The sequence below is a fragment of the Podarcis raffonei genome, chromosome Z, assembly GCF_027172205.1.
Source record: "Podarcis raffonei isolate rPodRaf1 chromosome Z, rPodRaf1.pri, whole genome shotgun sequence".
In the NCBI taxonomy this organism is placed as follows: domain Eukaryota; kingdom Metazoa; phylum Chordata; class Lepidosauria; order Squamata; family Lacertidae; genus Podarcis; species Podarcis raffonei.
In genome coordinates, this window is record NC_070621.1 from 24,628,042 (window position 1) to 24,688,989 (window position 60,948).

At 41.7% G+C, this 60,948-nt stretch overlaps 2 protein-coding genes across 4 annotated transcripts; one reads left to right on the plus strand and one right to left on the minus strand.

Annotated features, from left to right (window-relative positions):
• Nucleotides 1–8,723: 8,723 nt before the first annotated feature.
• ZC4H2 (zinc finger C4H2-type containing) lies at nucleotides 8,724–23,257 on the minus strand. The gene is made up of 5 exons (XM_053373694.1): nucleotides 23,012–23,257; nucleotides 17,438–17,609; nucleotides 16,277–16,449; nucleotides 13,976–14,138; nucleotides 8,724–12,781 (listed from the first exon to the last, which is right to left on the minus strand). Exons 1-5 carry the CDS (start codon nucleotides 23,062–23,064, stop codon nucleotides 12,668–12,670), a joined length of 675 nt encoding a protein of 224 aa, XP_053229669.1. The 5' UTR covers nucleotides 23,065–23,257; the 3' UTR covers nucleotides 8,724–12,667.
• Nucleotides 23,258–30,137: 6,880 nt separating this feature from the next.
• On the plus strand, nucleotides 30,138–60,614 carry ZC3H12B (zinc finger CCCH-type containing 12B). Of its 3 annotated transcripts, XM_053374137.1 has the most exons (8): nucleotides 30,138–30,440; nucleotides 32,805–32,876; nucleotides 37,043–37,132; nucleotides 53,331–54,052; nucleotides 54,965–55,104; nucleotides 55,940–56,174; nucleotides 56,628–56,734; nucleotides 58,746–60,614. In XM_053374137.1, exons 4-8 carry the CDS (start codon nucleotides 53,457–53,459, stop codon nucleotides 60,164–60,166), a joined length of 2,499 nt encoding a protein of 832 aa, XP_053230112.1. In that variant the 5' UTR covers nucleotides 30,138–30,440; nucleotides 32,805–32,876; nucleotides 37,043–37,132; nucleotides 53,331–53,456; the 3' UTR covers nucleotides 60,167–60,614. The 3 variants fall into 3 exon arrangements, with proteins under 3 accessions (XP_053230112.1, XP_053230111.1, XP_053230113.1); XM_053374136.1 differs by lacking the exon at nucleotides 32,805–32,876; XM_053374138.1 differs by lacking the exons at nucleotides 32,805–32,876; nucleotides 37,043–37,132.
• The last annotated feature ends 334 nt before the right edge of the window (nucleotides 60,615–60,948 follow it).

Consider the following 60,948-nt stretch of genomic DNA (forward strand, 5'->3'; position numbering starts at 1 on the left):
TGAAAGCTTCCTGTTTTCAGGTTCAGCCATCTGCAGTGTATTGAAGTTGCTGAATGGCTGGGCCTAAACATGACAAACATGGATTCAAATCCCCATTGGCCGAGGAACTTAGTGAGTTGCTTGAAGAATGCAGTACTTTGTCTCAGGCCAACCTCACAAGGTTGTTCTTAATGTGCTTGGATGAAAGGTGTGATCAACACTAGATCTAGGGCAGTGTGGGCAGTTCCACTGCACAGGTTGCCAAGTTGAAGGGGTGCAAAAATGATGGTGATGATGATTATACCTATATTTATATGGGTACCTACTCAATTAGAGTGGTACCTCGGGTTAAGAACTTAATTCGTTCCGGAGGTCTGTTCTTAACCTGAAACTGTTCTTAACCTAAAGTACCACTTTAGCTAATGGGGCCTCCTGCTGCTGCCGCACAATTTCTCTTCTCATCCTGAAGCAAAGTTCTTAACCCAAGGTACTAGTTCTGGGTTAGCGGTGTCTGTAACCTGAAGCGTCTGTAACCCGAGGTACCATTGTATTGTGAAAACGATAAATATTTAGGGAGAAGTGCCAAATTTTGTCCTCGCTCATGGCACAATATAACCAAAGTCTGCCCCTGGTGTGATGCAAGAAACACCAAATAAATAAATGTAGGTGTTACGTATGCCAGGGGATGCTGTGCTTCACTGCAATACTTTTTAAACCTCTTGCGCTCCTGAAGTTTGCATGCTGTAGAAATCCAGAGTTAGTTTCTCTATTCCATTCTTCTTATGTAGCAATAAAGGACAGTTATGTGTGAGAGGCCTGCTCCTGCTTCTTCATGATGTGCTTTCCTTTTACCCCTACACAACACAGATACGCCACCCTACTCACAAAGTAACCGAAACTATGGGCAAATGCAAAAGAAAACCTCTGATTGAGATGACCTGACAATCTGCATGACTTTTTCTACAGCTGCCCACTTGCATATTGGGAAACTAGGGAGTGACTGAAGATGTGGACAGGAGATTCAGCTGACCAAAAGATTCTTATTTTATTTTATTTTTATTTTTTGCATTTAGATCCCATTTAGACACCAAAGTGAAAAGTTAATCCTCTATGGTATGCGTAACCTTCCAGTGTTCTTCACTGCCTCATTTTCATGCTGAGCTTTATTAAATAATTAATCAATGTGAATGATTGAATAGATGTGTCCTAGATTTCTCAGTCACCCATCCTTTTTTTAAAAAACCACAATTCCTCATTTTCTGTCTTAATGCAGATACTATCAAAGAAATAAATGGACTGCTGTGAACAAAATGAGAAGGAAAGGCTTTTCTTTCTTATTCCCTGATGCAGAGAGAAATAGGGCGATGCAGTGGTGCTATCACAGCTGGTCTCAGGAGCTGAAGACAAGGAACTGCACGAGCAGAATGAGGAAGAAAAGAATTCTCAGACACAGAAGCAAGTGAAATAATGCACATTGCCATCTAAAAAGCTCTCTCTCTCTCTCTCTCTTTCTCTCTCACACACACACTCACACAATTAGCTAAGTTTCCTAATGACACCATTGCAGTAACCACTCCAGCAGAGCCTTGTGGAACTTTAAAAGAAGGTTAGGGAGATTTTCTCAGCCTAAGACCACACATTTCCTACTGGGAAACTTTCTGGGAGCACATGCTAGTGGTGGGTGGGGTAGAAGCAGAAGTGGGTGGAGCAACAAATTTTAAAACACACCTTTGTACAGTAGACTACCTTTGACACACACACACACACACACACACACACACACACACACACACACACCCCTCTCTTATCCAGCCAAGGAAAATGCACGATCAGAGTTCCAGGACACATTTCAGCTGAGCAAAAAAGGAGGGTGCAAATCAGGGCAAGTGAGGAGTGTGGCTTTGGGAAAGGGTTTGCGGTGACTCCTGAGGGCCAAATGGGGAGCCTTGGATGGCTGCATTCGCCCTCCACCCCCACGCCTCAAGTTCCCAACCCTTGCTTTAAAGACTGACAAATTTATTATGGCATAAGCATATGCATGAAGGCTTTCTTCAGTTGTCAAGCTGCCCTTCACACATCTAAATAAGGCTTATATGCCATCATTTGTGGCTTAGTCTTTAAGATGCCACAAGGATCTTCATTTCTGCCATGTTCCCTGCAAGCATAGTCCCCATGCCACCCCAAGAAGGATTACAAATACTTAGGGAGCATGCTCTCAATAGCCCCTTCTACACCATCTCCACCTGAGGGGGTGATTCTGCAATCATCTTCATACACTTGGGGTGACTCGCCTCCACTTCCACAGTCACAGATTAGCTACTGACTCTTTAAGGATTGCAGTCAGCTCTCCTAGCAGAGTGGAGCCGCTGGAAAGGAATGCCTTCTTCAGCCCTCAGATGCCTCTGAAGAGGCCCTGGACAGCCTTACAATTACCCTGTGCAGTATGAAGGTCAAATTTAGCCCCACATTGTGAAGGGGTGGGGGGGTTATGGGTGTGGGGGGTTGTGGTCACCAAGCTGAGTTCATGGCAGTTGAGGGTTCTTGGTACACAATATGCAGCACTTGTGTTTAATTAGACTTTATATGCATTGGTCGCTAGTGGGGCAGAAGGCAGGGAGTCCAAACAGCCAGAACCAAAATAGGTGGAGCCAACTAATTCTAGTTTTGTCCCTTTCCTCGTCCTCCCTGCTGAATTTTCTAAGGAGCAACATGATGGAGACTGAGGAGGAGGAAGCTCTCAGGAAAGGCTGTGCCACTAAAAAGAAGCAGGCAAGTTGGGGGTGATAGGCAGTGCTCCATTCACTCTAATGGACCAGCCTCCACTGCTGTTATATATGTTTTAGGATTGCAGCCATGCAATACAATCCTCAAGGCCTGCCCAAAGCATTTTGCCACCTGAGGCAAACAACAAAATGGTGCTTCATTCCCCACGAGGGAAGAAGGGTGAGTAAAGATTGACAGCAGGAACGAAGTGGGGTGGATAAAGGTTTATATCAGGATTCACTGCCCCTGCAGATCCTGTTTCCTGAGGCAGCTGCCTCACCTTGCCTCATAGGTGGGCCTGCCCTGGCAATCTTATGTATTTCAGCCAGAAGTAACACTTCTACATGGGGCTTGCACACTATAAGTATGTTTACGAATTCAGAGCTGGGCTCCTACAGACCATTCACTTGGGAGTAAGCACTATTGCACTTAATACGGAGTGTAGGGAACTGGCTCATAGCCAGACAGATTGTCTCAGGCCAAGGTCTTCCCTGTCACCTGCTTCCTGATCCTTTTAACTGACTGAGCCACGGGTTGAACCTGAGAGGCCTTCTGCATGCAAAGCATACTTACTTACTTATTCAAACCTTTATTAGGCATTATGCAAATAAAACGATAAAAGAGAAAGAAACATATAAAAGCCTTGAGATATAAACAGAAAGGCAGCAGTTGGCTACATACATATATATATATATACATATAAAATCAGTGGTTTTCCTTGTTAACCTGCTCCTTGGAGGACTGCTACCAAAAACTCGGCTACCCCCGCCGTTACCCTTTGGTCAACGTCGGATAGGCAGAATCCCACACATTCACCTTGTTGGGGCTCCAGACCACCCAGAAGAGGGGACAGCACGCGTTGACGGAGCGTACTGTACAATGGGCACTGAAAGAGAATGTGCTCTACCGTGTCCGGGACATTCATAGAACATCTGCAGAATCTCTTATTTCTAGGGATATTTTGATATCTTCCCCTGACAAATGCTGAGGGAAAAACATTCAAACGGGCCAGCATAAAAGCCCTACGTTGGGCTGGAATTATTAATTTGGTGACGTAATTGGCTCTGCTATCTAAGATATTTAAATCATAGAATATGGGCGAACAAATTTTGTTTACAGCTGCCATAATATTTTGCCTCTCGACATCCTTTAGTCTAGTTAGGATATTATGGAAAATGTATTGCTCATTAGAATTGTACAGGGGCTCCAGCTCGATGCCTAAAGATTCAATCTTTTTTTCGAGGTACTGATACCATCTTGATTTGTAGGAGTCTTTGAGCAAATCAGCGAGCAGACTTGATGGAGGGCAGCGAAAATGGCAGCGTAACCAGTACTTTATTGAGGTGGACCAGGCCCAATATTCCATTGTGTGTATGCCTATTTCTGCACACATTGTTTCATATTTGATCACAGCTGGGAGTCCAAGAATACGTCTCAGAAAGCTGGAGTGAATCTTTTTTAAATCACTATTATATGCTTGGACCCATAGCGGGATTCCATAGAGTATCTGGGATTGCACTTTTGTTTGGAATATCTGATTGGCCGCAGGAATAAATTGATTGCCTTTCTGATAATAAAAACGGGCAACAGCTGATGAGGTGCACTTTGCCTGTTTTATGGCATTTGTGCAATGATTTGCCCACCCTAAATTGCTCTGGAATAAGATTCCCAGATACCTATAGATTTTCACTTGTTGAATTTCCTGCCCTCTTATTTTCCATTTCTCTAATTTCCAACCATTCGAGAAGACCAAAATTTTTGTCTTCTCGTAATTTATAGAGAGCTTGTTACATTCGCAGTAAAGGATCAGAGAAGATATAAGGCGTTTCAGACCCAAGCTCGTTAATGATAGTAGAACAGCATCGTCTGCGTATAATAATAGAGAAACTGGTTTCTGATTAAGTTTAGGGGCATGTGATTCTATTTTTTGAAGGTGATCTGGCAAATCTGATAAAAATAAATTAAATAGGAAGGGGGCAAGAATACACCCTTGTTTTACCCCTTTCGAGTTTGGGATGTCTGATGAAAGGTGACCTTTGGTGTTAAGCAAAGCATACACTTTCCAACTGAACTAGGGCTGCTCTGGGGATGGAGTTCAGTTCACATTTTAATGCAAATGTACCTAATTCTCACATCCCGAACCAGCAAACACAAACAGAAACTTTTGCAGTGCAGTTCTCTGACATGCACCCCTAAAAATGTATGGGGGAAAGTGCATATTGATGAAAATGGCATGCAAAAAATGTATACAAATATGTGTGTATTAGGAGAAATCCACATAATAAATACATATTTTTGTATTATTAATAAAACAACAACCCCACCACCTGCAAAGTGGAGCAGAAATGGAGCAGACCATACTAAAAGGTCACTAAAATGGGGGACTGAAATGGACAGATTTGTCTGTCCAAAGGTTCATCCCAGTAAGAGATAAGAATGGGACTTTCTTCTGAAGAAACATGAGTAGGGTTGTACTATCAGTCATTAAAGGTACCATCAGTTCACATATACTATTTCCACTTGAAAACCTCTGTCTAGTGTTTAATGTATGGTTGACTTTCTTATTCATTGTCTTGTTCCTAGAACATGATCTCATTTCTTTTACCTAACAGCATAAGCTATACGCTCCATTAATGAAAACCTGATAGTTGGCATGGAGGAAACAGCGAGAAAGAGTTTCTTGCTGTAGTACTAATTGCTCTGTCAGCTAAAGTGCTTGCATTAGTCAGATGGAACAAGGAGTCAGGCCATCTGCCAAATGTTCTTCTTTGCCAATGACTTCTTTTACAAATATGGAAATGAATGATTAATTATAATATGACAATGTGCAGACTTCTTTCCTTCCCCGGACAGGTAGAATATTAATATACTTTGTGGCTTATGATTTTCAACCACACCAAGAATTAATTAACATCGTAGAAAAGTCAGATTTCTCATACAGCTTAATCTAAATTGCTTTTTCAAACAAAGACCCCAAAAAAACATAGTAATGGAACATGTTCAGCTTAATATCCCAGAAAGAGAGAATTGTATTTTATAAGAAGGTTTTTGTTCTGCTTTTACTTTATGGAAATGGCAAATGGCAAAATTGTTGCTTTGCTCTTCAGTTAAGTCCCATTGAATTCAACTGGATTTCAGCACCTGCTGAACTTTTCCACTGGAATAATGGGGACATATTTATTTTTATTTTTTAAGTGCTTAACTGTGGATAGATTGCAGCCCTTCATGCTAAGTAATTACAGATTCCTGGTCATTGGTAGATCACTATCACCATTTTCAGTAAATATTTTTACCTTCAGTAGATGGCCAGTTCAGAGTTGATTAGTGTGATATAAACTCAAATATTACAGAAATGTCTTGAGCCTTTTCGCACTTCACCTGGCTGAATGCTACATCATCCTATGATGGAGAACAGTAGGCTAAGGGGGGCTGTGTATGTATCAGTTTTGGCTAATACTGGAAGCTGGATACACAGAGGCTTATCTTGCTCCGTGCTGGACCCAAAGCTGTGGCTTGGGGATCTCCCTGGGAACCCAATGGGGAGACAAGATCTTTGGGGAATGGTCTAATAAGATCTGCTAGAGTGTTAATGCTGTGAGCCCTTCCACCCTATGCTTAGGTTGTATATATGTGTAAGCTTATTATTAAGTGAAGCTATTTGGTGGCTTTTGAGTATAAGCCACTTAAATTCTGCTCTGGACGAATAGAAAAGCTTGCTGAAAAATGATTTCTTTCTTGAGCAAGGAAGGTGGAAATGGAGAGATAATTGAAGCAGTCTGTCTTCCTTACTATTTACAAAGACAAAATTTCCAGGTCTGAAGACAATTGTGTTTCACTGAATTAAACAGGTCTAATTTTGTCAGTGCTGTGGCTGGCTTTGATGTATTAAGTATAATTGAGTTAAAGATTGGACGAATCCACTTAAAGCCTGCTGTCAAATGGTCTGTGACTTGAAACAGTCGGCCTTGTCCTCAGATTGATAGCAAACATTAGTTCTGGTCCCTTTTTCAGGTTGTGTTTCTATACTCATATTCATAATGGAAACAAGACAACTGCTTTATAATCTTTTGGGGGGCGGGGGGGGAGCAAGGCACACTGAAAAGGAAATAGGAGGAAAACAATCTATTTCCATACACAGCTTTGGATGCTTTCTTTTATTTTGAGCTACCCTCAAAGAGTCAAGAATTTGCTCTATTATCAGAATGTTTTTCAGAAAGCATCTCTCTCCATCAGCTCTCTTGCAATGGACAAGCCCCATCAGGCCTCTTCACCCTCCTCCTCTGTCACCTGAGGGTATAAGACTCCCTCAGTGGGAGAGCTGGGAAACAGGGCTCTTTTCATCAGCTTTGCTGGAGGCCCAGATCCATCAGGCAACTCCTCCCCTGAAATGGTCACTATAAAGATTGTTTAAGCCTGGGTTTGATTTCCCCCCTCTGCCCTCCTGGCCCCTTGTGTGTTGTGTTTTTGTTTGTTTTTGTTCATTTGTTTAGATAGTAAACCTGGAGGGGAGGGCTGTCTTAGAATCATAAAATTCTAGAGTTGGAAGGGACCCTGAGGATCATCTAATCCAGTGCAGAAATATGCAGCTGTCCCATGTAGGGATTAAACATGAAACTTTAGAGCACCATGCTCTGACCAATGGAGCTATCCAGTCTTGTCTTAATTGACTGCATGTAAGCCACTCTGCAAGACCTTTTGGCTGAAGAGTGGTGTGCAAAGAGCCAGTGTGGTGTAGTGGTTAAGAGCGGGAGTCTCGTAATCTGGGGAACCGGGTTCGCGTCTCCGCTCCTCCACATGCAGCTGCTGGGTGACGTTGGGCCAGTCACATTTCTCTGAAGTCTCTCAGCCCCACTCACCTCACAGAGTGGTTGTTGTGGGGGAGGAAGGGAAAGGAGAATGTTAGCTGCTTTGAGACTCCTGAAGGGGAGTGATAAAGCAGGATATCAAATCCAAACTCTTCTTCTTCTTCAAATGCTCTAAATAAATAATGGTGTTAATATAAATAATTAGGATGCCTTTATGCGTTTTCTGGTTCACCAGCATCCCTGACCCCACTGTACTATCTTGGTGGTTTTTAAGCTGGGATGTCACACGCACCTGAGCAGGGGCGCTCCCTGCTTAAATGTTTATGAGCAATACTGGGGTGAGCAGGAGGCCTTGCTAGCACCATCACCTCCCCACTTTCTCTGCCCAAAGGCATTTAACTTGACTCTGGAACATAGGAGGGCACATCTCAGGAGCTGCTGGCACTTTGGGGTGGCTGCTGTCCCATGTGGTAAGTCACTAAACTGCAGGTGGCAGACTTCATCAAGGAAACCTTCTGAATGGACCTTGCCCACCCAGGCTGACCACTGGATCTTCATAGGCAGCAAGAGCAGCCCATCCCATTTAGAGGTAAAATGGGAAGGCGCTGCCCTGATTGCACACTGTCCACTGCTTGCCCTGCTCTGCCACCCCAGCTGAAGCCTCACATCAGTTCAAAAAGGATGTTTCTAAAATGTGGGTAACACAAAACAATAGATGTCTTTTGTCAAGGCCATATTTTCTTATGGGATTTAAGGTTACACTTGATCCGAACCCAGAGGGGAATCAAAGCCAAGGCCGCCAGAATTTGGTGGGAAGTCTTGTTTGCTTCTAGGACGCCCTTTAATGATGCCACACATCCATGGAGGCTGCTAACACATCACATGGGTTGATGGCATCATTAATTTGCATCACTGCATTGCAATACGTGACAATAGTGGCCCAGAGAGTACAATACACTGAGCTCCTTCTATATAGTACATTTGAATAGCTATTCAAGACTTCATTTCAGAGCACAGGGGACTTACTTCAGAGGTCACTGGGTTTCAGAATCCAACCTGAAGCCTAGCATAATCTGAACTCAAAGCTGGGAGTCTACCAAAAATATCAGCGTCAACTGATGAAGCCTAAATCTATTAGGGGAAATGGCAGCAAATAAAATGCATTCAAGTGTGCTATATCTTTTCCAGGCTTTACAAATTTTTATTTCCAATAAAACAATACACTCTTGGCAAAAGTTAATAGAAGGCTATATATTTGGGGGAGAAGACCACAGATTTTAAAAGTCAAAAGAGGAAAAGAGATGGGGGGTATCCCCAATATTCATTTAACATCATGAGGCAAACCAATTAAGACAAATTCTGCTATTAGTAAAGAAAGAAGATGTTAAAGTGTGGGGTGTGAATGATAGTCAAGATGTATTCCTGGTAGTGGCAGGTTTTTTACTTAATAAAAAACCTTAAGGGTGTAGAATTGGGTTCAAAGCCTTTCATAAAAACGAGTTACAATTTTGCAGTCTAGATGGAGGCATCCAGTTTCAATTAAGACCTTGCTTACTTCCATTGGCATCATCCACTGTTCTATAATAATAGAACCCAGATATTTTTTTAAATGGTTAATAAAGGGATATTATAGAATTAAGAATTTCTGCAATAATAATCAGTAAGAGTACTCTTGGTTTGAGCTTAGGTGAGTTAGTTCCTTTATAGTAAAATATATTATTAAACAGCAAGTAAAAAGAGAATTGCAACCATTCAAAAACCTGATATTGGCACATAATTTCAATGCCAAAGGATGCATGACCCCAATTTATAAAATATTAACAAAATGAGGCACAGGTGATCTAATGGAATTATAAAAATGTAGGGGAAATGATTTAGGTTATGATACTGATCCCATAAAATGGAAAAGAAACTGCAGCAGGGGGCATATGAAATCAGCAAGAATTAACGAAATGACCTTTATGATCAGTTTTAGGTTCCACTAGTGATAATCCCCAACCTCTCCCCCAAATGAGTGCATATTTACAATTATGGAGGGAATGTCATTCAGTGGAAGTTTTTCATGAAATGCTGCTCCTAGAAATTAATTTAATATTTTTTTAAATAAACAAACAAAAATTCATACCAATCCTATCTTTAACATTATTGAGGATATGGGATGGACCAAATCAAAATACTTTTGAAAAAGTAATGAATTTATATTTTATTTGTTTGTTGCCAGGATGATTATCAAAAAATAAATAAATAGGAATACTTAGAGATTAAATAAAGATTAATGGTATAGTCAAGTCAGGCCCATAGCTATTGCTGAAAAATTAACTCAGAAATTAAGGGCAAGCAAAAAGATTCATTTTCAACTATATAGCAAGAATTTATTTTATATATAAACAATGATAACAATGTTCAAATGCCGTTTTGAAATATGCTACTATCTTGAATTCTTAGAAACTTTTCAGCTTAAACTGAACTCTGAAAAAAGAACGTGAGGACAACATCCCAATATTTATGAACAAAGGAAATCTTTTTTTAAAGGACTTGTTACTACCATCCAAATCAACAATTATTTTTTCCAGGAATTGTGAATGCAACCAATATTGGGGGGGGGGGTTAATTTTGATTTTCATGCAATTGTATTGTTTTCTCCTTAGTTTTATTTTAATGTTATTGCACTATATGTTTCTGATTAAATAAATAAAAAAATGCAAAAATCCCAAACCTAGCAGCATGTGAAACAGGATAGCTAAACAAAAATGGTGTTTTAATACACTGTCCCTTTAATAGCTATTCTTGACATCTCTGTAGCAACAGAAAAGAACATTTTTCCAATGTTTACAATTTTAGTTGGTCCCAAAAAAGGATGCACTCTCACTTGTTCCTAAATCAGACTCTTTCTAGGCTACAAAAGGGCTAATAATAGATCCTATTATATCAGGGGTGGGGAATCGGTGGCCCTCCAGATATTGTTGGACGCCAGCTGCCAGAAGCCCCAGCAAGCATGCCCAATGGTTAGGGATGATGGGAGTTGTAGTTCAGCAACATCTGGAGGGCCCCATACTCCCCCCTCCCCATTACATCTAAGGACTAGAAATGTGAAAAGCATCTGAAAGATTCACACTTTTAAAAAATACTGCACAAATGTAAAGCAAACAGACATTTATAATCCTACATTTATGCTGAATAGCCTTTTATATAAATCATTGGACTGTGCATGGGCAGTGTAAGCCCAAATGTTAATACTCAATCACATAGCCTAGTTATATTGCTTGCTTTGTAGCTGACGTTACCAAGAACAACAAAAGTTATCTCTTCACTGTGTTAAAATAACTCAGACACTTGTCCGTGCCAGAGAACTAATTTGGCCATCATGGCATCACCACCCTGAATAAACGTCTCAATGCTGACTCAGTCTTGTCTGTTGATAGTTCAGAAGAGGATGCTTTTCTTTTCTTCATTTTGCATCACTCAGGTGGTAGCCACCAGGGCTCTTCATGTGTGTGCCATAATCAAGCACAGTAGAAGACCAAAAACCACCAGTGCAGAAGACTAGGTCCAAACCCTGATATTTGCAGTTAAAAGATGGACATGGAACCTTCTCACCCATAAGGCTGTACTCCCTTCTGGGCAACTTTCCTGGGACTGCATGCCAGACAAAATGGGCAGAATAATAGAGCCTCTTACATTTGTACAGTAAGCTACATTTCTTCATCTACCAACCAGGCAAGCAAGAGGCATTTTCATGGATCAGGGGCAGGTTCCAGTCAGGCAAAAGCACTCAAGGAGTGCACAGATCAAGGCTAGTGAGGGTTCAGCCTGGGGTGAAGAGTCCTGTAGGCTGGACAGAGGGGGCCATGTTTGGCCTGCAGATGGGAGATTCTTCACCCCCTAAATTGAAAGGGAACAGGGAAAAGGCCTTTCTCTGTTGGGGACCCTGCTTGTCACAGGCTGTCAGTCACAATTCTGGGCTAAGGAAGCAAATAGTCTAACCTGAAAATAAGAGCCTGGCGGCTAGTCCATCTAAGGTCCATCTAAGGCCAGCACTCTTTTCTCACAGTGGCCAACCAGATGCCCAGCAGGAGCCCACAAGGAGAACTTGAGCACAACAGCACTCTCCCCACTTGCAGTTCCCAGCAACAGGTGTTCACAGGCATACTGCCTCCAACAGTGGAGGGGGACCATAGCCACCCAGTGAAAAGCAACTTCCTATGTCTCTGCAGGAGCACAAAAAGTCTTGCAGAAGTTTCCGCTTCTTTTCAGCAAGTGCCTACTTCCTTAACACTGCAAACATAAAAATGTTTTTCTTTGTGTGGGTAACACTTGCTAAAGCATTGGATGCCAAAATAGTGGTCAAATAGTATTTCCCTAAGCCAGAAGGCAAGCCTGTGTACAGGCTCCTTGGCCCTCCCCATGATTAGCAAAAGTGGGGTGCATTGTCCAAATAGTAAAAATTGCAAATAATAGCACAGTCGAATGCAAATTTGCATGAACAGATAAGGTAATTGATCAGTGTTTCCAGGTAGTGCAGAATACTGATTCCCTTAACACATACCCCTGATTATAACTGGAAGAGGAATGGGTGAGTAAAGACACACTTCCCATAAAATCAGACATACACAGTTTTGCCCACTTAAAGACTCTTCAGCTCTGGAAACTAGCATAAAAGCTTGATACAAAACTAGTGGAGGAATGGAATGAAACGTGGAATGGAAAACAAAGATGTTTTAGCAAGCTGAGTAGAAAATCATTCAGTTTGTTTTTCTAAAACATTAAGCATGTTATCACTGATCAGATAAAAGCCTTTCTTTTCTCTGTACCAGGTGTTCTTCAGCCTGAGGGTGGTACAGGTTCTACTTGTGCGTAGGAGTCCAAATGGTGGGATGACCAACATGTCACAAACTGTAGCACCATTGCCTCTTAATAACTTCCTATAAAGCAGAAAATCAAAAGATGAAAATAAGGTCCAAAATGAAACAGTTGTGCTTAACATCATGATAAATAGAAACAAAAGCTAAAGTCAGGCTTGTAATTTTGCACTCAGATGGACGCTGGTCACATTTATGGTTCTACTGAAAAATGGGGCATGGTTGGGGTCTGGTTGGGTCACAAACTTCCTTGGCAGGCTTTCATTCGTCTTGCTTCCTCTTGGGCTTCTTTGGATTCCGAGAGCGGCTTTTGGCTTTGCAGAGAGGGCAGATTGGTGCATTCCGATGGATCTGCTGATGGCATGACAAGCAAGCCTGAAATACAATAAAACCATCCCATTAGGAAAGTGGTTTTTCCCTGGAAAGCCGGGGTGAGCAGCTTCTTCACCTTGATGGTTCCAGACACAGCCTGGCCAAGTTTCCTCAGAAGTCAACAAACACATACCTGCTGTGAGAAACTCTTTCATAATACTAGAACTCAAGAGCCACCTAATAAAAACAACTGGCAGCAGGAGGTTACAGGACAGATGAAAGAAAGACTTCCTCGTCACACAAAGCACAATCACTTGCAAGAAACATCCCTTAAGTTTATTCTAAGATGGCCCAGGACCATGTCTAAGCTTGCAAAAATAAACAAGGCTGGAGAGAGTGTGGTAACATGGGCTCATATTTGCATATACGGTTGGGGCATGAGGTAGCACAAGCATTCTGGCATAAGGTACAGTGGTACCTCGGGTTAAGAACTTAATTCGTTCTGGAGGTCTGTTCTTAACCTGAAACTGTTCTTAACCTGAAGCACCACTTTAGCTAATGGGGCCTCCTGCTGCTGCTGTGCTGCCGGAGCACAATATCTGTTCTCATCCTGAAGCAAAGTTCTTAACCCGAGGTACTATTTCTGGGTTAGCGGAGTCTGTAACCTGAAGCATATGTAACCTGAAGTGTATGTAACCTGAGGTACCACTGTATTTGAAGCAATAGCCAACCTGCAGAGCCAGACCCAACACCTGTGCTGCATTCTCTTAACATGAATATTAGAAATCTCTTCAGCATGAGGAATTAGTATGTCTTTTATTAACTGCAGCCCAGCTTGAAATTGTGCAACATCGGTCATGGAAAGAGGGGATCCCTTCTTACAACTGGATCAATAATGTATGGGAAGTGCTTTTCTTAGACCATCTCATGAGACATAGAAGAGCAGTGAAAGGGGTTACAAAAATGGATAATTCTGGTGAACTGAAATTTTCTTTTTCTTTTTTGCATTTGTGAATAAAGGGGAAAGTTTCCCTTCTCACATCTCAAGAGGGCCTGTGGAGAGGAAATGCTGACTAATAACCTAGAGTTTTATACTTAGAATTTATTCTGCGAACTGACGCATGATCCATGATTTATTTGAATGAACTGTATATCAGGAATTGTGCTCCAAAATTTCTGGAGGGTGAAGGGTGCCACAATGTGTTGTTTTGCTGCTGGATTGCCTGACCACCAGTGACCCAAAAGGTGTGTCCTTACCTTCATGGGTGGGGGTTGCTGTCTGAATGTTGCTGTCTGTCTGGTGTCCTGTTTCCTGGCCACCTGCAGCTGTTGAGCAGCAGCTGCAGCCGCAGCCAAAGATTCTGGGATAGGAGGTTCCTGTGGTTCTGTTTGCCATTCAGCTTTCTGCTTTTCGAAGTAGCTAAATAAAGAAGAAAAACTAATACAGGCTATGCAGAATTGCTGCCACTCTTGATTCTTTCGGGGAGCTTACATTAGCCTTCACTGACCTGGTGCACTCCAGATGTTTTTGACCACAATTCCCATCAGCCCCAGCTAGCACAGCTGATGGGAGCTGTAGTCAGAAACATCTGGAGGGCACAAGGCTGGGGCAGACCTTGGCTTTGATCCAGTAGTGCTTTCCTTGTGTGATTATGCTGCCGCTCACTGACAGACACGGGGAAACAAGACAAGCCTCATCTGCGATACACATTTAAAGCAGTTTTATAACAGTTTAAACAGGCACAGCTTCCTCCAAGGAATCCTGGGAACTGTAGTTTGTTAAGAACACTGAGAGTTGTTAAGAGACACACACATACACACTTCCTCTCCCAGAGATGCAATTCCTAGAGTGGTTTGACATTCAATCACTCTTCCCAGGGAACTCTGGGAGTTACAGCACTGGGGGGAGGATAGAGAGTCTAAAAAGTCTCAGTCCCCTTAACAAACTACAGCTCCCAGGATTCTTTGGGGGAAGCCATGACATTTTAAAGTTGTATGATACTGCTTTAAATGTATAGGGCAGTTGCGGCCAAAGATGACTCTTCCAAAATATTATGGGGAATATTCAACATCTGGGAGTAGTCAACTCGGAGCTGCCATTCTGAACACCTGCCATGTGTCAGGTGTCATGTTCCATCCTGAGTACCTGTTCCTAAAGTTTTTGAACTACTATCTTCAAAATATATCATGTGAAGTATAAAGTGTACGGTTCAGGTATTGAATAGACTGCTTCTCCTTTCATCCCTACAGGTGCTTCCCTATATCTTTGATATCAGTAGGAAGACTCTTGATGTTAGAATGCTGGATGGAAATCTCTCTATCAAAGTGAGGTGTCAGCTAACAAAGAACAGTGTATCCCATTTGTGGTAGATTTCCATCCAGCATCTCCTAACTAACACCTGGCAATCAGAGAAAGCTACTCATAGTTGGCAAACTCTAAACTGCTTGCGATCAGCAAGCTTCCCAATCTATGCAAAGTATTAGTGAGACTTAGTGTACTTAAGCCATCTATCCGCAATCCTGGATCTCCTCCTTGTCATTCCATCACCTGTGTGTGTCTCCTTCAGACAGCTACTTTCAAAAGCAGCAGGATGGCTAGAACATATTGCATCAAACAGGACATCACCTGCAGGTACTGGGTAATTCAACCCATAGCATGGAATGCAGAACTGCAATATGTCATGTCCAATACATAGGTAAAACTACAACTGACCTACACGGACATTTTAGAAACCACAAATAAGCAATTTTTACACACACATGTGGAGCAACCTGTGACTCAGGGTGGTCCAACTTTCCATACCAAATGGGCCGCAAGAGTACTTAGGGGAAGTAAAGCCCTCTCACTGCCTTCCCAAACCTGGCTAAGTGAGGTGCTGAGTTTTGGGAAGAATGCTCAAGGCTCTGGCAGGGTCTTCAATCCCTCCCACCTCCTTGCCAAGACTAGGGAAGTGCTAACTGGGCTTTGGGAAGGCGGTGTGAGGGCTGCAAGGGGGTGGGTGTCAAGTGTTGCCAAAGGCCACGAAAAGGCCCCAAGGGCTGCATATTGGACCACCTTGCTGTTACTAAACACTTCATTTCTGAGAAGCACAGCCAGACTTCTCAATAATTGCTTTAGAGATGTCAGCAGATCCAATAGCGTTGCAAAAAGGGAGAACTTCTGCATGCTCATGCTGGACACATTAACACAGCATGGCCTCAACCATCACTAGGCTTCAGTGAAGGAGGGTCTTCTGAGCATTCCATTCTCAAAGCTCTATAATTGCTGGCTTGGGAATAGTATCATTTTTGTCAGAGCAATTGATGAATGCAGAAGCCAAAATGTTTTGCTATAAGAATTTACAATTTCTGTTTTTAAGCCTTAGAGAACAATAAACAAAATCTCCAAAAGCATGATCCTCAAGTAAAGAGAGATCCAAAGGGCCTTCAGAATACTGGACATAGTCCATCACGGCACCCTGCATACACATCCCCTCTTCATTGTGCTTGAGAAGCTGTTTGCCTCTCAGGACCTGAAAGCAGGTGCCTAAGCTTTTAACAAGTAATGTGTCAGCTTACTCAAGGGAGAGCTTCTCTTCCTCCTCACACAAATCTGGCAGTCTCTGCAAGCCCAGAGTCATCCTCAAGGCATCCACATGCTCCTTCAGAGGCTTGTACTCCTCATGCAAACGGCGGGTAGACTCCAAGAGCTTATTGAGGTCGTTCTCCGACTGCTTGATTGTGTTCTCCATCTGGAGAAGGAACAAGGCAGCGTTCATTAGGTTTGTCCAGCCCCGCCTGAAATGCAGCTGCAGCAAAAGCACCAGGGGGCCCACACAATGTTGAGGTTTTTACATTCAGGTGAATATTTAAAAGAGACCAATGAAACTGTGATAAAGAGAGTCATCTGGGATACAGAAAGTCCATGGTGGATTCTGCAGACGGGCAGAAACAGCACAGGCTGTGGGAACAGAAGCTGAAGTCAACGCCGTGAGAACCTCAGTTTTAAATATCAAGTTTCTAGGTCTTATGGTTGTGAAGAGATGTTTGTGGACCACCGCAGTATCAGGAACCAGAGAGGTGGCTGAATAAGATTCCCTGGACAAATTCATTTCCGGTTTATTCCTGTTTCCCCTTCTTCTGTCACTTTCCCAGTGCTGAATTTCCCAGTCCTCTCCTATCCTCTCATAGTGACTACATAAAATACATTGATGGTGCCATAAAATATTAACAATAATATTCGTATTGGGCAGGATTCTAGACCTTTCTCTCTCTCACTCACTCTTTGTCCCTCTCTCTGCTTCCTACCCCCCCCCGCCCCCCACACATATCAAGCATTGTAGCAAGATCATAAATAATGAACATAACATCTTCTTTTCTACCACCTTTTTGCACAGTGACAGAAAGTTCAATAGCTGAATGTTTTGTTCACATAAAAGTTGCTCTGAGTTCCTTCTGCCTAGCCTGTGAGGGAGGAAAGTGAAATAACAAATCTTGGACAGACAACTTTTTTTGCAACCAGGTCTGGGAAGCAAATGAATTCAGCACACATTTCTGAGGAGTAGCATCTAAGAGGAAAAGCACAACATTAGTAGTAGATAAGCCTTCACACTATGCCAGGTTATTCAGGAGTACACCCAACAAATGCAAGAGTCATGCTTACTCCCAGGTAAGTATGCATAAGACTGCAACTCGAATGATCATGAAAACTCATTACCACCATGCCTGGCTGTCACTTACAACATTGATGTCAGCATGGATGAGTCTCAGTTCCTCCACATGAGCCATTTTCTCCTGCAGCAGGAGGTCCATCTCCTGTTTGTATTCCTTGAGGTGCCTTTCCTCAGATTCCAGAGCCTCGAATTCAGCCTTCAAGCGGGCCTTGATCTTCTCCATTTGCAAAGTCTTGTTTCTGGGGGAGGGGGGAGGGGATACACACAGGCACAAATGCACAGAAAATATCAAAGTAAAGCTGAGGTGGCATTTCCTGTTTGCCAAGAAGCATTTAAATCATTCCAACCACAGTCATAAATGTCAGGTGATGAGGCTGAGCTCCAAAGAAAGTGGGTTTTGGCAGCAGGGACATAGAATGGCCATGTTTTGAAGCTTTGGCTATGTTCAAATCTGGGCATCGTAAGCCGAGAGATGCACAACCGTCACACATGCAGCCCCTTTGCTCCTGCGTCATTCCTTGCTTCATACAAAACAACCCCCAAATCTACAGTCAACCATAGCTTCCTGTTATACCCAACTGGGAAACATTGGTTAACCGTTTCTAATCAAGTCTGGATATGAAGGGTTAAAGTTGGCTTTAATATCTTGACTTGTTCTGAAGCCATAGTTTCCTGGTTCTAACACTACAGGTTATGGTTAGCTGCCACTTCCTAGCTTTTCCACTCGCTCATTTTTAAATAATAAAATTTAAAGGGCAGATGCCACATACGTAGCTGCCATTTTTGGCTTCAAATGCAATTTGGCAATTTTTGACCAGTCAGCTGACTGGCATGTCAAATGTACAATCAACATATCTAACTGGCACATGGTTCATTTCTTGCTTAACAGATTACTTAATGCAAGGGATTTGGGCACAACTCAGTGACTTAGCAGGGAAGAAAAAGCACTGCTGCTTCCAGTATCAGAGGCAGTATTCCTCTGAGTACCAGTTTTAGGGGAACATGAATGGGAGAGTGCTATTGTGCTGATATCCTTATGAGCTTCCTATAGGCATCTTGTTGGCCACTGTGGGAAAAGAATGCTGGACTAGCTGGGCCTTTGGAATAACAGGACTTTACTTATGAGCATAAAGGAACGCGAGTGGCGCTGTGGGTTAAACCACAGAGCCTAGGACTTGCTGATCAGAAGGTCGGTGGTTCGAATCCCTGTGATGGAGTGAGCTCCCGTTCCAGCTCCTGCCAACCTAACAGTTCAAAAGCACATCAAAGTGCAAGTAGATAAATAGGTACCGCTCCGGCGGGAAGGTAAACACCGTTGCCGTGCGCTGCTCTGGTTTGCCAGAAGCGGATTAGTCATGCTGGCCACATGACCCAGAAGCTGTCTGAGGACAAACGCCGGCTCCCTCGGCCTATAGAGCGAGATGAGCGCCACCACAACCCCAGAGTCGGTCATGACTGGACCTAATGGTCAGGGGTCCCTTTACCTTTACCTTACTTATGAGCATAGGAAGTTGCCTATACCGAGTTGGGACCATCTAGCTCTGAGCTGTCTGCACTGACTGGCAGTGGCTCTCCACTTTTATAAACAGGAATCTTCACTAGCCCTGCCTCGAAATGCCAGGGATTGAACCTGGGACTTTCTGTATGTAAAGCAGGTGCTTCACCACTTAGCTCTAGCCCTACCCTGTTGGATCTCAGTCCCCAGCACCACCACATCTAAGGCAGCCAACTCTTCTTTGTGGCCTCTGCCTGGTGAAACCTGCTCCATACACCTTAACTTCTACATTGCCATTTTCTGCACTGCTTCTGTTGCCCCTCTCTTTCCCATTACAGCACATCATTAGCACCAAGGCTTCAACAACAGGAGAAAATGGAGTCGTATCATATCTTTTGCCACCTAGCTCTGCATGGGCCTTCTCAGCTGCAGTGGAAATGATCAGAGAGATGCCGTCCCTGTTCTCATTACGGCCTCACCTGCAGCCTACAATGCCGTAACGGCTCTGCCACCAGCTCTGTCGCCCCCTTCTCTCAAGCCTCATGCACTCACACTTCCAAGAACACATTGAACAAAAGAGCACACTTTTGCACACACTTTTCCTGGTCTCCTCAGCACATTTTGCCGCAGCTCAGAACAAATGGGAGGATGAAGACTTGCAGTGATGCCATCTTTTTGTTCAGAATGGAACACGTAGCACAGTGGCAGAAGGAGAGAAAACCCTGAGCTCGGTGGCAAAATGACTGGTTTCTCTTCAGAAGAGTTCCAAGTTCAATTTATTGCATCATCTCCACCAACACCTTCACACAGCAGGGCAGGAGTCTACATGAGACATTGTGTGTGTGTGGGGGGGAATTCCTGCCATTCAGAGTAGACCATATTTACTTAAGTAGGTTACATGTCTCACTCAGTATAAGCCAGCCCTATATATTCAGAGGGTTCATCTCTTTGGGGGAAATAGTGTTCTTTAAAATGATAGAAGAAATGAAAAAAGAGAGAAAAGTTTAGGCTACCTCTAGCACAACTAGGATGTCAGAGGAGGAATTAAGGTACAACAGAGCATCATAACTAAGAGAGAAGGAAACCAGGGAAGAGGGGAGCTTTCAGTCAAGTCGCTGTTGTTAGAAATTGAATAAAATAATAACAATTTGCCATTAATTTATCAGTTTTGATTTTCCCCTATGCCCTTCTCTGTTCCTGGGTCAACTTTTCATTCAAGGCTACTTGTAATGCCCCGTGTTATCCCTCCAAGCAAATCTGTAACCAGTGGGTTATAATAACCCACCCTTAAATAAGGAGAGGAGAGCGTTGGACATTAGAAGCCAGAATAGTCTTCAAAATAATAATAATAATGAAAAAGCTATAGAACGATCAGTATCTCCTCCTTCATTCATCAATCTAATACACACACACCTCTTGGAAATCATGTCTCAAAACTCACTCTTATGGTGTTTCACTTTTATTTTGGGCATTCATGTGTTGGCTGTATAACTAGATTCTCTGGGTATTTTGCATTAGAAACCCAAAGCACAAATTTGACACAATGAAAACACTGAAGTTAATTATAGAACAATAAAATCCATCTGAAATCATAAACACAACAGCATTTTTTAAAAATCCAGCATGAGGGAGGCGTCAGAATCTAACCCACTAGACAAATGTGCCTACTGTAAATAAAAGGTACAGAGTGCCTCCAGACTGTCAATTTTTTGTGTGAGGGATTTATGCAGTTAAATTGGACTAAAGAGATCTGCCACCGTAGCACAACAAAGAAATGGTCTTTCTGCAGGTTGAAAAGTGATGGGGAAATGCACTGGAAAGAGTGGGGTGAATAGGAGAAAATCTTATATGTACACAACAAGGAAATCAGGATGAAATCTCAATAAACAACACCCCTGGAAAATGAAAATGCCTCACATGGCACCTTAAAAGGCAAGTGTCTGGGGAGTACTTTCTGTTAAAGAGGGTGCTACCATTGAAAAGGTCCGCTCTCCAGTCACCACCTGCCTCACTTTGTTAGAGGCTGAGGACAGGAGACCCTGGAAAAGGCCCTCTGTAGAACAGACTTTGGATTTTTCATGGTCTGATGATTAGATACAAATAAACTAATTGGATCTCTGTAGAACAGAGGCAGCTATCCAGAAGTTGTAGACTACAACATAATCAGCACTGGCCAGTACAGCTAATATTTATGAATTATGGCAGTTGTAGTCCAAAACTGGGAGGGCACCACGTTGGCTACCCCTGTACAGAAGATCTCAAGATCCAAGCATGTATGCATTGGAGAAAGCAATCCTTCAAGGAGCCTGGTCCAAACTGCTCAGGATTTTATAGGTTAATACAACAGAGCTAGAGCATAAGCGCTAGAGCATCTTCCTTGCATACAGAAAGCCAGAAGTTCATCCCCTGGCATCTCCAGGTAGGGGTTGGAGAGACTCCCTGCCTGAAATCCTGGGGACTTGCTGCCAATCAGTGTTGGCATTCTGGTCTGATTCGGTATGAGGCAGCTTCCTATGGTCCATTTCAAAATGTGACTCTGCCTTCACAAAAAGACTTAGACAAGGTAAATGAAACAATAAGAAGAGCATAATGTTCATATTATTTAAAACACCACATTAAAAGTGAAAGAGGAATGGTGCTTTGCAAACTACATGTGTCCCAGTAACATGCACTACTGTCCACTTTATAAAAATGTAAAAGGTTCCATTGCATGGAAGGGTGGGCATTCCCAGCTCATTGTGTGTGTTTGTGTGTGTTGGAGGGAGGCTTTAGAAAACTGCAGCAGCTGTGCTCAGTCCATTATTCCTTTCTTTTGTGTGTCTCCAATCTACTCCCTTAATAAGCAGGGGAGTTGATCCCCCTGCAAATAAGAGAAAGGAAAGAAAACTGACTATGCTTTGCATCCCTATATTTACCAAGGCCCTTCTCTTTTCCACAAGAGAAGGGAAACACAGTGTGCGTCTAGAATGACACTATTTTCTGGTGATATTCAGTCACATACAGGCAAATTGCATGGGTTGTGAAATTAAAGTTGATTTGGAACTCATGCACAACAAAACCGCTTCCTCCCCCAAATCAAACTTTTTTGCACTGGAATGTGTGGGACAGGCACAATGTCAAATAACCTCTCTGTAAACAAATCAGAATAAATGCTCAATAAATATCTGGTGTCTAAACCTCCCTGCAAACTTGTGCAAACAAATCAGGGTGAATGTTCAACAAACAGGTCATCTGGAAGGTTATCTGTGTTAGGCAGATAAAAACTTGTAATGAAGATTTCCCCAATACAAATTCTGCCTCATCCTCTCTTGGCAAGGATATACCCAAATTCACCTGTCTTCTACCTTGACTATTTCCAAAAGTGTTTCAGCTTAGGAGGAATCACATCTTCAACTTAGAAATCTATCTTCCAACTTTGTTCATTGTCAGAGCTGCTCATCCATCAAAACTGCTTTATGTTGCTAAAAAAATTACTGTTTCCAATACCCAGTTACAAGGGAGCAAGCTTTATTGAGCCCAGTGGGACTTCTTCCTGAGTAAGCATGCACAGCATCAGGCTTATTAATTTGTTTCCTGAGGCATCCTTCCATAAAGAATGTAGCAAGGCAGTCTTTAACACAGAACAGCTTTTGACAACCAGATGCCCTCCAGATGTTATTGGACTACAACTCTCACTCGCTATGCTAGCTGAGGCTGGTGGGAGTTATAGTTTAACATCTGGAGGGGACTAGGTTGGTAGAGGCTGACACAAAGCAATTATAATGATAATAATGGATGATTTTCGGCAAATGTATGGTCCATAATTCCGCTGTGCATATTTTATGTGCATTCATCATAAGTCAGTCTGGGGCTGCTTCCCCCTCCCCCCGTCTGTTGCTCTCAAAAGAAGCTCCATTTAAAATCCAATGGACCTTTTGTGTGACATTTACAGTAGCTACTTTTACACTAGCATAAATTAGCCACTCTTTCACAGTGGAAAAGGAAAACGGGCGCGAGGAGAAATTAAGCTGCAATCCGACGCACGCATTTTCCTGGAAGTAAACCACGACAGACACAGAAGGGCTGCATTCGGAGTAAACATGCGTGGAATCGGGTTGTGTATCACCATCCTTTCTAAAAACGGCACACAAACAACGAAAGCCTTACCTGATCTCTTTGATGCTTTCAAGTTTGCACATGATTTCCTGTTCATCAGCCATGCTTTCTCATTCGCGATTTTAACCTCCCGTGGAAATGAACAAAATAATAGCAGGCAAAGAGGAGGGAGAAAGGAAAATCCAATACAATAGACACAATGTAGCCGCCCCGACCGTGCTTCTGAGCGCAAAGGCTGCGGTAGGGGAGAGCGAGACCTCTCGGGACTTCGAGTTCAGATTGTAATAGCGGTCCAGGCTCACTTAGGCGGCCAAGACTACAAGGCCCACAATGCAAAGCGCGGAGCTACTGCTCTCTTTCTTCCGGCAACCTCTCTTTGCATTTGTCACAGCTAATTATGTCCAGTGGTCATTAGGAGTGCAAATGAGTGAGATGCGTTTTCCTAGAGTGTTTTTTGTTTTTTTTAGTGGAGATTGGAGAGTGGAGATTATGGATCTTTCCATTTAATTCATCAAATGAATTAAAAACTACAACCTCTTTTTGACAAAATTTGGATAAAATGCCATATAAAAATTACATAGTTACTTTGTGCTATATATAGTCAATAGACGGTAGAATAGAGTAATGTATATTGTACGAAAGGAGAGCAAGTTGCACAAAGCTATGTGTGTATGTGTGTGTGAGAGAGTATTGTTTTGTGTGAGCTTTGTGCAACATAGACAGCCCCCCTTTGTGAAATACAGTCATACCTCGGGTTAAATATGCTTCAGGTTGAGCATTTTCAGGTTACCCTCTATGGTGACCCGGAAGTAACTGAACGCATTACTTCTGGGTTTCGCCGCTCGCACATGTGCAGACGCTCAAAATGACGTCACGTGCATGCGCAGAAGCGGTGAATCGCAACCCGCGCAGACGTGCAGTCGCGGGCTGCATTCCACTCGGGATGTGAACAGGGCTGCAGAACGGATCCCGTTCGCATCCAGAGGTACCACTATATAAACTAATGATTCCAATCACTTTGCAGGATATCTGTACCTTTTGTTCCATAACTTTCATTCTCAAAGAGTTACAGACTTACTTTTTAAAAAGAAAGCTGTAGGTTTGGGGGCCGCTGCTCACTGTGGGCTCTGTACATTCATACCCCCATTCTCACCTCTTGGCAGCCCTGCCCAACACGCCCTTTCCTTGTCCTTACTGAACCAAAGCGATGGGTGTTTTACTCCCTTCCCCCACTCTCTCTCTCTTCAGCCCCTGCCTCCTTTTTGGAAAGAAAAAAAGAGGGGCTCCTGGCTCCTTCACAATTTGTGGTTCTTGCCTCCACCAACTATCGGTTCACACAAAGCATTCCCTTTTAGTTGTTCCTTTTTATGATAAAATGCACCACGTATTAATGTAGTGCAGCAGATTATTCCACTCCAAGACAGAGGGAATTAAGGTAAAAGCCCATTACCCTAGTGGTCTAGAGGCCTGTAACTGTAGTTGTGAACAGAAAGAGATGGAACGATTAAAATTTTTGCATCAGGACTTCCAATAAGGCAACACTGTCACCTTTTATTCATCTCACAATATCATGTCACATTCTTTTAAAAAGCTAGCTGCACATACATATGTGGGAGAAATATTGATTCAATGACCCTACCTAATCCATAGTCTCTGAAACATAGTCTCTGAAACCCCTTGAAAGTCACCCTGTTCTGAATTCTGCATTGCAATTCTGCAGCCAAATAATGTATTCAATAAGGCATATACTGGAGTTAAGTGTGCATTAAAAATACATATATTAGTGAACATAACACACAATAGCCATGCTGCCTGGGGCTGTTGGGAATTGTAGCCCAAAACATATAGAGGACACTAGGTCAGGACCATGGGACGCGGGTGGCGCTGTGAGTTAAACCACAGAGCCTAGGGCTTGCTGATCAGAAATTCGGCGGTCGAATCCCCGCGACGGGGTGAGCTCCCATTGCTCGGTCCCTGCTCCTGCCAACCTAGCAGTTCAAAAGCAGCCAGTTCAAGTAGATAAATAGGTACCGTTCCAGCGGGAAGGTAAACGACGTTTCCGTGCGCTGCTCTGGTTCGCCAGAAGTGGCTTAGTCATGCTGGCCACATGACCTGGAAGCTGTACGCCGGCTTCCTCAGCCAATAAAGCGAGATGAGTGCTGCAACTCCAGAGTCGGCCACGACTGGACCTAATGGTCAGGGGTCCCTTTACCTTTACCTTTAGGTCAGGACCATAGGAAGCTACCTTGATGGTAAGAGCTGTTTGACAGTGGAACAGACTTCCACAAGAGGTGGTGGACTCTTCTTCCTTGGAAGTTTTTAAGCAGATGTTGGATGACCATCTGTCATGGATGCTTTAGCTGAGATTCCTGCATTGCAGGGGGTCCCTTCCAGCTCTACACTTCTATGATTCTGTTATTCTACAACAACAACAACAACAACAACAACAACAACAACAACAACAACAACCAGATCTATTGTGAGATTAAATATTCTGCTGCATTTTCTGAGGAAACTGTTATGGCCCCCGTAATTCATTCTGGAGGTCCGTTCTTAACCTGTAACTGTTCTTAACCTGAGGTACCACTTTAGCTAATGGGGCCTCCCACTGCCACCATCGTGCAATTTCTGTTCTCATCCTGAAGCAAAGTTCTTAACTTGAGGTACTATTTCTGGGTTAGCGGAGTCTGTAACCTGAAGTGTCTGTAACCTGAAGCGTCCGTAACCTGAGGTAACTGGTAATATAATCCTTGGTTTCAGGAGAACACTTTAAAAACCCAGGTCAGCTTAGGGCTATATGTTTGGAGGATTCAGGATCCTTTGATGTGTGATTTAATTAGAGAAATTAAATGTGATTGCTTTGAGGGGGTTGAGGGACATTAGCTGCAGTGGGCCAGTGAGTCTCCTCTGGTTGCTAAGACACTGAGGGAACGAGAGCTGGCAGGTTGAGGAGATGAGGAGGGAGAGGAAATTAAGATTCCACAGAGAATGCACAAAACATGAGCAATGGCAAGGGGCTTATCCACCTTCAACAACAACATCAACAAAACTCTTTTTTTTTGTTATTTTTATTTTAGCCCAAGGTAACATTTTCAAGCTGGATTTATTTCTTCATGGGTTTATTCAGTTCCCCATCACATCAATGAATGTAATATGAGTCAGACTGCAGTCCATAGCCCACTTAAACCATCAACATCCCTGACCACTGGTCCTGCTAGCTAGGGATAATGGGTATTGTAGTCCAAAAGCAGCTGGAGACCCAAGTTTGGGAAATATCAATATAGAAAATACTGAGTTAGATGGCAAGTTAAAAATGGTTTACTTACAAACCCTTCAAAGGTCAGATGCACGTGCTTTTCCATACAGCAATTAGAAAACACAGGCAGGAAAATTTATGTTCCAGTGTAGTGAGTGCTTCTAAATTATTTGTTTAGAATCACAAAGATGGCTTCTTTAAGACACACATTCTAAACTTGGAGCAACTAGCTCAGAACTCCTTACTGGTAGGATTGACATGGTGGGATGGAAGAGAACAAAGGCTTGCTAACCCTCCCTCCCAAGGTAAGGTGGAGTGACCTAGCTAAGCCTGGCAGGACAGCTTACTGTATAGTCTTAACCCAATGATTCTCAAAATTCTTTCTCTGGGCCACATGTTCAGAATAAAATTTTCCTTGCGCCACACCGAATGTTTTTATTGATTAGAAATACAACGGAAAACAAAAAGAATAAACTCCTAGCAGTGCTTGATTTTGAAAAGATCTCTATCTATCTTCCTGGGGGGGGGGGGGGTTCAGCCAGAACTCACCGGGACTCAGTTCCGGCACCTGTCAGGTGGGTGCCATTGCCATTCTAAGAGAATGAGAGGTGTTCATGGTGAGTTCCAGCACCAGTTTTTCTAAAAAAAAAAAAAAAGCACTGCATTCTGCAATATAAATAAATAAATAAATAAATACTACTTTGATACCATACTATACTACACTGAAATGTTTAAATGTCCTTGAATCTTTCTGCTAAACTTGCCATCCTCTCCTGCCACACTACTGTGGTACAGCACACCCTTTCAGAACCACTGCCTTAAGCCTTTCATGCATTAATTAGACTTAAGCATTTTGGTTATATGAGGCTGATTATCCCATAAGGGGGTGGGCAGAAGTTGTAATCCAGTAAGGTCTGGAGGGCCACTGGTTTGCTATCCACGTTGTAGATAACTTCAGTGAGTTGTGATAGCTAGATACATTAAAAAAAAAATCAGCATTGCTGGTGGCTATTGACCTAGGCACATCCCACATGTTTGTAGAAGCCTTTTAAAGCAGCAGTGTGGCTCATGAAGATGAAATTTGCAAGTGGCTAAGAGGGAACACAGAAAGATACTCCCAATGGATGCTATTTGCTTTGGGTGGGTGGTGTGGGAACTGATGATGCTTTGCAGACTAACAGCATCAGGATGTTTGCCATCCTGCTCATGCTCAGTAGATATATTTGTGAATACAGCAAACCGTGTACATGTAGAATGATGGGCTTGTCAGTGATCTCTCTCTCTCTCAAATAACATTTAAGAAAACAATTAATAAATATGAAGTCATTGAGACATACTTTCCATAAAGGTTAAAGGAGAATCATGAAATAGCTGACTCACTTTAATTTTAAAGGGCAAATCAATACGGGATAAGAGAGAAATAAAATGAGTCACTATAAAATTCATTTAATAAACTGGGGGGAGGGCGGCTAGCAGAGTTTGGATCATATCAATAAGTCCAGCTGGCTTTCTGGCAGTGACGCCTTGTGCCTCAATTTTCTTATTTATTTGTACATCTGTTTCATCTGATTTCAGTAGAACCCTTGCTTCATTCTGTAAACTGCTTTGGGATCTATGATTGAGCAGTAAGACAACACAAAAATGAAACTACCTATGTATATACAGTCATACCTCGGGTTGAATATGCTTCATGTTGAGCACGTTCGAGTTGCGCTCCACGGCAACCCGGAAGTAATGGAGCGCGTTACTTCTGGGTTTCGCCGCTCGCGCATGCGCAGACGCTCAAAATGACATCATGCACATGCGCAGAAGTGGCAAAAAGCAACACGCGCGTGCACAGACGTGCCATCGCTAGTTACCTTTGCTTCTGGATGCGAACGGGGCTCAGGGATGGATCCCATTCGCATCCCGAGGTACCACTGTATATGGGGTGTATAGGGGATGTGTAACACCTCTGTTGGGGGACAGGTCATGATCCTTTGGGGATAGTTTGTCCACCTTTGGTCTCAACCCTGCTCTCAGCTCTTATCTGTGGCTCCTAGAAGCTGTCAGCATGTGACCGCGGTCATACCCTGGGAATGGCTTCAACTGACCAGCTAAGCCAGGTAAGGGTAGCAGATGAGTCTCAAGCCCTTGGTGAAGTTCCGGTGGCGTGAGTGAATGAAACCAATAATGGGTCCAACAGTTTCTGATTGTGCTATAGAGGGAAATGAGGGGCAGATGGGGCTCATCAACCTGGGAAGGTAGCCCATCTAGGAGAAGGAAAACTCTGATCCTAAACCTCTGTTGAGAAAGGCTTCAGAAGTAAATCATGAGGAAAAATCTGTACTTGCAGAACATCTTCAGGAGAAGAAAAGGCTAAGAAGTAAACTCTACACAAATCCAGAGTGGAGTTGGATGGGTGACTTATACACCTCTGTCTGGCAACTCTTGTAGCCAAGCTGGTGCCAATTGTATTGTTCTGCTTTCCTTTGGACCAACCACAGCAGCAAGATCAAGAGGGGAGTCTTGTTATCTGGGCAGCCCAGGACCTCCATGCACACTGCCCAGGTCTCCCCCCTGAAAGAGGTCACTTCAGTGCTGCTAATGCAGCAAAAACAATGTGGGAGCCAAAAGTTATGAGTTACTGTTCTGTACAGACAAAGAAGGCGTGTGATTCTCCAGACTTCACACCCAGGAGCACACTCCATTATCTCTCAGGATGTGTGGAGGCCAGCAACAACTGTGTCTGACAATGAGGGCAGAACATAGCCATAGTTGCTAGCATCCACTGATAGCAGAGATACCCTTGTTTGTTTATATTTCATAAAATTGTAAAAAACAAAACAAAACCCCAACCCTCAAAGTGGCTTACAAAGAGAATGAAACAATAAAATTCTTAGTAACCGTCACAAGGAACTATTTAAACATTAAAGAAATCAGCACCAAACTACAAACAGATTAAAACACACACCAGCATTTGACACATCTGGGTGGGCTTGCCTGAACAACAATGTTTTTAGCAGAACAGAGCAAAGTGAAAAAATGCATGTTTGATGTCAATAGGTAAGGAATTCCAAAGTGTAGCTGCCATATCTCCCCAGACTCTGTGATCATCACCTGAGGCCTTTCTTTGTGTGCCTCATCCACAAGAGGTCTAGAGAGTGGCAACATGAGAGAATGGACTTTTATGCAGTGGTTTCCCACTTGTGAGATGCTCTCCCCAGGGAGGTTCATTTGTTGCCTTCAACCCATATATTTAGATGCCAGGCAAAAATATTCCTCTTCTCCCAGGCCTTCAGCTATTTAAACAATCCATGAACTTTTAAACTGGGGTGGGGGTACTGTTTTTGCCTAATACTATGTTACGTATTTTTGTATTTTTATATTGTAAACCACCCTGTGATCCTGGGATGAAGGGTGGTATAGAAATTTAATAAATAATAACAACAATAGATCAAGTTACTAGAAATATGGAACAGGTATCCTGCAGCACCTCTATCAATGCCAATTCTGTTGACTGAAGTGGCTGAGTGGGTGCATTATGCCGGGAAGGTGGCCTCATAGGCAAACCTGTCCTAAATTGTTAACGGCTTCTTATAGACGGACACCTTGAACTTAGCCAGCGCAGACCTCCGAGCACAAGCTGACAGGGTCAGCAATTGTGCTGCAGCATCCTGCACCAACAGCAGCTCGCTCCTCCCTACTCCTCCTCCGCCGTCCCAGCCACCCATTGAGCGCACTGCAACAGCCCAGTCCTGAAGCAAGCAGCCCCCTTGCTAACCTCCTAGGCAGCGCACGCCGGAATCGCGCACGGGCCAGCGGCAGCTTAGCGGGTGCCCGCGCCTGCGCAGACGGCGCGATAGCATCTCCTCTGCCAAGCCGAATCCGCCGCCGCCTCTTTCTCAGGAGCGGGAGGGGCCCGGGCGCGGTTGCTAAGAGACGGCGCCCGAGCGGCCTTTCTGAGGAGCAGCCTCAGCAGTAGCCGCGAAGAAGCGGCGGCGGCGGCGGAGGCGGAGGCCAGGCCAGGCTGGGCCGGCTCCTCCACCTCCTGCTCCGTCCGGGGGCCGCTTCCCCGCCTCCTCGTCCGGGAAGGACGCCCCCGCCCCATCCCTCATGCTGTGGGCGCCGCGGGGCGGGAGCGGCCGCGGCGGGGCCCCCCAAGCAGAGACGCCGCCGCTGCGCCCAGGAAGAGACCGGTGAGGAGGGCGGAGGCTCTGTGCGGCAAAGCGGCCTCCGGGACAGGTGGGTACCCGGCGCCTGCCAGCCTCACCTTCGGGAGGAGTGGGGTGGGGAAAGGTCGTCGCCTCCCCTCCCTCCCCCTCGCCCGCGGTAGACCCGGGAGGGGGGCGTCGAGGCTTCCTCGTGGCTTGGGAGAGCTTCCCGTTGCAGGGGCAGTGTACCTGCCTGCCTGCCCACATGCAGCACTTGGGGTTTCAAAAGAGCATTTCCCTTTTGAGGGGCTAGGGAGCTTGTCCGCGCTTATTTAGGGTTTTGTGTGCTTGTGCGTGTTAAGATATCGTAATCGTTGCTCATTTATTTCTGTTCTGTTAGTCCGCAACTTGGCAAAAAAGCACACCAAACCAAGCAAACCCCAAAAAGGAAGAAACAGAAGGGTAGGCGCCTGGGGGGGGAACTTTGGTAAGCCCCCACACCATTGAATCCAATGTGTTTTGACTATACAGTACACGATTTTAGCGTTAAGCACGATCCCTGGAATTTAAACCGATGGTAAGGTCTCTTACCTTCTGCCATACACCCCCCAACGCTCTTTAAATTTTGTTGTTCAGTATTTATTTATTTTAAAAAATTGTGCACCACTCAATTTTTTAACCCCCCCCCTCAAAGTGGTTTGCAAAAACATGAAATTGTAAAATCAAGAAAGATTCAGAACCCCACTTTAAAATATGCAAACGTTAAAATACCAAATTACCTCAACTTTCTAAGCATCTGGGTAGGCTTGTCTAAACAAGAATATTTTTAACAGGCACTGAAAATAGTACAGTGAAGGCGGCTGCTTGATTTCAACAGGCAGGGAGTTCCAAAGTGTAGGTGCCACCACACTAAACAATCAAGTTCTTACAAATGCAGAGTAGGTATTATGTGGCACCTGTAATAGTGCCAATTTTTTATATATTGATTTTATTTAATTAGCATATATTTTATTGCTAACCACCCTGTGAATTTTTACATGGAAATGTTGGGTTATATGTTTAAGTAAATTCTTAGGTGCAGAATAGAGGTCTGTCCTCAGCTTGCAAGCTGGAAATATGTATGGAAAGCTGGTTAGGGCGTAAAAGATTAAAGCAAATAACTCAGCAGGACCCTCTAGGGTTAGATATAGTATACTGCTGGGTGCTGCTGGGAATTTGAAATACTGTAACTTAAAAACAATGATTAGCAATTGTAAGGTATTATTTGTTGTATTTTATTTAAGGTGCTTTCACACCATTCTTCAGCCATAACCCCTGCTGCCATTTCTGCTTCCAAATGTGAGTCATAACAGTTCATGCTTTCATTCTGAACAGACACAGCACAAAAGGAAGCAGGATTGGGAGGGAAGAGGAAAAGGAAAAATCAGGCGCTTTTTCTTGTTTACAGAGTTATTGACATGACTAACTGGCATGGGGAGATTTTAGGGAGGTGGGTGAATGCCATGTGTTTCTGGGGCAGATTACTGGGTGGAAATTGCAGGGAAGCATATTTTTGCAGAACATTAGGAGAAACAAACTATGGTAAGAGTTGTTCAGCAATGGAATATATTATCTCAGGACTCTTTTTTTGCTGAAGCTAGATGCCAATCTATCAGGGATGCTGTGGTTGCATTCTACATTGAGTAGAAGGTTGAACTACATCTGTATTCTTGAACCTTGGGTCTCCAGTTGTTGCTGCTCTGCATCATTCCCATCCATTTTTTGCTAGTGTTCAGGAATGATGGAAGGTGTAGTTCAACAACTAAGGCTGTTGTAGACTAAGATCTAAGGCTGAAGAACACTGGATTAGATTACTTTAGAGGGTGCTGGTCATGGACTATAACAATAAAGATTGGATTTGATTACTTCCAAGGTTCCTTCCAACTATGATAATTATGTGGGGATAAGTCTAAGTTCAGCTATTGGCTTTTGTAGCTATTTGGAATCTAGGTTCATAGGTAATATTTTTCTAAACACTGGAGCAGTGGAGGAGCAGTGGACTGATCTAATCATGCCTTCAGTAGTTCCAAAAACATCTGTCTAGCCTCTGGAAAATGGGGTGCGGTTTAGATGGGCTTTTGGCTTGATCCTTCAGCTGATGCAATGGTGAAAATGAATGATATCCACTTATTGCTGCATGCAAAATCTATAGAAAGAACAAGGAAGGTTATTTTATAGGAGTTGTTTCTCTGCATGCTACAGAACATAGAATCATTAGAAATCTTAAAGGGGTACCAAATTATTCAAGAAGCTCAAAGTAGACCATGAAGAATTCCAAAAGGATTATCTCAAGAACGGATGAATGTGCATCAAAATGGCATATAAGATACAACATAAGATTGTGCAAAGTGATTGACCTTGGGACACAACCCCCTGCCCTGAAATGTGTCCTTTCATTTATTCACTCTATCCCTAGAGAAGAGATCTTTGAGCTGTGGTTGGGCGCTTACTGTAAACAACAAATCTGTGTGGTCTGTTACTGAAAAAGGTGAGTTCTTTATTAGGAATTGTTAGGGAAGAAACTGAAAACAAAATGGATAGTATCACAATGCCTTTATAAAACTTACATTTAAAATACTTTGTACAGGTCACCACATCTCAAAGTGGACAGCAAAGAACTGAAATTATCAAATGATTCAGGTTTGAACAGGTTCATCAAAAAGAAAGACAAGCATTTGGAACTTAGTTTAGAAAGGAGACCGTCAAGGAGGTTTATTAAAAAATTCTCACTCTCCCATAATACTAAATCCCACCAGGGGAGGGTTATGGCCTTTATTCCTTGCTTGTGTGCTTCCTAGAAGCACTTGCCTGGTCACTGTAGAAAATGGGCTATTGGATTTGATGCATCTTTAGTGTCAACTAACAGGACTCTTCTGAGGGAATATAAACACTGCTGTGTGCAGTTACTCAAAAATTTTGCAGAACAATATTTTTATAGGTTTCAGAACATGAGATACAACATTTAAAAAGAACCCCAGTGTTAATACTTTGTTTTGTTCAAAGCTTTAACCTGATTACTTACTTCAATCACATTTTAAAATATGCTATTTTTTTTACTCTTTAGCAAGCTCATTAGAGTGCATTTGTGTGTGGAGTGAAGTAGTTTTGTAGACTGTTTATTATAAGTATGAATTATATTTTTTCACATATCTACTTAGCCCACATTGACATCCAAATGACAATTTGTGGTCAATATGAACAATTCAGAGAACTAGTACTCAGTATAAACAGCACATGTTTTGTTTCTTCCCACTTTGCCTTTCTTCCCACAAGCCTTTGTTTACCTTTGTTGTTCTGTACCTTCTTAATCCCTTCTTGTGGCACACTGTTAGCTGGAAGAATCAGCTTTGGAGTCTGTTGCCATTAGTTAGGTCAAATATAACCTGGTAATTTGGTAAATGAATTTTATCCATGTGCTTTTGCTGTATTTTTCGCAGTAACTTTCTGCAAAAGTTCTGAAATTGCAGAACTTGAACTGAAATTCTTTCTAGAACTTTATCCAGAGAGCTATTAACTTAGTCAGAATTGTTGTTTGGTTTGTAGTTGAATGGTACCTACAAAACTAGATCCAGTGTAGCAGTACAATCTTGGCATCCCACCTCTACATCATTCTACCCAGAACTTTAAAGAAATTTTGACAAGCACAGAACTGGCAGTGATGGCACAATGCTAAGTGCCTTAACATAGGAATGCAGAATTTGTGCCCTCCAAATGTTATTGGTTTCCAACTTCCATTGGCTTGCATGTTTACCTTGAACTAAATTCTGCTAAATTCAGTTAGACCTACTTCCAAATAAGTGTGCATAGGATTGCAGTTTTAGAAGAGGAAGGCTAAAAAGGATGCAATCCATATCTTTGCCTTCAGACAGAATCTTGCACATGTTAGACCACATGTTAATCCCTGACGGATATATTACATTTTCCAGCAATTGTGGTGTGCCAGAAGAAGGGAAACAGGAAAACAATTGTGCTGTTTCACTTCTTCTTTTTAATAATGCCAGCACAATTTAGTTGAACAATCCATATAGTGAACCAAACCTCCAGTGTAGGGAAATCCAAGACTATATTATGAATTTTCTTCTTTGGCCTTTTAATGAGGAGGCTTATTTTATTCCAAATGCTCTGAATCTGCAGTTGAAGCTACAGGCAGCCAATTTGAAAAGGTGTCGCACTGTAACTTGAGCAAAATTGAATGTTCCACTTAGCACTTCCAACACAAAGACTGTGTGTTTTGGCTGCCTTCTGTTGCCTGACTTTTGCCATGCCTCTCCCTGTCTCTTTTAAAGGTTTATCTTTTTCTTATTTAAAAAAAATAACGGACCCCTTTGATGTCTTCTAAGCAACCTGCTTCCTTTTCTGCTAGTAATGAAATTGTGCCTAGTACCTAAATGACATGTAGATAATATGCCTGACAATTCTGTAGGGCAATTGTATATTATTCTGTTCAGCCGTGTGTTTTATAGCAATATTATTGTGATCTTTGCACCCATAGTATTTCTGATTTGAAACATTGGCCTGTTATGGCTAATAGCCCTGAATGGGGATGGGCATCCAGTCAGACCTAGTGATGTAGATCTCCATCCTTGCATATGCTTATCTCACCTATGTGTGTGGAAGCCTGGTTCCATGTGGAGGTCTACCTTAGTAGGTTTGGAAAACTGAATTTTTCAGAATAAATAATAATAATATTGTAGTATTTATACCTGCTCATCTGGGTAGGTTGCACCAGCCACTCTGGGTGGCTTCCAACACATATAAAAGCATGATAAACATGGTGTGAATTTGCTAGTCACATTATGTTTTTAGGCTCCCGAAGCAATTGACTTAGTGGTGCTCTGGCATCAAAGGAATATATTTTACCAGCAAGTGATGGCGTGACAGCTTTTTCTAAATGCATCTGTGTGGGAGACTGCTCATATGGCAAGCCATTTTTGTGAAATGGCTTTCAGTAATTCTGATAACCTCAGCTATGTACTACGACCCTTATTTATTTGTATTGCGGTGGAATCGCACAATGAATTCTTTCACAGAATCTTTCCATGTGGAACTGCCTCCATACAGTTGCATCCTCCTGAATGGCAGCCCTGCCGGTATTTGGATATCATGGAGCATTTTCTGTAACTCTGTTAACAGCAACTGACTCATTGTCATTCTTGCTGTAGTTCTATCAAGGTAGTGCTAAGGCACATATTTTTATTGTTCTGCTGTGGAGGTGGCTGTGGGAGAATAAGAATCAGTAGCTGTTGCGAAAACTCATCCAAAGCCAAATGTACTTTAACAAACTACTTTAATCTGAGAGTCCTGCAGAAGAAGACGTGCCACTTAGACAAACTGAATGCCAATTGTTAAGAGCAGGCATAACCTGAGGTGCTTTCTTCTTTATTACAATTTGTATAGTTTGCTGTTGGGTGGAGGTGGTTGTCCATAAATGTTTTTCCTGCTTAACCTAAAAACTCTTAAGCAATTTATAAGAGCACACAGTCTTCTACACCACAAAGTAAAACATGGAATTGAAACATTCTATGATACCTGTTTTGTTTGAATAGCTTGTGGTTGAGAAAAGAAAATCTACCCCTTCCTCAAAAAAAAGTCTGTGCAGAAATATCCTTGAAATGCCCTTGGACGTGTTGAGAGTAGCCTGTTCTAGCTATGGTTGATTCAGATTAAATCTTATCAAAAGCAGTAAAATTTTAAAAATGTGTCATAATATCTACATAATTACAAAAGCAAATAATAAATAGGATGCTTTCTAACAAAAGATTGACACCACATCCTCTGGATAGAATAAAAGAGATGATGCATTGACCTCAGGGTCATACATTTGAAGTGATAGAATTTTTATTTTTTTGAGCAAACTCAAAATGTTTCACGTTTCTCCTCATCTTAGGGGTGAAAATTTGCGGTAGCATTGTAAAAGATCAGTTTCTTTTTGGAAGAGAAGCAACTCAAGACTTATTGTGCCTTTGTAATACTTTTTATACAAATGCAAAAGATGAACAGATATTTTGTGAGGAATAGGATAAGCAGAAGCAAGTATTCTGCTTTGATTTGGATTCATATAATTCCAGAATTCAAAATCCAAACTTAACTCCCTGGCAAGAAGATTAAAACAAGTGCCACTTTTCAGCTCTCCCAGTTTGTAGTTCCTCATGACAAAACTAGCTCCCACCATGGCAAGAGTTTGTGGCACATCGTCCAGATATTTGTGGATTTAGAGATCTGCATTTCCACTTACTATGGCAGGTGTTTTATCACCCTCTGGCAAGAGTGACAATTTGGGGTAGTTCCTAGCCTCACACTCTAGTTTCAAGTTGAACGCCAGCAAGGATCATCTCCACAGTTGTGCTTATTTTCAGAGAGCAAAATATAAAGGCAGTGTCCACCTCAAACTCAGACCTGGAAATGAAAACTTGGCTTTCTGTTTGGCACTGGCTGGCTGATAGAATATACTATTGATATAGTATATTACAATATTCTAGTTTAAGGTTTCTCCCCTTGTGTCTATGTAACATTTAGTGAGAGATGAAGTGGTTCAAAATATCATCTTCGACAAATATTTGAAAGCAAATCTAAATATGTGCTGTTACTGATATCTGCTGTTTGGTTTAGTTAGGTCTGTGTTTTTTAAACTTCCTTTCCTTTTTTTAAAATTAGGAATGTTTGTAGCCGCCATGTAAGCCTGAAGTATAGAGACCCAAGATATGATTCTGGCACTTTAAGAAATATAAGAGACCAGCTTTAACTGTAAGTTAAATTATTTTGTTTGAAAATGTACAATGTCTTAATGTCACTTGATTCTTAACTACAAGTCTGATGAAAACAAACTTTTTATCTGTTAGTGGACACTCCAGCTGTCATGTCTACTTGAAACTTAAGTTTATAGCCATGCAGACACAATCCTTGCTGCTTGAAACGATGAGCTGGCTCACCTAGTGTGAAGTAAATTTGCTCATGGCAAGCTTGATGGCTCCAGTGCATCTCATGATATCTGTCTTTGATATCATGACAGGATGTACTGTACTGGGAAAGTATTCTCTCTTTAATAAGGTACTAATGACTATCTTGGGACAATCTCAGCTATAGAGCCACAAGTAGGAATGCCGCTTGGGGCAAGATATTGACTGTACCATCTGTTCCTAGCATGTATGAACACTTTAATTGATATATTAAGAAATTCAACTTTTAAATTGATCTTCCTACTTGTCCCTCTCCAGTGGTCTAGATACTGAAGTTGTCCTCCCTTCTTTCCACTAGGAGGCAGGTTCTGCTTAAATTCCGCTCTCAGTACAGGCCTAGATTTCATTGTGAGGGCTCCAAGGGGAGAGTGTTTCTTTTCTTTTCTTTTCTTTTCTTTTCTTTTCTTTTCTTTTCTTTTCTTTTCTTGCGAAACCATTGTGCCCACCCTGGGCAAATGTAGTATTTTCTTAGCGATTCCACTTCTTGAAGAAAGCATGTTTTTATCTCTTTCTTCTCTATTAGCTTCCCTTAAATATACCCTGATCATAAATTATCTTTCCATTGATATATAATTTTATGGTATTACTCAAAAAAAAAAATTGATGTTATGAGCCATCAAACCTCGGAAATACACTTTCTCTGGAAGGTTTCCACAATTTTGGCTACTAGTGTATAGTTCAGATAATTGTTTATTGAGTGGTGGTGATCCTGAGGAGTATTCAATCATATGAGCCCCCGCAGCTGGAGCCAGAAGTGTTGCAGTACAGACATAAGCTTACTGCATTATCTGAGGTTTATGAGAAGTAGGTTTTAGTTTGTTGTCCTTTCCCAGGCAACCAAGGGGACAGCTTGATGTAGAATAGTGACGTTAAGATGGGGGATTCAATCACATAATTAAAACCTCTTTGAATGCAGTGTAGGACTGCAGCCTTTGTAGTCTGTCAGCGTTCTTGTATCCTTTAAATACATTTTTTCCCTGATGGGCAAAAATGAATTAAGAGAATACATATGTTACCACCTGTCTGTGCTTAAGGAACAAAAGATTTGGATAGAGGGATTATGCTATTTGCATTATTAACACTAGACAATTTAACAAATCAAACAAAACTGTGTATCTTTTTTTAAAAAAATGGTTGTTTTGTGTCCATTAAAGTTGGTATGCAAATATTAGGAATATCTCTCAGGTTTGTTTGTTTTTTAAATTTAGAATTCACATTGAGACATGAACCATGTTTGTTTAGTGCTAGCAGTTTCAAGCATGCAAATAAGTGTTAGGTAAAAATTTTGTGTGATGTCATCTTCAGTAGGAAATTATCAAATGCAAACTTGTGTGGCAGAGGTAATATTTTAGAGCTAGGAGAGTAAATTAAACAAGGAGGGGGAGAACCATGTACATCACATTGAACTCATTGGAGGAAAAGGTGGGATATAAATACAATAAATAAATATTTGCTCCTGGCTAGCCTTCTTCTGTACGCAATATGAGTCATGAATCACCCCTTTTCTCAAGCCATTGCCTCATGTTTTAGACATGCACCGTTTTCAGTTCTCTTGGAATCATGTTTCTTCCTGATGCAAAAATTGGAGATAGGTGTGTGAGATAATTAGATTGAAGAAATAGATCCCTCCCTTATTTTAAGAAGTGCATTTTTTTTTTTGCAAAATTCTTGAGGGTTATGGTGGTGGGAATAGGCATTTTGTGGCTCTAAATACAGTGGTACCTCGGCTTACATACGCTTCAGGTTACAGAGTCCACTAACCCAGAAATAGTACCTCAGGTTAAGAACTTTGCTTCAGGATGAGAACAGAAATCACGCAGTGGCAGCATGGCAGCAGCAGGAGGCCCCTGAAGTGGTGTTTCAGGTTAAGAACAGTTTCAGGTTAAGATCAGACCTGTAGAACGAATTAAGTTCTTAACCCTAGGTACCACTGTACTAGTTAATGAGTACAAAACAAGCAAAACACACACACACACAAAATTCCAACCCCATAGGAATTCCTTTTCTATAGATCTCGTTGATGAATGCTGTCAATTTTTCCTGGGGTTAGTGATCTTTCTCCTAATAATATGATGATATGAGTAATTTAGGCCAAATTCTGTAGTAGCAAAAGCCTAGGTTTTTTTTATGAAGGAATAAGAATTATCTGGAATGAAATGTTTTTGAAGTTTGTGGTGCAGATAATTGATTAAAGTTCTGATCAACTTTATACTCTTTCTGTCTCAATGAGATTGCCAGTTCTCTGGCAGAATCCCACATCACTCCAATAACATTTGAGCGATGGAGTCCTGTGGGGCAGGCTGTTGCATAAGAGGTACCCATGTTCCATGTCTATAACCATTGCTGTCCCAGTATGGGTTGCTGGCACTACTTTTGGCAGTGCCTGGCCATTCTCTTACAGCAGAGGTGGGAAACCTTTGATTCTTCATATGTTGTTAGACACCAACTCCCCTCAGTCCAGCCAGTATGGTCAATAGTTAGGGATGATGGGAGTTGTCATCCTGCAATATGTGTTTCCCCATCCATTTTTTGCATGATTCTGTCCTTCACACATTACTTCGGCAAGGTGGGATCCAAATATTGCTACTCAAGTAACATATGACTCTGGTCATAGTCTTCTGTTGTTGAATGAAATTCCAAACCTATAATTTAATGCATAGTTTTGGCCTGCGAAGAACTTATATTCACATTACAGTATTTCTTTTTCCTTGTGATTGGTTGCTTTTGAAACAGAAACTGGTTTCTCATAATTTGTGACTGAAAAATTCCTAATGATTTCACTGGACTCTGAGTGATTATGGGCTGCTTGAAAAAGTTTAAATCATCAGCATGTAAATCAAATGCCTTCTTCATAAAATGGTTTTTTAAATGTACTTTGTATCAGGATAAAACAGTGTTGTGAACAATGATTATCTGCCTTTATGCCTTAATTCTTCTAAGAACTGGAGCTCAAATTGTGCAATTGAAAAATTATTATTTTTCATCCTGTTAAAATCCTGTTGTGGTATATAATTACTGGGAAAGCATTTTTATTTTATTACACAGAAAGGTGTATTGATACTTGAGGTACAGTACTATGTGAACAGAATTCAAGTGCTTTGGGAACACTTGTTCTTTTTGAATTGCATTATCAGCCCCACCAGTCAGTCGTGACTCTGCTGAAAAACGGTGTTTAGGTAAGGATGCCCGGTTGCTAAGCAATGGACATTAGAGGCTTAAACGTTTAAAGCTGTAGTGCAAAGTTTCCCTCTTTGAGTGAGATATTTTCACATTACAAATTGGAAGGGTTTTTTCTTCCTTAAACTGCTATTTAAATATGTATTTTATATAAGGAAGACTATAATAGCTCCAAAGTTATGAAATTTTGCATAATTGGAGATGATTTTATTTTTATTACTGTCTCTTACTATCTTTTAGTCTGTTACTTACAGATGGGGAAAAATTTACCCATTTCCAAGTAATAGTTTCCAAGTAATAGTTTTGGTGGTATTTAAAGGCATTTAAAAAATTCTGCTTACTTCAGTATTAGCAAGCAATATATAGCAGCAACAATTAAATATGGAGGGGAAACTAAAGGATTGCTTGGTAGCTCATGAAAGAAATATGCTACAGATAATGCAAAAGTTGATCACATCTATTTCACTTCACATTTTCAGTTGCAGAAGGTGATAATTCGATGGGTCAGCAAGAGGGAGCAGAGAATCTCTACTTGTCTTAGTCAAAAGATAAAATAAAAATAGCAGGGGATTGTTTTGTGCCTTGACAGGGCACATGTTCCTGACCTCTTTCTTAGGACCTGGATAATGTGGTATTGTGAGCAAGGCCAGGTTTGCAAAAGAAAAGTAGACTTGGCTTGCCTGTGGCAGGGACTTCAGAGATGAATGAGAAATTGGGAAGTAGGGTTAGGGAAATAACTGGAAATCTCTATCCTTCCCCTGACCTGTCATTCACAGATGTTGATCCCTTAGCTAGCAACTAAATTTTGTGTCAAGAAAACACATTGCAAAAAAACCTCAAAGCCCCAGGTCAGAATGGACTCCTGCTGAAAGAATATGTGGCTAGGAATATTCTCCATTGTTCAGTGAGGCCCAACTGGACCTACCTACAGTGTTCAAGACTTGTTCAGCCACAGGACTTCCTATTGGGTACCCTGTTGGTCTCTCAAGCTCTAGCCTTTCCCTCCTTTGGCCAGAATGATGTCATGCAGTTGAACACTTGTCTGATAGCACTGTTGTTTGTTTGTTTTTAAACCAAACTCAAATACTATGTAAAAAATCATGATGTGGGGAAAACCTTGAAGCTAGTCATCACTTCTCATGATTCTTGTCACCCCATTGCTGTACTGCTTCAGCTCTTCCTTGCCTCCTGGAGGGGGCAGCAAACCACAAGAGCAGGCTCTGAAGAAAGCAGCCCACCCAGAAACTTGGCAATATAGATGTCACAAGCATCTTTTTTTAAGCACAGGAGGAGATGCCGGTCCAAGCTGGCTCTGGGCTTCTTTCTGGGAGCCCCCTTTCCCCTTCTTTTCTCCTTTTGGACTCTCTTTGCCAGCAGGACCTGCCTGAGGGCGCCTCCTGATACTTTTGGGGTCTTTGAAAAGCAGGAAGGTCTTTCTGCTTCACCTCCCCAAAGCCTGCCCCCCATGTTGCTGCCCAACCCTGCCTTTTGAATAGCTGCTGCCCTCAGCCAGGGCGTGCTTGGAAACCACTGCTTGTCCTGTGGAAAAATACATTGGGGTTATTTACCTCTGAGTTTAAAAAAACAAAAATATACCTTGCCCTGTTGTTTAAGCACCTTTCCTCCCTTCTTGCCTTCTGTGTCCATGTGGGTGTTTATGTCTCACCCCCTCGTAATGTTCCCTATTTTCTCCTCCCTATCCTCGAACTCTCCCCAATTCTCCCCTCGCCCCTTTGCTTTCTCACACATTTGTTCCCCCAACCCTATACTTTCTTATGTGCTCCTTCCTTTTTCTTCCCTCCCACCCCCACTGGCAAAAAAGGAGGGAGAAATGTTTTTGGTTTTATTTTCTGGTGTTTACATAGTTCCAGCCTTATTTCAGACATTGTGATATCATGATGTTTAGCTTTTGATACATCACCATCTTGAATACCAGACATCACACAGCCCTACCATGAACTTCGCATCTCAACATCTGGGCAGGTCTGTTTGGGAATAGAAAGTTCTTCAGATTGTTCTGGCCAGAAATATCAACTGACCACTTACACGGGGCTTCTTCCCTGTTCACTTTCCATCACCATCTGTTTTGGTTTTATTTCTTCACCCTTCTTTTCATTTGGGCTCCCCAATTAGTTTGAAGACCACAGGTTCCCTACCTCGATGAAAAGGGAAGGGAGAAAGAAGCTTGCTGAGCATTAGGTATGCCATATAGATAAAAACAGTATGGGAAGAAGGAGCAAGCAAGAGGTAAACATAGCAATTACTGTACTTTTCTTTGTATAAGACTATGGTTTTTTACTCTAAAATAATGTTCAGAATCTGGGCTCGTCCTATAAACTGATAGTATCTCCCCCCATTTTCTTAAATCAGAGCCCCCCAAAATAGGGGGTGTCTTGTACATGGGGGCGTCTTATAGATGGAAAAATATGGTACCGCATTTTTTGCTCTATAAGATGCACCAGACCACAAGACGCACCTAGTTTTTGGAGGAGGAAAATATGAAAGAAAATATTCTGAATCTCAGAAGCCAGAACAGCAAGAGGGATCGCTGTGCAGTGAAAGCAGTAATCCCTCTTGCTGTTCTGGCTTCTGGGATAGCTGCACAGCCTGCATTCACTCCATAAGATGCACACACATTTCCCCTTACTTTTTAGGAGGGAAAAAGTGAGTCTTATAGAGCAAAAAATACGGTACTTTATCTGTTCTATTCTGTAAGCAGATGTAGTACATTTGTAGCCTGCCATATAATGCTGCATTTTCAAAGCGAAAGGCGCCATGTTCATGCTGACTTGCCTATCAAACGATTCATTATAGCAAGCTCTAACTCTTAACACCTGCCAAAATGTCTTCTGCTTCCTTAACCAACTTTGCCCATCCTGTTTGATAATCTAATTGCCCCCTGCTCTTCAGCCCACCTTTCTCTGTAAATCCTTTGACTAGGAAGTCTCATCTGCAGCAGAAACATATGTAGGGTGCATTTGCTCACACTTCATTTCTCTGTCTTTTCCCCATTTGAAATTCAGGCAGTAAATTCACTGGGGAAGAGCCCCCCCCCCTTGGGAGCTTATATTGTTCTGTAACATGTCATGTGCATTAGAATTACAGTATAGTTGAGTAGCATGGCTTGGAGAGCAAGGCTTCTAATATTTAAGGAACAATTGAGTCATGCATGCAGCATGGATGCTACTAGCCATGATAGCAGTGCTGTGCCATTGCAGTTGAAAGCTTCAATGCTTCTGAATACCAGTTGCTGGAAACTACAGGAGGGGAGAGGGTTATTGTGCTTGAATCCAGCTTGCAGGATTCCCACAAGCATCTGGATGGCCACTGTGAGAACAGGATGCTGGACTGGATGGGCAACTGGCTCTGGCCTGATGCAGCAGGCTCTTATGTTCTTACACTTGTCTGTTAGTGCGTGGGGATATCATTATGCAAATAAGTATTAGGTAGGAATTTAGTGTGATGACAACCGTTCATGAAAGTAGTAGGAAATCAGCACAGGTAAACTTGCTAGCCACTCTGAGCCCGGCCTTGGCTGGGGAGGGCGGGGTATAAATAAAAATTATTATTATTATTATTATTATTATTAGTCAGAAATGTATTTTAAAGCTAGAATGATACACTCTTGGTTAGATCCTTCCTGCCCTCTCTCCACTGTCCCACACCAGCTACAGGATGCTCATTTTCTCACAACATTGAGACACATATTGCCTTTTAGTTTAGACAAACTCTTTCTGTTCTCTTGGAGAAATTGTGCGTTTTTTCCTGATGGCAGAGGAGAGCCATGGAAAAATTGGACAGAAGCAGGTGCTTACGACTTGGAGATAGAGAATCTCTTCCTTCCACCATTCTCTTTCAGGAAGTTCAAAAAAGTTTCAGGGAGTTCAAAAAAGTTCTTGCAAAGCTCTTGAGGACTACTTAAAAACAAATAGTAACGGTAGGGATAACCAACCTGATGCCCTCTAGATGTTTTAGACTCCAATTCCCATCACCTCCAGTCAGAGTCGGTAATAAAGGAGTTGTAGTTCACAACCTCTGAAGAGCATTGTGTTATCCCAGGCTTTTTAGTGGCCCTGAAGAATGTAGTAGTAATAGTAGTGGTAATAATAATAATAATAATAATAATAATAATAATAATAATAATAATAATAATAGATTTTAAAATCCCATAGGAATCCCCTTTGGTATATGTTCCCTTGATGGTGTCAATTTTACCTGAGGTTTGAGGGATTCCCTATCACCACCAAATAATAGTATGATTATGATAGCTCATAATAATTTTGATGAAATTTTGTAAAGGCTGAAGCTTAGATGTGACAGAGACTTAACTGTCATCTGAAGTGGAATGCTTTTTTGAAGTTTGTGGTGCAAATAGTTAACTAAAGTTCCCAGATATTTTTTCAACTCTTGCATTTTAGAGAAAAACACATTTCTGTTCCATGTGGGACAAGCTGGTCACATGAGTGATACCCATGCCGCATCCTTACAACCACTGTGCTAATACAGGTTGCTGACTGATGTGGATGATTTCCATGTGATTCCATCCTTTACATGATATTTGGAACCATGTGGGATCCAGGCATAGGGATCTGCCATGCCACATACTCTTGAATCTGGTGATGGGCTTCTATTGTTGTAGACGGTTGAGTAAAAATTCTAACTCTTTGATTTTGATTTAATAAAAAAAAATGCCCCCAGAAGAACATTTGGGAGCAACAAATTGCATCTCAGAACTTATCATTAGAAAATTCCTATTGATTTTGTTATACAGTCAATATGTTAAATCATGCTGATAAAGCTGTCTTTTCTGTGCGGATCTAACTTCCCCCTATTTATTAAGATGTCGTAGCACTATAGCAACATTTTTAAAAAAACAATTCAAATAATTACTCCCTCATAATCACTGATTTAGAGGCAGTTGTGATTCTCACATCAAAGTGCTCCCCCCACCTGTCGCCTTTTAATGAAAAAATGACACAGCTGAATTTTCTTGTTAATAGTCTTTCAACCACAGTTGACAATCACTTAAAAAAAGAAGAAGCAAGATACTCCTGTGAGTCATGGAAGTGGGTGTGTTTCTGCAGAGAGCAGCTTTCGTAACACCAATCCACCAATCTGTCACCAGAGTCGGAAGAATAGAACACCCCTGCACACAGGCTCTGCTTTGGCAAAGAGCTATCTTCTTTACTACCAATGTGAGTTACAGCTAAGCTACTGCTTTCTTAGAGGCAAGTGAAAGTGAGTATGCTAGCAGTAACGGTAACATGTGCTTGGAGATGAATTCCCCCCTGTAGTTTGCTTTTCAAATCTTGTTTTTGATGTGTGACAAATCTTAAGTGCCTGTTATTCATAATATTGTGGTTCAAAGGAGGTAGACTTCAGTAAGTTGTGTGTGTGTGAGAGAGAGAGAGAGAGAGAGAGAGAGAGAGGGAGAGAGATTTTTCTGAATTGTTGCACCACGCTTGACGTCCTAAAATATGGAAACAAGTTGAAAGTGTGCATGTTTCAAAAAGAAAATAAAATGTATGTGTGCATAAGATTAATGCTGGAAAAAGAGGATCTTTTGTTAAATTTTGAGTGTATAGAATCTAATGCCCCACTTGAGGGACCGTCAAGTTAACACTTGGCAAGAGCAATTTGCATAAGAGAAAAGACAGGAGGAAAAAGAGTATTTTAACCCTTCCTTGTTAAGTATTTACCCTTATACCTTTCTCACAGTGTTATTAATTGTTTGTATTCTTGTTCATTGTTTACCTCAGAGATTTAATATTCTTTAAGGATATAAGCTGGTTGGGGAAAGGGTTTGGGGGAGATATGGCTGACAGGGAAACGGATAAGTGCTCCCCTTCTTGAGATTGCTTTGCAACAAGCAGCCTTCAGGCACCTTATACCCCTTATTTTAGATTAGGTCAATCTGCATCCGTATAGCTTATGGTTGTTTGTTGTTTAGTCGTGTCCGACTCTTCGTGACCCCCTGGACCAGAGCACGCCAGGCACTCCTGTCTTCCACTGCCTCCCGCAGTGTAAAGTTCACCAGTAAAGATAAAACATACTATATGATTACTTAACAAGGTATTGGATGGTACATGTTACAGGTGTTCAACAAACTTTCAAACTTTACCTCACTGTGATACTTTACTAAAAACTAGAACAGTAAATTAGTGAGCTGGTGAGGTAACAACTTAATCGTTCTTCAAGATTATGTTTGTGCAAGCATCCTTTTTGTTGCTTTTCATTTCATTTCTGTTTGTCTCCTTCCACAGCTAAGAATTATGTGTTTAGGTTTTTAAATTATTTTAATAGTATGGGATTTGTTCAGTTATTGCTTTACATCCCTGCAGCACACACAAGTAATTTATTTTAGTCTACAAAACAAAGGTGGAGAAGCCTGATGGTGACTGTAAATATCAGGGGTTGTGTAGGGTCACACATCACCCTCTCCTCTACACCCAGTATAAATTGCAGGGGAAACAGGTCTGTAGTGACTGTAGGACTTGCACAAAATCAGCTTTAAGAAAAGGAATAGGGAATGATCAAGGAGGATAACAACTGGGATGAAGCACATCTTGAGTTGAATGAAGAAATACCAGGAGATACTTGCCCAAATTGTGTGAAAGTTACTCCTCTTTAAGGGATGCTCTGCGTGCTACCAGATCCCTGTAGCAAAATTCCCTTTTGATTTGTGCACGCATGCTTGTTTTATGCTTCCTCTTGAACCATGTGCCCTTATTTCTCTACAAAGATATCTGGCTACACCACATTGCCTATTATAAGTTTGCCCATGTGGGAGAGGAAACGGCAAAGTAAATTTCCAGGGCAGAGAATTTCTGATTCTTAGTAAGTTATATGGTCATATGTGACCCTGATTTCTGCTAGGCTGAGATGGAAGGGATCCTCCATTGCTATTCAAGGGTTTCATGATATACAAAAAAAGTAGTTTGCTTGCTTACACAGAACTCTTCATGACCGTATGAATATATTTTACTCTAGTCGTACGTCTGCTCATCAGTTACTGATTATCATTAACCAGCATCCCCGCCCTTCTAGGTGGGGAGAAGTGACAATAAAGTCACTTCTCTCAACCAGTTTTTTCTCTATCTCTTCAGGGAGCTTCAGGTACTTCTGACTCAAGGTAAATGAGCCATGAGGATCAATGGTGTAGAGTCCTGTCCTCAGCTTTCTTTTTTCTGTTGTAGTGTCTTCATCGGTCACAAAGCTGTATCTTCTGTTCTGCCTAGAAGTGTGTCCTTGTGTAGCAGGTCTGGGCAATATAAAACGCTAAGTGTCCAAAGGTGGCAGGGGCTTCACATCACTCAGGCTGAGGATATCAGCAGACATCAATACATAAAAACATACATTTGATGGGCACCTTCATGAAGGCTGACCCAGAAGTAAACATCTTCTATGATGCTTTTTAAATACTTCTGAGATTTGTCACAAACTTAAGTAGCGTTCAAAAATTTCATGGTAACTGACAGGATTCAGTTACAGTGAAAATAAACATTTCGTTTTATTTTAGCTGAAACAATCCATTTGGTGAACCTCAGCATTTTAAAATTTATATTTGTAGAAGCATATGCACCCTCATCTTTTGGAAGGCAGCTCAAAGTCATAAAATAAATAAAATATTTACACTTCTATAAGTTACATCAATCTGTCCAGTTTCTTGAGTATGATTTCCAAATGGCCTTGAAGTGAAATGTGAATCACAAATGAGCCCAAGGTACTTAGATAATACCAAATGCAGAAATCGGGGGGGGGGGAGGGAGTCCAGAAGCCCCACTGAACATCTGGAGGGCCACAAGTTCCACACCGCTGCCTTAGGCCATAGGATTTGCAGAATAAATAATTTTACAGCAGAGTTGTCTGTGTCTTCCTTTTTGGAAGGAAACTTTCTGGAACACAGTCATACTTGGAGCAGGGTAGTTGTTGCATATGCTGACGTCTGCTTTCAGTAATGTGAAGGTTACATCCATTCACAGAACGCTGTGCACGGTGACCTTTTCCGCTGCTATTATCACACTTCTCCAATTGCTATTCTAAAAGCTAGTACACTTGGGTGCGGGCCTTCGTACAGCCAGAGGTGTGTGGAATACTGCATGATTTGTGTCTAGGAGGTGGAAATGAGAAGAGTCCCATAGTAACTTGACTGCAAGTGGAAGTTTGTTTAGTCAGCTTAGAATCTCCCCTTATTTGCATTGCTAGCCTCAATTGCTAAGGAAGGGATTCACTTATTCAATAATTTAGCATTTCACTTGCTGTTTCAGAAAACAAGGGCAACAGGATACTTTTAAAATTAGAACAAACAGGCTATATTGTAAGGGTGGTGGGCCCATTTTGAAGGCCTGCCTTGGGACCTGATCTTTTCTTGAATGTTCTGCTAGTGGGAAAATGCAGATGATCCTGTCAAAGCTCCTGTCTAGCTATAAGATGGTGAAATGAAATGGGTAGCTGACACAATCACTCCTGAGCCTCCTCTCTGGTTTAGTGGTGCCCATGTGGTTCCTTAGAATTTTGGGCAGCTTTGGGCTATGAAGCAAACTACATGAAGGCTAGAGCTCAAGTGATACAATTCTTTATTGAAAGCTGACTGAACCCTGGCTAGTATGCATAAACATGCCTACCATGTTCCAGTGTGGGCTACGAGGAAGGCACATTTTGCATTGCATCCTCGAGTGGTCAGCTGACAGTTATTTTGAATGGTCCAGAGGTTATTGACTCCCACTGTAGAGGAGGAATCTGGAGCATTTGAGGACCTGCTGCGACCAACTAGTTATACATGTTGAGGATAAATTGGCTCAAATTCAGAGTGCTGTTGATGTTTATTTAATGTCTATACTGCCCTTCATCTGAGGATCACAGGGTGGCTTGCAATATAATGCATGGAGTACCATTGACTCAGCAGTTCCAGTTCCAGATGAAGGTACCCAATGCCACAGTCAGTGATGTGTTGTGGGATCAGTTTGAACTTATGCAGTCAGCAGATGTGGACAAGGTGCTAGCAGTTGTACGTCTGACCATTTGCTCTCTTGACCTCAGTCCCAGCTGGCTTATTCAACCTATCAGAGTTACTTTGACTAGAGCATGCTGCCTTGAAATAGGTGGTGTGTCCACTTCTAAAGAAACTTACCGTGAATCTCTTGGATTGGAATTGATCCAACTGAACTATTGATCCTCATCTCTGACCTTTACAGAGAAAGGGACAAGGGGAGTGTTACCTTGCTCCTGCCTCTTGATCTCTTTGTGACTTTTGATACCATTGACCTGTTAGCTCTGCTTAGGCCTACATATTCAGAACCATCAGTTTTGGTAGGTTTCACAAATAGAGCAGCTGTGATAGATCAAAATGAATGACACTTCCGTGCCTGTATCTTTAATGTGGAAGATTCTTGCATCTTTGTACATACTGCTTCTTTAGATAAGGCTGTTGAAAACCTTGGTATTATCAGCAGAGTAGTGGAAAAACAGCAACTATTGTGCCAAAAAAGTTCTGGCAAACCAATGCTGGAAATGTGTCACGGTGCCTTGCATGAGGAACTACTGATAAAGCAGAGTCCCAGTTCCCCTCCCTCCCAGATAGTTTGTGATAGTAACTCTAGATTTTATGCATAAAGGTCCACCCCCGTGGATCCATTGCTGAAAAAGCTAAAAGGTTCAGTCAGTACTCCGTTTGGGGAGAGAGAGGAGATTGCTTGTTTTCTTCGTTCTTCCGTGTTGCCTGCTATCTGCCTGGCTTTGCTTAAGCTACTACGAAGTCTATCCGACTACCGTAAAACTGGTGACTGAAATTTTATTGACTCAATATGCTAAAAAATGTTTCATGGCTGGGTGGGCTACAGTTATGCTATTTACCTTGATTACTTTGGCAGTTTTGTTAGATATTGGACCTGGAAAGGGGACCAGTTATCTTGTGATTTTATAAGCTATGTGACTTCATCGCTCAGTTCAGTCTTTTTACATTATATTTTAGGTATTGGCACTTCGCTTTTTTATTGACTATGGCATAGTCATGATTTGTTTTAGTTATTGAGAGTGAATTTTCGTTTAATTATTATTTGGTGGTATTTTGAAAGTTAATTTTAGTATGTATTATTATATCCTATATGGATTATTGAATATTCCTTTTTTTATATAAGTTGTTCATTTTAAAGTCAATTTTACATATAACTTAATTGCATTAGATCAGATTATTATGATTGTGATCTTTTGTATATTTTGTCTTTGTATAATTTGTTGTTTCTACAGCTTATAAATTGTTGGAAGTAGTCACTAGGCGTATGGGGGCAAGGTGCCATGTACTCTGATTACATTGAATTCAATGGGACTTGCTGCTTTGTAGGGATGTATAGGATTGTGTGTCAGTCATTTTAAGGCATGACTAACCCTAATACTAAGGGGGGGGGAGAAGTAGCAGGTATGGTGGCAGCATATTTGGCTACCCCTCAGCAGCTATTTCCCAGATAGTTCTGTGTTCCCTTAAACAGTTGTTGCAATTATCTTTCTCACTTCTTAGTCTGCTGCTAAAACAGACAAATTGTGGTGCAGGGCTAAAAAAACAGTGTCTACCAATACATGTCATGATATAACATTGGCCATTCAAAGCACCTTACCTTTCCCCTTTTATGGTTGTTTTGCCAAATATCTGCTTCCACATATAATGGATGTGAAGTGGCCATTGAAAAGAAGTTTTTCAAAAGATTAATGTCAGTTTTGAATAGGTTCCACAAGTACAGTTATTTTTCCAGTTATGTTTCTCTGGCAAGGAAAGTGAGGAAAGGTGCCATTATGTTTTGTTTGCCCTTGTACTGATATTCAGTAGTATGTACAGTAAATAATATGCTTTTAATATAGGGAGATACATTTGCATTAGCAGAATTCATTCTTACCACACTTCCTCTTGACTCCAGTGACTTGCTTTGATTTTGCAGAGTGTGCCTTCTTTTTCTCTATTGGAGGAAGAATGAATAAAGATTTATACTTTGATATGAAACAGTTATTTGATTTGGCTTTTTAACAGTGTGGATGAACAGTTCATTTTAAAAAAAGAATAATGAACAGCTGAGTAAATATAAAATATACAAATATTCTGAGTTCCTAAATAGGTCTTTGTTTCTTAATACCTCAGAGCATACAGGAAAGAAAATAATACAAAAAGGGTTGGGAGAAGTACTCTGGAAATACATCTGGAATTTTTTGCATGAGGCCCTTCTCATGCATTTCAGCCATCAGCCATTGAATCCGGAATGCTTTATTCACATACAGATCACTGCATAGCTTTTGGGGCCAACCTTCAGATTCCGTTTTTGAACAGAGATGCTGCACATATTGTGCAGCATTAGCCATGCTCAGGTACCATGATAAGCCATAGTTCCTACAGTGTCAAGGATGGGGAACCTCTGGCCCTGCAGCAGTTGTTGTACTTCAGTTCTCATCATCACCAGCCAGCATGGCTAAATAAACGGTCAGGGCTAATGAGAGTGGGAGTCCAACAGTGTCTGAATGACCACAAGTTCCCCATCCCTGCATTATGTGAACAAATCATTTTAAGCTGTGGGCTGTTACACTCCGTCTTTTCTTTTTCACCCACAAGGAGAAAAGCAGAAGCGCACCCCCTTCTCCTTTTAAACTAATTACATGGTTTCGAAAGATGTCCTAACTGGTTTGCCTTAATTATGGTTAGTGAGAACAAGCCAGGACCAATCTGTGGTTTCAGATCCCTGCTTGTTCTGAATTTGAATTTAAACAAACAACGCATAGTTATTACCAATCCCCTTTTAAAGCCGGCTATGTTAGTGACCATCATCACATCCTGTGGTAACAAATTACATAGTTAAATGATGTGTTGCCTGTCTTGAATCTCTCGCCATTCAGTTTCATTAAATGATTCCAGGTTCTAGTACTATGAGTGAGGGGAAACCCTCTGTCTCTTTTCTCCATTCCATGCATAGTTTTATAAACTTATATCTTGTTCTCCACTATTCACTTTTTTCTAAACTAAAAAGTCTACAATGTTGTAACCTTTCACCTTAGTGGAGTTGCTCATTTTGGTTGTCCTTTTCTGCTCCTTTTCCAACTACACAGTATCTTTTCTGAGGTGTGGTGACCAAAAATGTGCATGGTGTTGTGGTTGGTCTGGGGTAGTAGGATTATTCAGTGCACCCCATATTCTCTTTAGGCATTCTTTCAGTGTGTGAAGGTGAACTTTCTTTGTTTTCCCTGGTTTGTGAGTACAGTTTCTTATTCACAACAGCCACTGTGACAAGCAGCTATCTGACAGGGCATTAACTTGAAACAGTGAATTTGCTGTGTGGGTGGTGTTGGTATAATTGCCATCACTGGCCCAGTTCATATGCCACATTAAACCATATTTAAGACTATAAACTGTTTAATATGAATGAGCAGCGTGCTGCTCAGAATTACAGAATCATAGGATTGTGGAGTTGGAAGGAACTCTGAGGGTCATCTAGTCCAACCCCCTGCAATGCAGGAATCTAAGTGTGCTCCCAGTGTGCTCCTCTGCAGATGAAACAAGCCAGAGTCTTGTCATGTTTGTGTTTCTTTCCCTGAAACAAAATATGAGTGTTAACCAATGTTAGTTTTAAGTTAAAGTTTAATGCGATGTGCAAACCACGCCTCTGTATTAAATGCATTTATTTTGGAGAGTGAGGGTAAGGGAATTCAATTTACTTGGAAGTAATACAAACTCTATTGTATTCAAATTATCTAAAAATATGTTTTGTAAGATTAATAATTATTTTGCACTAGTCAGTAAAATCTAATTATGCATGTTGTGTATTTTCATAATGCAGGGACATATTACTGGCTTGGGGTATATCACAGATCAAACCCAGCCTAGTGATGTCAACAAGATGCAGTGGCGTACAACTTCTGGGCTACTTTGGCCATAAGAGAAATCTGGCCGGAAGGTGAACGTGATGACGGCCTGGTCTATGGTGGAAAGGCTGAAAATGGAGAAGAGCCGCTCCCAAGAAGAGAGGACTAAAGAGCAAGATGGTGGGGATCGTAGCACCGAATCTGAGGAATGGACAAGCTCTGAGAGTGAACCTGAGCAGCCTGGCTTCAGGAATAGCTGCAGCAAGGCACAGTTGAGGGATAAAGAGATTTCCCACAAACCACATCGACAGCTTTGCCGCTCTCCTTGCTTGGATCGTCCGAGTTTTTCACAGAGTAGCCTCCTTCAGGATTTGAAACCGGAAGAGAATAAAGCAAACTTGAGTCAAGAATATCAATCTAAACTTGATTTTGCTTTGAAACTGGGGTATCCTGGAGATCAGATTCAAGCTGTGTTGAACAAGCTGGGGGCAGATGCTCTTACCAATGACATTTTGGCTGAGCTTGTGAGACTTGGAAACAAGGTTGAGAATGAAGGACAAGCAAGTAGTGGAAATGCCACTGGTCCTGCAGGTACAAAGGAGGTTGCTAGTCCTGAGCTGTCTCTGGAAGATGAGGTGGTAGACAGCTCTGACAACTTGAGGCCAATCGTTATTGATGGAAGTAATGTGGCAATGAGGTACTTTAGTAGTAATAGAATACTTCTAAGAAATGCACTAATTATGCTGCATATGTATTTGTTTGTTTTATTTCATATACACACTCTGCTTTTCTGTTATTAAAAACAACATCCAATTAAAAATGATAGCATAATAGATTTTAAAAGGCAGCATCTGTAACTCAACTGAGATAGCCCTTTTAATCAACCATGGGAGCTCAAAGACCTGTTGAAGAAGATGAGCCTTAAGTCTACACACTTGTATTTAAAAACTAAAAATTGAGCTGTTTAATAGATTTTTAGGGCTATAGTCCTGTATATGTTTCTCTGAGAGAATTCAGTGGGGCTCCATCTGAGTAGACATACAAAGGACTGTACTGTTCATCTTGTACAGTGTATCACAGAATAGAAAATCTTTCCTTTTACTTGAGTAATTAAAGTCCAATGGAATTTAAAGGCCTATTCTTATAGGTAAGAATGGAATCACTTTTGTAAATTCTCAAGGCATTATTCACTCTCTGAAATACATGTCTGAAAAGCAGTTTAAAATTTACAGACAATTTGTTGAGCACAAGAGTTGTAGCAGGGGTGGTTACAACCCATTGAAATAAAATTGTGTCTTTCTAAAGTGGGTACTAAACTTCCAGAAAAGGTTTCTTTCCCTCTATAAGTCTGCTTAATGCTATTTGCTAAACTAAATTTTAGTCCCATCCATATTCCAAAGAGCTCAGGGTGGTGTACATAGTCTGATGTGAGGTAGGTTAACCTGAGAGACAGTGAATGGCTTTAACTGAGATTTTCCTAGTCTTAGTCCAACACTCTGCCCCACTACATAACACTAGTCTCTCTGGCTTTATGTATTTTAGAAAAAAACAAATCTCATTGCAGTACTTATGACCAGTACTTGCTAAACTAACTTGTTCTGTTTTTCAGTCATGGCAATAAAGAAGCATTTTCCTGTCGGGGGATTCAGTTAGCTGTTGACTGGTTTCTGGAGAAAGGTCATAAAGATATTACAGTGTTTGTGCCTACATGGAGGAAAGAGCAATCTCGACCAGATGCACCAATTACAGGTGGCAAATCAAACATACATTTGTTTTCTTCAATTGCCATTACTAGGACGAGGATAATTACTGTGCTAGACACTGGCTTTTCTTGGAATGGGGCCAAGGACCTGAATCAGAGCATTTTCTGTATGCACATGCATGGTAGTTGCTCATATTCTAAGCCACTTAATTTTTTTACACTTCATACTTTAAATCCGTGCTGCACATAAACCTGCAATAGTTACTAGCCTGCAGAAGTGTTCACAATCCTTCTGAGGGATGACAAAGGAGCAAAAGTCTATGGCATTTCTGTGCTGGGAGTAGAGGAGTAGCCTACTTAGTTTCTGTTCTGGGCATGGATGGGAGGGCTTGAGTGCTCCATTCCTCCTCTGTAATTCCACTTCACCTGCATGCATTTTCCCCTCACCTGTGTCTGCAAGGTCTTTCCATACAAGGCAGCGTTACAGTTTTTTGTTGCATAGACTGAACCATAATATAAAATGTCATGGTGTATAAACTGAAGCAAGCTTAGCTGTGAGATTATTCCCCAAAGGGAGACTCTTCAGCCTTGTGCCCCAAGGTGTTGCTGGAGTAAAACTCCCATAATGTCCAGCCATCTCAACCAATGACTAGGAATGATGTGAGTTGCAGTGCAAAAATATCTGGGCACCCAAGATTGAAGTCCACTGTTACAGAGCAAAGCACTGGCACACCAACTTTTATGCTCTTGGGGAGTGTGCAAACACTTCTTGTACAATTCTTGAAGAATATCTCAGATACTGAGATAAACATAGAGAGCAAGCATATTTCTATATAAGGGACTTTGATATTAACAGTTTCTTATATAACCCTGGTTTTTCAGATCAAGATATTTTACACAAACTGGAAAAGGAAAAAATTCTTGTTTTCACCCCATCTCGAAGAGTTCAAGGGAGACGGGTTGTCTGTTACGATGACCGTTTCATAGTGAAACTGGCGTGTGAGTCTGATGGCATCATTGTGTCAAATGACAATTACCGTGACCTTCAAAATGAAAAGCCAGAATGGAAGAAATTTGTAGAGGAACGGCTCCTGATGTATTCTTTTGTGAATGATAAGTAGGTTTCTTTATTTACAAGTAGACTAGTAATGCTTAATGTTTATCTGGTGAGATTTGAGTATTTGACTTTGTCTACATTCTCATAGATCGTTAAACAGAAGCTGCCTGGTAGGGCAATGTAAGACCATTAGTGACTCCCTTTTGTTATTCTCTTTTAAACTAGAATGCCACACACCTATTTCATTTTTCTGCACAGAGAAGGGACTCCAGTCCCCTATTGATTTCGATTGGCCTTTCTCCACTGGTTCCTACTCTACAGTTTCCTTTTTGAGATGGGGTGGGGGGAGCTGATAGAGATTAGCTTGCCTTCAGGCACCTGCCAAGCTCATAGCTATGACCAGGTTCAGACTGGGTATTTCCCAGCCCATTCCTAACCATTGTATTGTTACCAGTCTACCGTGTCAGGTAAATTTAATACTAGGAGGTGAAACTGGTCTCTTGGTTTTTCCAGGTTTATGCCACCAGACGACCCATTAGGACGCCATGGCCCCAGCCTTGAAAATTTCTTAAGGAAAAGGCCTGTTGTTCCTGAACACAAAAAGCAACCTTGTCCTTACGGTGAGTGTGTCACACTTGACTATTTTGGGAGTCAGAATAATAAAATTAGTAACCTTGATAAAAAGCAAAAAATCATAGTGGGTCGTCTGAGGTGTTTTCTGTATTGGAAACCATGTAAGAAGCCTGAGTAGGACAGAAAGGCGTAGCATGCTTCTAGAAGTGTGGGGAAATCAGATTTTGTTTGGGTCTGCTGAGTGCACTGCTGAGTTTTTTTTTTTTTAAAAAGCTTTCATGGTTAAACCAAAGACATGGTATTAAGTAGGTAACGGGCTCTTGCTTGCTTGATCTTGGCATTGCGTACGTGTGGCTGGGAGCAGGGTGGGGAGGAAAGAGGAGGACTCAGAGAGGGACTGCAGTTTGGGCAAAGAGTTAAATTTCCTCTTACCTCTATGCCACATGTGACCCAGAACCATCCTTCCCTTCTCTTGCACTTTCAGAAACTAAGAATGGAAGGGCCAATCATGTGCTTGATGTCACATCTTGGCTCTGTTATTTAGAGCAGTGGTTCCCAATCCGTAGACCACAATCACATAATGAAAACTACCATAGATGTCTCAACATTTTCAAAAGTAGGGGGCCTATGGCTTGGCTTTTGCAGTACTTAGCTAATTGTGAACCACTGATTTAGAGGGATGTTTACATGCATTAGCATTTCTGGGGAAAGTCTGGAAGAAAATACAGCTGGAACTTAATTCGGTGTTTGGAAATATTTTCAAAGCTCTCCTGTGCTCAAAAAGTCATTTAACTAATCGAGTATTAAGGCCACAGAGAGTCAATTAACAGCTGTAAACCACCCTTGATCTTTTTTTTTATTGAAGGGCATTATTCGTTAAATAAAGTTTTAAAACCCAGTTAGATATTTGACAATTAAACCTCTCCCTCCCCTTGTTCATTTTCAACTCCCAGCACATCCACAGTCAGCAGATCCATTCTGTTAAATTCCTAATGAGTAACACTATGTGGTCTTGGCTGGGAGACTTTTACTGCACAGTCTACACAGTCTAATGTGCATGTCTACTCAAAAGCAAGTCCCACTGAGTTCAATGGCAATTACTCCCTGTTGTGCATAGACCTGTAGCCTAAGGGAGTTACATATTCACACTTGCATTTCACTTTCATAACACCTTTGTGTCAAAAGTTAAGCAGAGAAATGGTGACCTAAAGGCACATCATGTGCACGTTTTAAAATATGATAATGCATGAAGCTGACTGTTTAAAAATAAAATCAGGGATCATGTGGTAGATCTTGGAGAGTTGCTGCCAATCATAGCAGACAGTGTTAGGCTTGATAGATTAATGGCCCTAATCTGTATATGGCGATTCCCTGTGCTTCTATGAGTGGGAATTTAAACCTGAGTCTTTATTAGACTCACACCAGTACCTGCTCTTGCTACCTTCAGGGAGGTTTATATCACTTAAGTAAGATAAATAGATACAGTGACTGGATTGTAGAACATATATAGCACATATTTGGGTCTGCTAACAAAGGAAATGTGATGGCTGTTAATAGTTCATTCTAGCATTGACTGTTACAATGCATTTAAAGGACCTTGGGTTGTATCCATCTATGTCATGTTCCAAATTGACTCATTGAAATCAGTGAACAAGTTAAGAATTGTATCCAACTAAGTTTTATTCATAGTAGATGCACTGAAATTAATGGACCCAAATTAATCATTTTCATTAATTACAATGGCTTACTTTGACCAGGGCTAGGTAGCATTGGCTATAACCCTTACTCATTACCAACTTGAGTCCATTGAGTTCAGTGGGTCTAGTCCAGGCATTCCCAAACTCGGCCTTCCAGCTGTTTTGGGACTACATTTCCCATTATCCCTGACCACTGGTCCTGTTATCTAGGAATGATGGGAGTTGTAGTCCCAAAACAGCTGGAGGGCCGAGTTTGGGGATGCCTGGGTTAGTCTAAGTATGACTCTGACACAACCTCCTGTGCTTAGCTAGATATTGCTTGCAAAGACCATGCCTAATATGGGAGATTTTTCCCCAACAGGGAAGAAATGCACCTATGGACACAAGTGTAAATATTACCACCCGGAACGAGCAAACCAGCCCCTGAGATCCGTAGCTGATGAGCTTCGCATCAGTGCCAAATTATCCGCTGTGAAAACGATGAGTGAAGGAGCACTGGCTAAATGTGGCACAGGAGCAGCCCTTTCCAAAGGGGAAATAACTTCAGAAGTGAAGCGCATTGCTCCCAAACGTCAGTCAGATCCAAGCATTCGGTCTGTTCCTGTGGAACCCGAAGATAGACTTTCAATGGTGCGGAAGTCTGAGGCTAATTCTGTCCCCTCCCTTGTTTCAGCATTAAGCGTCCCAACCATTCCACCTTCCAAAAGTCACGCTGTTGGGGCATTGAATACCCGGTCAGCAAGCAGCCCTGTACCTGGTTCATCTCAATTCACACATCAGAAATCCTCACTAGAACACATGGCCAGTGTACAATATCCTCCGATCCTGGTCACTAATAGCCATGGCTCTTCAATGAACTATGCAGATCAGTACCCAAAGTATGAGTCTTTGGGGGACCATGGCTATTATTCAATGCTCAGTGACTTCTCCAATTTGAGTATTAGTAGCATGCATAGCACAGATTACTATGGGGCTGATGTAGACCAAAGTTTATACTCAAGAAATTCAAGCCCCTGTCCAGACAGTTGCTTAAGCCATACAAGCAATGATTCGTACTCCTCATATACAGACTTATATATGGGTCTGGGAGATGGGAGCCCAGAAGACAATGTGAAGGTTCACCGACTCCCCCCTCAAAGCCGCCTTCAGCCTTTCTCCCATGGTTATCATGAGTCCTTAACAAGAGTTCAGAGCTATAGCCCTGAAGGGTCTAAACATATTCACAAGCATTCACTTTCCCATTTAGCACTGCACATCCAACACCCAGTTGTTGGGGCTAGGTCCAGTTGCCCAGGGGACTACCCTGTGCCTCCAAACGTTCACCCATCAGCCACTACCCAGCCAAGTCGTGCCCTCGTTATGACGAGAATGGATAGCGTTTCTGATTCGCGTCTTTATGAAAGCAATCCCACACGACAAAAAAGGCCACCGCTCTGTCGAGAGCAGCATGCCAGTTGGGATCCATTGCCATGTCCGACCGATACCTACCCTTACCATCCCTACCCACTGAGCAACAACCTCATGCAACCATCTTATGAGCCTGTAATGGTGAGAAGTGTGCCAGAGAAGATGGAGCAGATCTGGAGGAATCCTTGGGTTGGAATCTGTGGTGACCCACAAGAACCACACATAATCCCAGAGCATCAGTATCAAACCTATAAGAATCTCTGTAATATTTTTCCAGCTAGCGTTGTCCTCTCGGTGATGGAGAAGAATCCCCACATGACAGATGCACAACAGTTGGCAGCTATGATTGTTGCCAAATTGAGAACAGGACGTTAAAAAAGATCCTTCATTTTGAATTTCTAAAGCTAAATAATTGAAAATTCTGTACATTCTGGAGATCTCTAAAAATGACAGGTGATATGCTCTGTTTGTTAAAAGGTTTTAATTGCAGTATACAATTCTGTATATTATTGTAGTGATTATATTTAAAATATGCATGAAGCATTTTGAAAAAGCAGATTGTATAATAAATATGAGTATTTAATGATTTTTAAAGCAGGGATTTTTGAAAAAGGCATTTTACAGGAAGTGCATACCTTATGCATGGATGTATCATTTATTGAATCTAAAAAGGTCATATGTTGGTATGTCCAAAACAGGTCCTTCAAAACAGCAATTATATTGCATGACTCATTGTATAGTCTTCAGTATTAACTGACATATGTTGCTCCAACATAACATTGGGTTTTTACAATAAACTCTGTGCACTTGGACATCCTCACAAGCAGAAGCCTGTTCTTAAATATCCTTCACAGAACTACAATAAAACAAGCCCAGTCAGTTGACATGCCTTGTGTTTCACAGAGGGCTTTTGCACCTATCTAGTGGCTCCAGCATGAGGCGGCTTTTGTGGGGAGGCTGGGGAATACACTTTTTGTGCAGTGGAAATGCCTTTTTGCACATGAGGAGCATTGCCCAACCTTGAAGGGAATGGGGCTGGGGCTGGGAAGCAGTGGACCTTCTAGATAGCTTGAGCTTCTGCCCTTTGGGAAAAAGAACATGGCCGGCTTGCAAACATGTTAATAATTCTCAGCTAAATACTGTTGTAATCTTTGCAC

What these genes read in the sequence shown, in the direction of transcription:
- ZC4H2 (XM_053373694.1), bottom strand. Translation starts at nt 23,064, where the DNA reads ATGGCTGATGAACAGGAAATCATGTGCAAACTTGAAAGCATCAAAGAG. An exon ending in GAAGAGAAGCTCTCCCTTGA is followed by an intron (nt 14,139 to 16,276) that starts GTAAGCTGACAC and finishes TTCTTTATTTAG; the next exon opens with CTACTTCGAAAAGCAGAAAG. An exon ending in AGCAACCCCCACCCATGAAG is followed by an intron (nt 12,782 to 13,975) that starts GTAAGGACACAC and finishes ATTGTATTTCAG; the next exon opens with GCTTGCTTGTCATGCCATCA.
- ZC3H12B (XM_053374137.1), top strand. Translation starts at nt 53,457, where the DNA reads ATGACGGCCTGGTCTATGGTGGAAAGGCTGAAAATGGAGAAGAGCCGC. An exon ending in TATTCTTTTGTGAATGATAA is followed by an intron (nt 56,175 to 56,627) that starts GTAGGTTTCTTT and finishes TGGTTTTTCCAG; the next exon opens with GTTTATGCCACCAGACGACC. An exon ending in AAAGCAACCTTGTCCTTACG is followed by an intron (nt 56,735 to 58,745) that starts GTGAGTGTGTCA and finishes TTTCCCCAACAG; the next exon opens with GGAAGAAATGCACCTATGGA.